This window comes from Hypanus sabinus, chromosome 5, assembly GCF_030144855.1.
Source record: "Hypanus sabinus isolate sHypSab1 chromosome 5, sHypSab1.hap1, whole genome shotgun sequence".
In the NCBI taxonomy this organism is placed as follows: Eukaryota; Metazoa; Chordata; class Chondrichthyes; order Myliobatiformes; family Dasyatidae; genus Hypanus; species Hypanus sabinus.
In genome coordinates, this window is record NC_082710.1 from 77,203,284 (window position 1) to 77,275,372 (window position 72,089).

The following is a 72,089-nucleotide window of genomic DNA, read 5'->3' on the forward strand; positions in this document are numbered from 1 at the left end:
ATTCTTGCACTTAAATATTTCTAAGGTTAACGCCATATGTGACTATACGGAACTAACGAAAGGCAGACGTGTTCTTAACAAGTTAGCAAACACAACATAACGTACACACAGCGATGATAACGAGAAAGAGTGCAATAGACCAATGGTTGACAGTTGCCCATCAACCCTCCCCCGGGACCCAAACGGCCACCAGTTTCCCCATGAGGTGTTGTGCTGGAAGAGCTGATCCCTTTATTTTTTAATTATAGTCACCGAGTCCCGAATGTGAGCAGTCAAGTCGGTGATGTTACTCGACTTGTCAGGGGTAAAGTTGCAGCACTACTTACCAATAACTGCACAGGTACAACCATCAGCCCTCAGTAGGTAATCCAGGGCCAGTCGATTCCGCAGGGCGACCATCCTGACGGCCGCCAGCTCTGCCGCCGTTCGGGTGAGGGCATCCTCAGTGTGTTACAGTGCCACTGCCGTGTCGTTGGCCAGCGTCTGGAGCACACTGGTCATCTGGATCACGTCACGGGACAATCGGGCCATACCATAACTGGGAAAGGCTATTATCCAGAACCTCTCCGCTTCCGTAATGGCCCTCTTGTCCCGATGACCGCTAGATGCGGGTGCTCCCGTAAACCGTCCGGGGTGCATGAAGGACACCAAATATGCTGGAAAGCAACAACCATACCAGCTCGTGGGGAGCCACGGGTAGGCGCGGTTGCCGCAATTCCAGTGAGTCCCATTCAAAGTCCAGGGAGCCCCAGGGAGCCCCCAGCTTAGCGGCACCATCGGCAGTGGATACTGTACCTCCCGGATACCAATCTCGCTCAGAGTCGTTGTGGCCAACTGAAAGGTTGGAACTGTCCTCATTTCGGAGCCTGCACCAGCATTCCATGGGTCTGCTCACTGGCTGAGGGATAACACTGAGGGTCGGGGCTCGGGTGGAGGTCAAATTGTAGGGAGGAAAATACCAGTTTCTGAAGCACCCACCCTATCGGGGGTCGCTGGAAGAGATATGATGTAGTAGTGAGGGGAGTGGTGCGGTCTGCCATTAGGGACCCCCCAAACAGATATACCAAAACCCACAAGAGCAAGCAGTCTGTGTAAGCAGTTCATTTCAGAATCATCCAGCGGGATCGGCGTGAGTGGCAGGGCGTCATCAGCGTGTGCAAGGGTTCGCATGCAGATCCAACAGTCCAATCTGTTGGTGGTGTTGGCTAACTCGTAAGCGACTCTGAGGAAGGTGTTGGCAGCTGCTCCGAAGCCGATCATCGCGGTGACCAGGAGGGATGACTGGAGAAGCGCCGTTGTCCTGTAGGGGGTGGGGGGAGGTGAGGAACAGACTCATTCTGTTAAACGTCGACAGTGCTTCTCCTATAGATGCTGTCTGGCCTGCTGTGTTCCACCAGCATTTTGTGTGTGTTGCTTGAATTTCCAGCATCTGCACATTTCCTCGTGTTTGCTCGTTCTCGTCGGGTTATGTGTCGGGTATGTAGACAGGACAAGTCAGTTTTACCCGGAATCACGACCCAACGTGTGTCACCTGAGTCACGCGCGACATCTTCTCCCTTCTGTGGCGGGGACCTTGTGGCTGTCATATCCATACTCTCCTCGAGTCCTCGGTCTCGGGGGCTTCGGTGCTTTCTATGTCGGGGGATGGGGAGTGTGTCAGATGGCGGGCCTGTGAGGACCTACCCTGGCCGGTAGACCGTGTATTTACCTGGTCAATGTCCTGCTGCAGCACGCTCAACTAACCTTGCAGTGTGCGAGAGGGCGCTGCGTGCGTATTTTTTTTCTTTTAGCAAGCTGTTCATCCTCTCAATTAATCCCGATGACCGTGCGTGATGGGGTATATAGAACAGCCCGAGATCCCCGCCTCAGCAGACCAGCTCTGAACTTGGGCCCCAGCAAAGTGTGAACCCTGATTAGATTGTACCTCCCACGGGACTCCATAGATGGAGGAGAGTAACTATAATCCTTTTATGGTGTTGTTCTGGTCGTACACGACCCCAATGGGTAGACGGAGTGTGACCTCCTTCGGGGGTAAAATGGAACCCCCTAAGCCCTCTATCTACATCTCAGTGCCCTTCCATCTGGCGGGATTTCCCGGGATGATGGTGTGTTGGGCACCCGTGTCGCCGAGTGCCAACCACCTCTGTGTGTTTACCTTTCCCCAACATACAGCAACGGGTATATGTGGGCTCAGGTCCCCCGGGCAGCAGCGGGCGTTGGAGTAAATGCGCCGGGTCCCTGGCCTTCATCCTATGGGGGGGGGGAGGTCTGCTACGCCGTGGGTGAATTACCCTGCTGGTGAAGATGGTGCATTTCCTGTCTCAACAACTCTCTGAGCTCTGCCTTGAGGGCGGGAGAGACAGTTTTTGGTGCGGATGGGAAAGAGGGCGAGTTAGTGCCAGTGTGGCCAAGCCACGTGGTCCGGAGGTTGGAGGGCGCTCCCTGCGTCGGGCTTGATCCCAGGGCAGGCGTTGCTTTTTCCCTGGCCTGTTCCCACACCCCCACCCCACCCAACAAAGTTTTCACATTGCGTAGAGTTAAGGGTTGGGAATCCCATCTATGCTGTTGCAGTCCACCCTTGCGTGCACCAGGTCCATGTACAGCTGCCTGCACGTAAAGCGGAGAGGGATTGCCTCTGCCCTACAGTTGTGGGTGGGTGCCCTCCGCTGCATATACTCCAGGAGGGTGATGGCATCCCGCACAATCCTCCCGTTAGCTGGTGCCAATTGGGGGCAGGATCACTGACTTTAAATTGGGGCGTGCATTGGTGACCTGCTAGGGCACCGGTCACCTGGGCATTTTCTATAACATTACGGTCGCAGGCTCCCTGGTAGATGCTGTTGACCAGCACCCACTCTGCTGGAATGCTGAATGCCCTCACTGACTGACTCCATTGCATGCGCCTGTGTAGATCCCACTCCAGGAGGGTTGGGTATCCGACTCTCACAGCGGTCACTACCTGATCCCACAGGGTAGTTCCTTCCCGGATTTCTGGCTGTGGCGCCCATAGGGCATTGTTGATGTTTTGCTGGTCAGAGGCCCGATTGAATATTTTGAGGATGTGACTAAACACACTGATGAAGTAACAGCAGTAGATGTAGTGTAAATGAATTTCAGCAAGGAATTTGATAAGGTACCACATGCAAGGCTTATTGAGAAATTAAGGAGGAATGGGATCGAAGGTGACATTGCTTTGTGGATCCAGACCTGGCTTGCCCACAAAAGGCAAAGAGTGGCTGCAGACAGTTCATATTCTGCATGGAGGTCGGTGAACAGCGCTGTGCCTCAGGGATCTGTCCTGGGACCTTTAGTCTTCGTGATTTTTATAAATGCCCTGGATGAAGTGGAGGGATCGGTTAATAAGTTTGCTGATGACACAAAGGTTGGGCGTGTTGTGGATCGTCTGGAGGGCTGTCAGAAGTTACAGCAGGACATTGATAGGATGCAAAACTGGGCTGAGAAGTGGCCGATGGAGTTCAACCCAGATGTGTGAAGTGGTTCATTTTGTTAGGTAAAATATGATGGCAGAATATATTATTAATGGTAATACGCTTGGTAGTGTGGAGGATCCCAGGGATCTTGGGGTTCGAGTCCATAGGACACTCAAAGCAGCTGCACAGGTTGACTCTGTGGTTATGGAGCATACGGTGTATTGGCCTTCATCAATCTTGGAATTAAATTTAGTAGCCAAGAGGTAATGTTGCAGATATATAGGACCCTGGTCAGACCCCACTTGCAGTACTGTGCTCAGTACTGGTCGCCGCACTACAGGAAGGATGTAGAAGCCAAAGAAAGTGTGCAGAGGAGACTTACATGGATGTTGCCTGGATTGAGGAGCATGCCTTCAGAAAACAGGTTGAGTGAACTCGGCGTTTTCTCCTTGGAGCGACCGAGGGTGAGAGATGATCTGATAGAGGTGTATAAGATGATGATAGGCATTTTAAAAAGAGGCTTTTTTCCCAGGGCTGAAATGGTTGCCACAAGAGGACACAGGTTTAAGGTGCTGGGGAGTAGGTTTAGAGGAGATGCCCGGGGTAAGTTTTTTTTAAATGCAGAGAGTGGTGAGTGCATGCAATGGGCTGCCAAAACTCTGGTGGATGCGGACACTATAGGGTCTTTTAAGTGATTCGTGGATATGTACATGAAGGTTAGAAAAATTGAGTGTTGATTGGGAGAGTGATTTACTGAATAATGGAGGAAGTGTATGATGTGACAGGTCTTTCCCAAATTTGCCTCTGGCCATTATAATATGGACTGCTACAATTTGAGGAGGTATTGGACGAGGAGAATAGGCCAGTGGTCAGGGCTGATGAGACACAGAATTAAGCTTTGCAACAGAGGGAAAGAGGAGCGGCTAACTCAATGACAGGGGTAAGTGGTGGGTCGGGAAGCAAAAGTTCCCATCGGAGAATATTCATCACCAGGATAGATGGTGGGAGGGAGGTCAAGTGGACAGGAAGGGGAGGGTGTCAGGATTGATAGGACGGCAAGAGTGACTCACTGAATGACAGGGGAGAGGGCAGTGGGAGGGAAGGCAGAAATTCCTAGTGCAATATGCCAGCCAATCAGCGCAAGATTTTTTTTTTAAATCGGGAGCAAGTTACAGCTTGTGATTCAGCTGGGAGCTCAGAGAATTCGACCGTGTATGTAGGATTTAAGCCCACCTGACCAATAACTGTGGAGGAGGGAGAACTGCGCAGGCGCGAGTGACGGCAGCGTCGAGCGCGCACTTTAAAAGGCAGGACTTCTTTTCAGAGCGGGCAGCGGAGTCCGTGGAAGCAGAGTCCTGGGCTTTGGCCAAGTGGGCTTCGGCGTAAGGGGACTTCGGTAAGCCTGTGTGATGGCTCGCTGAGGGGAAGAAGGTAAGGTCGCAAGGTGCTGTTTAGACTTATTCTATTAATTCAGTTCAGGTATGGCGGAGACAGTCAGAGCAGTGGTGTGCTCCGTATGCAGTATGTGGGAAGTCAGGGTCAACACAGTTGTCCCTGATGACCACACCTGCAAGAGGTGCGTCCAGCTGCAGCTCCTATCAGCCCGAGTTAGGGAGTTGGAGCTGGAGCTGGATGAACTACGGATCATTCAGGAGGCAGAGGCAGAGATAGATAGGAGTTATCAGGAGGTAGTCACACCAAAAAACCAAGAAGTAGGCAGATGGGTGACGGTCCAGAGAGGCAGGGGGAGCAGGCAGTGAGAGCAGAGCACCCCTGCGGCCATTCCCATTAACAATAAGTATAACGTACTGGATACTGTTGATGGGAATGACCTACCAGGAATGAATTGTAGTGGTCCTGCCTCAGGCACAGAGGTTGAACCCTCAACTAGAAAGGGGAGGAGGGAAGAGAAGAGAGCGATAGTTTTAGGCGATTCTATAGTCAGGGGGGGAAGATAGATTTTGTAGGGCAGATCGGGAGTCTCGGATGGTATGTTGCCTCCCTGGTGCCAGGGTCCGGGACATCTCAGATCGGGTGTAGGCTATTCTTGAGAACGAGGGCATGAACCCAGATGTAGTGGTCCATGTAGGGACCAACGATGTAGGTAAGGTGAGTGAGGGGGTCCTGCTTAGAGAGTTCAGGGAGTTAGGAGTGAAGCTGAAAGGCAGGACCTCCAGGGTGACAATCTCGGGATTGCTACCTGTGCCACGTGCGAGTGAGGCGAAGAATAGATTGATTATGCACATCAATACGAGGCTGAGAGCATGGTGCAGGAAGGAAGGTTTCAGGTTTTTGGATAATTCGTCTTTGTTCCAGGGACATGGGGATCTGTTTCGAAGGGACGGTCTACATCTGAACCGGAGGGGTACTAACATTCTTGCAGGAGTGTTTGCCAATGCTGCTCGGGGGGTTTAAACTAGATGTGCAGGGGGCATGGATCCAGATCCAGAGGGTTGGTCAGAAGGAGCTTGGGGTTAAATGTGTAGAAGGTTTGGGTGATCTTGAGAAGGTCATCAAAATTCAGGGTGCAATTAGCCCGATGGAAGTTCAAGGAGCTGGGTTAGGTACAGTAGACAGTGTTCTAAGCAAAGAGAGGAGGAATGGTCTCAGAATTCTATACTTGCATAGTGTCAGAAATAAGACAGACGAACTTGATCTCAGATGAAAATAGGGAACTACGATATTGTTGGGATAACGGAGACATGGCTGCAAGGGGATCAGGCCTGGGAATTGAGTGTACCAGGGTATACGTGCTATCGTACAGACAGAAATATGGGAAGAGGGGGTGGGGTGGCCCTGTTGGTGAGGAATGAGTTTCAGTCCTTAGCAAGAGGTGACTTGGGAACAGGGGAAGTAGAGTCTGTGTGGATTGAGCTGAGGAACAGTAAGGGTAAAAAGACCCTAATGGGTGTTGTGTACAGGCCCCCAAACAGTAGTGTGGATATTGGGTACAAGTTGATTAGGGAGTTAACATTGGCATGTGCTAAAGGTAATGCAGTCGTTATGGGAGATTTCAACATGCAGGTGAACTGGGAGAATCAGGTAGGTGCTGGACCCCAGGATAGGGAGTTTGTGGACTGTCTAAGAGATGTATTTTTGGAACAGCTTGTGCTTGAGCCAACCAGGAATGAGGCTATTTTGGACTTGGTGATGTGTAATGAACAGGAATTGATAAGTGATCTTGAAGTAAAGGAGCCATTAGGAAGTAGTGATCATAACATGATAAGTTTTTACCTACAATTTGAGAGGGATAAGGGCAGATCAGAGGTGTCAGTGTTGCAATTAAATAAAGGAGACTACGGAGCCATGAGGGAAGAGCTGGCCAAAGTTAAATGGGCGGATGCCCTGGAAGGAAAGACAGTGGATCAGCAGTGGCAGATATTCTTCGGGATAATACAAAAGATGCAAAAGCAGTTCATTCCAATGAGAAGGAAGGATTCAAAGAGGGGGAAGGGGACACAGTGGTTGACAAAGGAAGTCAGAGATTGTATAGCATTAAAGAAAAAGAAGTATGACAGGGCTAAGATGAGTGGGAGTACAGATGATTGGGAAAGTTTTAAGGAACAGCAGATCTTAACTAAAAAAGCAATACGGAGAGAAAAAATCAGGTATGAGCTCAGTCTAGCCAGGAATATAAAAAGGGATAGCAAAAGCTTTTTTAGCTATCTGAAGAGAAAGAAGATAGTTAAGAACAATGTTGGCCCCTTGAAGAATGAATTGGGAGAAATTGTTATGGGAAACAGGGAAATGGCAACAGAATTTAATGCGTACTTTAGATCTGTCTTCACCAGGGAGGACACAAGCAATCTCCCAGATGTATGGATGGGCCAGGATCATAAGATATCAGAGGAATTGAAACAGATTGACATTAGGAAAGAAACGGTGATGAGTAGACTGATAGGACTGAAGGCTAATAAATCCCTGGGTGCAGACGGTCTGCATCCGAGGGTTCTAAAAGAGGTGGCTCAGGAAATTGCGGATGCATTGGTAATCATTTTCCAATGTTCCTTAGATTCAGGATCAGTTCCTGAAGAATGGAGAGTGGCTAATGTTATCCCTCTTTTCAAGAAGGGAGGGAAGGAGAAAACGGAGAACTATCGCCCTGTTAGCCTAACGTCAGTTGTGGGGAAGATGCTTGAGTCCATTATTAAGGACGAAATAGTGGCACATCTTGATGGCAGAAATAGGATTAGGCCGAGCCAGCATGGATTTACCAAGGACAAATCATGCTTGACTAATCTGTTGGAGTTTTTTGAGGGTGTAACAAGGATGTTAGACGAGGGTAAGCCAGTGGATGTTGTCTACCTAGAATTTCAGAAGGCATTCGATAAGTTGCCACATAGGAAATTGGTGAGTAAAATCAGAGCTCATGGCATTGGGGGCAGGGTTTCAACATGGATAGAAAACTGGTTGGCAGATAGAAAGCAAAGGGTAGCAGTGTTTGGGTGTTTCTCGGACTGGATGGAGGTGACTAGTGGGGTACCACAGGGCTCTGTATTGGGACCACAGCTCTTTACGATTTATGTCAACGATTTAGATGAGGGCAGTGATAACTATATCAGCAAGTTTGCTGACGATACTAAACTGGGTGGCAGTGTGACATGCGAAGAGGACGTTAGGAGAATACAGGGAGACTTGGATAGGCTGGGTGAGTGGGCAGATACTTGGCAGATGTCATTCAATGTGAATAAATGTTAAGTTATCCACTTTGGAAGCAGGAACAAGAGGGCAGAGTATTGTCTGAACGGTGTAGAGTTAGGTAAGGGAGAAATGCAAAGAGACCTAGGAGTTCTAGTTCACCAGTCAATGAAGGTGAATGAGCATGTGCAACAGGCAGTGAAGAGGGCAAATGGAATGTTGGCCTTTGTTACAAGGGGAATTGAGTACAAGAGCAAGGATGTCCTTTTGCATTTGTACAGGGCCCTGGTGAGACCACACCTGGAATAGTGTGTACAGTTTTGGTCTCCAGGTTTAAGGAAGGACATTCTGGCAATTGAGGAAGTGCCGCGTAGATTCACTAGGTTGATTCCTGGGATGGCAGGGCTGTCTTACGCAGAGAGATTGGAGAGATTGGGCTTGTACACGCTGGAATTGAGGAGATTGAGAGGGGATCTGATTGAAACGTTTAAGATAATTAAACGATTTGATAGGATTGAGGCAGGAAATATGTTCCAGATGTTGGGAGAGTCCAGTACCAGAGGGCATGGATTGAGAATAAGAGGTCAGTTATTTAAAACAGAGTTGAGGAAGAGCTTCTTCTCCCAGAGAGTTGTGGAGGTGTGGAATGCACTGCCTCGGAAGACGGTGGAGGCCAATTCTCTGGATGCTTTCAAGAAGGAGCTAGATAGATATCTGATGGGTAGGGGAATCAAGGGATATGGGGACAAGGCAGGGACTGGGTATTGATAGTGAATTATCAGCCATGATATCAGAATGGCGGTGCAGACTCGAGGGGCCGAATGGTCTACTTCTGCACCTATTGTCTATTGTCTAAGATGCACAATATCGAGGTCTTGTAGGAGCGAATGGGGGAGGGGGAGTGATTTACGGGTGATATGACCAAGGGCATGGTGTATCAGAGTGGCTGACGGATGGTTAGAAAATGCAGTGTTGGAGATTTTTTTGTGGGAGGTGGATTCAGGGGTGTTTAGATTCCCATTGCGCTGAATATTGGAGGGAATATTGATGATTGGAGGACAGTACTCTGAATAGTAAAGGGTTTCCAATGGGCTGTGCAGGTGGATGTGTCAGTCCCCTCCCTCCCCATTTCCGTGTATACTCCTACCCCTGCGTTCCTCCCCATCTATGTACCACACATTCTCCTATGCATAACACTGTTGTCTCTATCCTCCCACTCCTCTACAACCCTCATCTGCTCAACAACTTAAATCCTCTCCTGCTCTCCCCATCTTGGTGACCTCCACTACAAAGATTCATTTCGTGGGGGGGTGTGTTGCGGAGTGAGGGAGTGTTTTCTTCGACTCCAGTTCCAAGCTGACTGCATCGAGAGTCTCTTCTGCAAACCTTTACAACTCAAGTACTTAGCTGATATATTTCTCTCCAAGACCATGTCTCCGTGTCTGGGACCAGGCGGCTGATATTGAATGATGTGGAGAGGCTGTCAATCTGTGTCTCCAGACGTATGTGATGTATTGGTGCAGATGGAACTTCACCCCTTGTTTAACACCCGGGTCCCATTCCCCATTCCTTTTCTACTCGGGGCCTTAGTTGACACACATCACTTGTTATATCTGAACTTTTAATCTCTTTTGTCGCATTTAATTCTGTCTGGGGAGGCAAGGAGAGTGCACGAGGTTGCGAAGGCAAGGACAAGGAGAGCGCGAGAGGCTGCGAGGGCAAGGAGAGCGTGAGAGGATGCAAGGGGATGTGAGGAGCGAGAAGTGTGCTAGGCTGGCATAGATGTGGGGTATGAGATGCATGCAACCAGACCCTGTGAGACTCACCTCCCCCAGCCTGGAGGTGTGATGCTGTTATGCTCATGTGAGGTGATCTGGGTTAATGTTACAGTGCACCGGGTGCTGGGGATAGCAGTAACCTCAGGTCACTATTTCTCCTCAAAGAGTCATGCCTGATACCAAGATCAAGTTACAGAGTTTTATTTATTCCACCTTGACAACTGTAAACAACAGTAACTGTTAGCTCCTGATTCATTCACAATCACACACAATTAACTGACCGTCGACAACAAGAGACAGTTTGAACAATCAGTCCCGTTTCTCTCCATTACTCTGCATCGGGGAGATCACACTTCAGGTCCGTGTCTGATATTGCTGCAGATCCATGGTCACTACCAAGGAATTTGGCAATTTTACACCATTATATCGATCAGACTGCAGAACGCACCATCCTCAGCAAAGTGAGCCAAAAGATTCTTTCTAGGAATAGTCTTGCCTCAGGACACTAGTGTCCCAGACTGAGCTGGCCCACGGACTCTTCCTGTCTGTGTAATTCACATACCTCACTTTGAAGGGTGGGGGCATTTGAACCCGGACATCACGCAGAAGCAGCTGTATTGGCCCGAGGTGGAATTACGTATCTGCCGAACTATGACTGGCATCAGAGGGTGCTCGGCTGCAGCCGGCATCCCGTGAAAACCGTTCGGAATTAAACCTGGAGTGCAGCCATTGAATGGAAGGTTGGAAAATCGTTAAAACGATCCATTCCGTAAGCGGGGATATTCACCACAGGAACACTGTCAGTCTGGGTCTGGGTTCCTACAGAGACCCAAGTTCCTTCTCACCGGTCCAACTGAGATCATTGTCCCTCAGCCTGAAACACATGCAAGAATAAAGAGGAAAGAAACAGATTACACAACAGTGCCAGCAACACGGGACTGGGGTTAACATTTCGACACTCACAGACAAATATCACCAGAAAACCCGTCGATCCACTGATATTTTATCACAATGAACATCAACACAAACCCTTAACGGATCCGCTGCAGACCTGGGAGGGACAGAATGAGGTGCCGGAGAGCGGGGACAGATCTGTCTGTGAGCGAGTTTAATGTCACGTCTAGTTCAGTCAGTGATGGGATTGTACTGAGAGTGGGGACGAAATCCTCAACACTAGAATCTGTGAGACTGAGATGAGAGAGTGAGGGTGAAGGAGACAGTGCAAATCCCCAGTGTTTATCAGTAACACAATTACTGATCACATTAATGTTCGGTGTCAGACACCCAGTGACTCTAAGCATAATACTTACCAGGGAGTTTGTATTTTATACTCCGGGTTCCTCAGAGCCACAGACACCAGTTCCACACTGGAATCTCCCAGGTTATTCGCCCCGAGTCTAAGTACAACCAGACAAATTGATGAACAAGGTGATTCAAACAGTGGGTCTGACCAAGTTTCTCTCACTCGGATATTTCTGGAAACATTAAACCCTTCAGTAAATAAATAATTGGATTTCCATCACTGTCAAAGTCCCTCTCTTCCCATCTTCAGGGTATTCAGGGAATGTCAGTAATTTAGTTTCTCAGTGTGACCCTGTAAACATCAATGGGATGATCGATCCGACAGGAGGAAGGGGACGGGGAAGAGAGAACCTACAGCAGGAAGGGTGATGAACAATAAAGATCCGACAGGCAGAAGTGTTGGGGAAGAGAGGTCCTGACAGGAGGAAAAGGGTAATGGCAAGAGAGATCCTGATAGGGGAAAGGGGGGAATGGGGAAGAGCGGTCGTGACACGAGGTAGGGGGATGTAATAAGAGATCCCACAGAGGAAATGGGGATGGGAAGGGAGATCCAAAAGGATGAAAGAGGGTGTGAATGAGATCCCACAGGAGGAGAGGGGATGTGAAGAAGACATCCCACAGGAGGATAACAATGAGACCGTAGATCCCAAAGGAGGAGGAAATACTGAAGTAGATCTCGCGGGACAGCTGGCCTGAACTGAGGCCTACAATGGGAGAAGGTTATGCCCACATGGGGGCTGGGTAAGCAACCTCACTTTGGCGGAGTGCTGGCAATAGTGACACCCGGGAAAGGCAGGGGGAGGACAATCTCACTGAAGTATTTCTCTCCCTCTCACTGAGTTAGGCTACTGTCCCTCTCCTGTCCCTCGTCGGGAATTGGCTGTGATGCTCCGACACGTCTGCTGCACTCAGTGTCCTTCTGGGTGTCAGTAACATTGAGAAGCCTGTTGTGAAAATTCTTGTCACAGGCAGTAAGAAAAGTCCGTTCCTCTGATTTACACCATTAAACCAATGGTTGCTGTTCACTGATTTGATGAAGAGTCCAAAATCCCTTCACAGAGAATAGAGAACACTTCCGTCCTTGGGAAATTACTGACCGAACCCCTGGTTATTTGTCACAATTCTTCACTATCTGATTTACTACAGTTTTACCCAAATCTCTTCACATTGACACAACACAATGAAACAGCTTCACTGTTGAGACTGAGAGATAAATCAAGTTACCCTAACTCCTGGCACTTGTGCAGCCCAGGTCCCAGCCACTGGATTCCTTCATACTGAGTGTGGCAGTTCCACAGGTCAAGGTGTTTTATTGTATCACAGAGTCCGATGACATGAGACAGGACCGCAGTCACCGGGGTCAGTGTCAATCCACGGAATGAAAGTGTTTCCACAGATCCCAGTGTGGCCTTGGCCAGTCCACTATTCTGAGGCTCAAACAGGTAGTGCAATGCATTCAGATGGGTCCTTGTATCACCTCCATTCCCATTGTTTCCAATCTGGCATTTAACCTCCTCCTTCACCCAGTCAATCACCCAGCAGGCTACTTGATGAGGAAGTGGCCCCAGAAACTTCTCCAGGCCCTGAGCTGTCACTGGGGAGGAGAGACCAGCAACTAAATGGAGAAATACCTCAAATCACCTGTCGCGTTCCGGGCTTTTCAGTATATCACTGGTATCTGATATCAGGAATCCTGCAAGTGCCGCTATAAATTCTTGGATGGTGAGGTGTGGGAATGTGTACACCACACACCGGGCAGAATCCTCTCTCTCCAAAAGCTCCATCAGGAATCCAGACAGGAACTGGAAAGGCTGCAGATTGTACCTGATCAAATCTCTGTCTGTAAACACAATCTTCTTTTCAGACACTTCTGCGAAGTCCATCTGCACGACCATGTGTAACACATCACGGAAGCTCTCAATGTCACTGCCATGGTTTTTTCAGGATGTTGTAAATATAGTAGGAACGTAGCTGGGTGATGGTCTTCAGAACTCACTGTGGATCCTTGACTCTTTGTTTGAAGAAGGGGCCCAGTGCCAGAGAGAGGATCCAACAGTAGGAGGGATATTAGCTCATAGTGTACACCACCACTCAGGATCTCGGCACTGGTGCTTGGGTTCTGTATCTCTCCGTCAGCAAAATCAATTTTGTGCTTGAATTCATCCAAATCATCGAATATGAACAGCACTCCCTCTGGGTTCTTCCAGATCTTTCTCAGTAAATTCCCAAAGGAAGGATACTGATCCACAATCAGTTCCCTCAGGTTTATTCTGCAGTTAATGGAGTTTAAATCCCAGAATTTGAAACTGAAGGCAAACTGGAATTGTTGGTATATATTCCCCGTGGCCCAGTTATAAACAATCTTTTGTACCATTGTGATTTTCCCAACCCCCGGGACTCTGGCCACTATCGCTGAACATTCAGAACTTGATCATAAACATTCAGAACTTATAGTAAATATGTCATTTACAAGAAAGAGTGAGAGAGAACAGAAAGGTTTAGCAAAATGTCAGGAATCAAGGGTCTGACCAACGAGGAGAGATTGCATTGTATATTATTCTATGTGACGTAGGAGATTGTGGGGTGATGGGATAGAGGCAAAATGTCAAGATGGACACAGGCAGGGTGCTCATCATCTTTCCTCAGAGAAGTGGTGCTAAAAAAAAAATAAGGGCGTAGGGCTAATGCCAGAGATGAAAGAGTTGAAAGACATATCAGGAACAGCTTTTTCACACGTATTTAGAATAGACAATAGACAATGGGTGCAGAAGTAGACCATTCGGCCCTTCGAGCCTGCACGGCCATTTTAAGATCATGGCTGATCACCTACTATCAATACCCGGTTCCTGCCTTGTCCCCATATCCCTTGATTCCCCTATCCATAAGATACCTATCTAGCTCCTTCTTGAAAGCATCCAGGGAATTGGCCTCTACTGCTTTGTGATGCAGTGCATTCCAGACCCCCACAACCCTCTGGGAGAAGAAGTTTTTCCTTAACTCTGTCCTAAATGACCTACCCCTTATTCTCAAACCATGCCCTCTGGTACTGGACTCTCCAAGCATCTGGAACATATTTCCTGCCTCAGCTGGGGGCTCAGGTGGGCACATTACCCACAATAAATGGCCACCTACATAACACATGGAAAAGAGAGGTTTAGAGGGTTATGGGCTAAAAGGGGTTCAATTTGGAACATCTCACTGGGTAGCACTACTCGTGCGGATTTGGTCAGCCAAAGGGCCTGTTTCCTTGCGATAAGAGTCTATGACTCTGTGTATCCATCACATCATCAGGGGAAATGGTAATTAGAACCATAGAACATTACAGCACAGAAACAGGTCATTCGGCCCTTCCTGTCTGTGCTAAACCATTTTTCTGCCAAGTCCCACTGACCTGCACCTGTACCATATCCCTCTATACACCTCTCATCCATGTACCTGTCCAAGTTTTTCTTAAATGTTAAAAGTGAGCCGGCATTTACCACTTCATCTGGCACCACATTCCACACTCCCACCACACTCTGTGTAAAGAAGCCCCCCTACTATTCCCTTTAAACTTATCCCACTTTACCCTTAACCCATGTCCTCTGTTTTCTTTTCTCTCCTAGCCTCAGTGGAAAAAGCCTGCTTGCATTCACTCTATCTATACCCATCATAATTTTATATACCACTACCAAATCTCCCCTCATTCTTCTACGGTCCAGGGAATAAAGTCCTAACTAAATCAACCTTTCTCTGTAATTCAGTTTCTCAAGTCCCGGAAACATCCTTGCAAACCTTCTCTGCACTCTTTCAACCTTATTAAATTCCTTCCTGTAATTAGGTGACCAAATCTGCACACAATACTCCAAATTTGGCCCCACCAATGTCTTATTCAACCTCACCATAACACTCCGACTCTTATACTCAATACTTTGAGTTATAATGGCCAATGTACCAAAAGCTCTCTTTACTACCCTATCTGGCTGTGATGCAACTTTTAGGGAATTTTGTACTTGTACTCTCAGATCCCTCTGTTCTACTGCACTCCTCAGTGCCCTACAATTTACCTTGTATGTTCTACTTTGGTTTGTTCTTCCAAAGTGCAATACCTCACACTTGTTTGTATTAAGCTCCATCTGCCATTTTTCAGACCATTTTGAAAACCTTCCTCACTGTCCAGTACACTTCGAATCTTTGTCACATCAGCGAATTTGCTCATCCAATTTACCACGTTATCATCCAGATCATTGATATAGATAAAAACAATGTACCCAGCACTGATCCCTGTAGCACACCACTAGTCAGAGGCCTCCATTCTGAGAAGCAATCCTCCACAACCACTCTCTGACTTCTCCCATTGAGCCAATGTCTAATCCAATTTACTTCCTCTCCATGTATACCTAGTGAATGAATAATCCTAACTAACCTCCCATACGGGACCTTGTCAAAGGCCTTACTGAAGTCCATGTAGACCATATCCACTGTCTTTCCTTCATCCACTTTCCTGGAAACCTCCTCGAAAAAGTCTAATAGATTGGTTAAACATGACCTACCATGCATAAAGCCATGTTGACTCTCCCTAATAAGTCCCCGTCTATCCAAATACTTATAGATTCTATCTCTTAGTACTCCTTCCAATAATTTACCTACTACCTATCAAACATACTGGCCTATAATTTCCCAGATTACAATGGAACAACATGAGCTATCCTCCAGTCCTGCGGCACCTCACCCATAGATATCGACATTTTAAATATATCTGCCAGGGCCCCTGCAATTTCAACATTAGTCTCCTTCAAGGTCCGAGGGAATACCCTGTCAGGTCCTGGGGATTTATCTACTCTGATTTGCCTCAAGACAGCAAGCACCTTCTCCTCTTCAATCTGTATAGGTTCCATGACCTCACTACTTGTCTGCCTTATTTCCATAGACCCCATGCCAGTTTCCTTAGAAAATACAGATGCAAAAACCCCATTTAAGAGCTCTCCCATTTTGTTTGGTTCCATACATAGCTGACCACTCTGATCTTCAAAAGGACTAACTTTACCCCTTACTATCTTTGTGCTCTTAATATACCATATAACAATCACAGCACGGAAACAGGCCATCTCGGCCCTTCTAGTCCGTGCCGAACTCTTAATCTCACCTAGTCCCACCTACCCACACTCAGCCCATAACACTCCACTCCTTTCCTGTCCATATACCTATCCAATTTTACCTTAAATGACACAACTGAACTGGCCTCTACTACTTCTACAGGAAGCTCATTCCACACAGCTATCACTCTCTGAGTAAAGAAATACCCCCTCGTGTTTCCCTTAAACTTCTGCCCCCTAACTCTCAAATCATGTCCTCTCGTTTGAATCTCCCCTACTCTCAATGGAAACAGCCTATTCACGTCAACTCTATCTATCCCTCTCAAAATTTTAAATACCTCGATCAAATCCCCCCTCAACCTTCTACGCTCCAATGAATAGAGAACTAACTTGCTCAACCTTTCTCTGTAACTTAAGTGCTGAAACCCAGGTAACATCCTAGTAAATTGTCTCTGCACTCTCTCTAATTTATTGATATCTTTCCTATAATTCGGTGACCAGAACTGCACACAATATTCTAAATTTGGCCTTACCAATGCCTTGTACAATTTTAACATTACATTCCAACTTCTGTACTCAATGCTTTGATTTATAAAGGCCAGCGTTCCAAAAGCCTTCTTCACCACCCTTTCTACATGAGACTCCACCTTCAGGGAACTATGCACTGTTATTCTGAGATCTCTCTGTTCCTCTGCATTTCTCAATGCCCTACCATTTACCCTGTATGTTCTATTTGGATTATTCCTGCCAAAATGTAGAACCTCACACTTCTCAGCATTAAACTCCATCTGCCAACGTTCAGCCCATTCTTCTAACCGGCATAAATCTCCCTGCAAGCTTTGAAAACCCACCTCATTATCCACAACACCTCCTACCTTAGTATCATCGGCATACTTACTAATCCAATTTACCACCCCATCATCCAGATCATTTATGTATATTACAAACAACATTGGGCCCAAAACAGATCCCTGAGGCACCCCGCTAGTCACCGGCCTCCATCCCGATAAACAATTATCCACCACTACTCTCTGGCATCTCCCATCTAGCCACTGTTGAATCCATTTTATTACTCCAGCATTAATACCTAACGACTGAACCTTCTTAACTAACCTTCCATGTGGAACTTTGTCAAAGGCTTTGCTGAAGTCCATATCGACTACATCCACTGCCTTACCCTCGTCAACATTCCTCGTAACGTCTTTAAAAAATTCAATAAGTTTTGTCAAACATGAACTTCCACGCACAAATCCATGCTGGCTACTCCTAATCAGATCCTGTCTATCCAGATAATTATTAATACTATCTCTAAGAATACTTTCCATTAATTTACCCACCACTGATGTCAAACTGACAGGTCTATAATTGCTAGGCTTACTTCTAGAACCCTTTTTAAACAATGGAACCACACGAGCAATACACCAATCCTCCGGCACAATCCCCGTTCCTAATGACATCTTAAAGATCTCCGTCAGAGCTCCTGCTATTTCTACACAAACTTCCCTTAAGGTCCTGGGGAATATCCTGTCAGGAACCGGAGATTTATCCCCTTTTAACTTTCTTAAAAGTGCCAGTACTTCCACCTCTTTAATTGTCATAGGTTCCATAACTTCCTTACTTGTTTCCCACACCTTACACAATTCAATATCCTTCTCCTTAGTGAATACCGAAGAGAAGAAATCGTTCAAAATCTCTTCCATCTCCCTCGGCTCCACACACAGCTGACCACTCTGATTCTCTAAGGGGCCAATTTTATCCCTCACTATCCTCTTGCTTTTAATATAACTGTAGAAACCTTTCGGATTTACTTTCACCTTATTTGCTAAACCAACCTCGTATCTCCTTTTAGCTTTTCTAATCTCTTTAAGATTCCTTTTACATTATTTATACTCCTCGAGCAATTCCTTTACTCCAGGCTGCCTATATCTATTGTAGACATCCCTCTATTTCCGAACCAAATTTCTAATATCCCTTGAAAACCATGGTGCATTCAAACCTTTAACCTTTCCTTTCAACCTAACAGGAACAGAAAGATTCTGTACCCTCATAATTTCACCCTTAAATGACCTCCATTTCTCTATTACATCCTTCCCATAAAACAACTTGACCCAATCCACTCTCTCTAAATCCCTTTGCATCTCCTCTAAGTTAGCCTTTCTCCAATCAAAAATCTCAACTCTAGGTCCTGTCATGTCCTTCTCCATAATTATATCGAAACTAATGCTATTGTGATCACTGGACCCGAAGTGCTCCCCAACACATACATCTGTCAGCTGACCTATCGCATTCCCTAACAGGAGATCCAACACTGCCCCATCTCTAGTCGGTACTTCTAGGTATTGTTGCAAAAAACTATCCTGCACACATTTCACAAACTCTAAACCATCCAGCCCTTTTACAGAATGAGCTTCCCAGTCTACGTGTGGAAAATTAAAATCTCCCACAATCACCACCTTGTGTTTACTACAAATATCTGCTATCTCCTTACCCATTTGCTCTTCCAACACTCTCCCCATTAGCTGGCCTATAATACACTCCTATCAGTGTTACAGCACCTTTCCAATTCCTCAATTCCACCCAAATAGTCTCCCTAGAGGAGCTCTCTAATCTATCCTTCCAAAGCACCACCATAAGATCTTCTCGGACAAGCAATGCAACACCTCCTCCTCTGGCCCCTCCTACTCTATCACACCTGAAGCAACTAAATCCAGGAATATTTAGTTGCCAATCACACCCTTCCTGCAACCATGTTTCACTAATAGACAATAGACAATAGGTGCAGAAGTAGACCATTCGGCCCCTCGAGTCTGCACCGCCATTCTGAGCTCATGGCTGATCATTCGCTATCAATACCCAGTCCCTGCCTTGTCCCCATATCCCTTGATTCCCCTATCCATCAGATATCTATCTAGCCCCTTCTTGAAAGCTACAACATAGCTACAACATCATAATTCCAGGTATCAATCCACACTTTAAGCTCATCCACCTTTCTTACAATGCTCCTAGCATTAAAATAGATACATTTAAGATACTCTCCACCCCCTCCTCTCTTTTCATCCCCAACAATGCATTCAAATTTATTATCCTTTTCTTTCTTCTCCCCTACATCTTCGGGCTGAGTGCATCCCTTCTCCATTACCAGCCTTTCCTCCCTCACACACTGTCTATTTACTTGCTCTATTGGTGAACTAACCTTCTCTCCCATGGTTTCCTCAAATTGATTCCCGCCCCCCCACCCATCTTACTAGTTTAAAGTCTGCCCTGTAGCCCTAGCAAACCTCCCCGCTAGGATATTGGTCCCCCCAGGATTCAAGTGTAACCTGTTCTTCTTGAACAGGTCACACCTGCCCCAGAAGAGGTCCCAATGAACCAGAAACTTGAATCCCTGCCCCCTGCTCCAATACCACAGCCACGCATTCATCCTCCACCTAATTCTATTCCTACTCTCACTGTCGCGTGGCACAGGCAGTAATCCCGAGATTACTACCTTTGCGGTCCTTCTTCTTAACTGCCTTCCTAACTCCCAATACTCTCGTTTCAGGACCTCTTCCCCTTTCCCACCTATGTCACTGGTACCTACATGTACCACGACCTCTGGCTCCTCACCCTCCCACTTCAGGGTATCTTGGACGCGATCAGAAATGTCCCGAACCCTGGCACCAGGGAGGCAAATTACCATCCGGGACTCCCGATCAACTCCACAGAACCGCCTGTCTGAACCCCTGACTATCGAGTCCCCTATTACTATGGTCCTCTTTCTTCTTTCCCTACCCTTCTGAGCTACAGGGCCGTCCTCTGTGCCTGAGGCCCGGCCACTGTCATTTCCACCAGGAAGGCTGTCCCCCCCCCCCAACAGTAAAACATGAGTACTTACTGTCAAGGGGTACAGCCACCGGGTTACTCTCTAGTACCTGCCTCTTCCCCTTCCTGACCGTGACCCACCTATCTGCCTCCCGTGGCCCCGGAGTGACTACCTGCCTATAACTCCTCTCTATCACCTCCTCACTCTCCCTGACCAGGTGAAGGTCATCGAGCTGCAGCTCCAGTTCCCTAACTTGGTCCCTCAAGAGCTGCAGTTCGGTGCACCTGGTGCAGATGTGGACGTCCGGGAGGCTCGGAGACTCCAGGACCTCCCACATCCGACACTGAGAACAACAAACTGCCCTCACACTCATACTTCCCGAAAAACTGAAAAATAACAAGAACTAAAAGATAAGCCTACTGTGCCCTCTTCCGCCTAAGCACCCTGAGCCCTAGCCCTACACTCTGCTCCCGGCTCACTCCACTGCCCGCAAACAAAGCTGCCCGCTTCTTAAGGCTGCGTTCTTTTTATATCTTCCCTCCTTCCCAGGCCTCCTCATGTGCCTGCGCAGTCCCGCCTCTCAGAACTCCAATCTGAGACGCAATTGGACAATTTGAAAATGGCCGCTGCCGCACTTGCTCTCAAAGCCTCGCTGTCCTCTTCCAAAAGAGGACCTGTAGAAGCTCTTTGTATTATCCTTCACATTGATGCCAAAGAAACCTCATGTCTTCTTTTAGCCCTCCTGATTTCTTTCTTAAGTTTTTTTAAATACTTTTTACACTCTTCAAGCACCTTACTTGCTCCCTGTTTCCTATACATGTACATCTCTCTTTTCTTCTTTATCAGAATTCCAATATCCCTCGAGAATCAAGTTTCTTATTCACGTTGCCTTTAATCCTGACAGGAACATACAAACTCTGCACTCTCAAAATTTCTCCTCTGAAGGCCTCCCACTTACCAATCACATCCTTTGCCAGAGAACAACCTGACCCAATCCATGATTTTTAGATCCTTTCTCATTTCTTCAAATTTGGCCTTTTTCCAGTTTAGAAACTCAACCCGAGGACAAGATCTAGCTTTATCCATGATCAAGTTGAAACTTATGGTGTTATGATCACTGGAACCAAAGTGTTCCCCTACACACATTTCTGTCACCTGTCTTAACTTGTTTCCTAATAGGAGATCTCTAGTTGGTACCTCTATATATTGATTCATAAAACTTTCCTGGACACATTTTACAAACTCTACCCCATCCAGACCTTCAACAGTATGGAAGTCCCAATCAATATGTGGAAAATTAAAATCCCCTACAATCACAAATTTATGTTTTCTGCAGTTGTCTGCTATCTCTCTGCAGATTTGCTCCTCCAAATCTCGCTGACTGTTAGCTGGTCTATAATACAACCCCATTAATGTGGTCATAACTTTCCTGTTTCTCAGCTCCACCCATATAGCCTCGGTAGATAAGCCGTCTAATCTGTCCTGCCTGAGCACTGCTGTAACATTTTCCGTAACTAGCAATGCTACCTCCCCACCCTTCATCCCTCTGCCTCTATCATGTCTGAAACATCAGAACCCTGGAACATTAAGCTGCCAGTCCTGCTCCTCCTGTAGCCAAGTTTCACTAATGGCTATGATGTCATAATTCCACGTGTCAATCCACGGCCTCAGATTGTCAACCTTCCCCACAATACTCCTCACATTGAAATAGACACAGCTCAGATTATTACCACCACATACAACCCTTCTATTTGTGACTTTGCATGAACTTTTAACATCACTTATTTTCACCCCCGCTCCACTATCTGCTTTGGCACTCTGTTTCCCATCTCCCTGCAAATCTATTTTAACCCCCCCCCCCCAATAGCACTAACAAACCTCCCTGCAAGGATATTGGTCCCCTTTTCAGTTCAGGTGTAACCCGTCTCTCTTGTACCGGTCAAACCTGCCCCAGAAGAGGTCCCAATGATCCTGAAATCTGAAACCCTGCCCCCTACACCAGTTCCTCAGCCAGGTGTTCATCCTCTAGAGCATCCTATTCGTACCCTCACTGGCATGTGGCACAGGCAGCAATTCTGAGGTTACCACCCTCGAGGACCTGCTTTTGAAGTTCCTACCAAGCTCTCCATGTTCACTCTTCAGGACCTCCTGACTCTTTCTTTCTACATCATTGGTATCGATGAGTCCCACAACATCTGGCTGATCGCCCTCCCACTTCAGAACGCTGTGCACACGATCAGAGACATCCCTGACCCTGGCACCCGGGAAGCAACAAACCATCTGGGAGTCTCTGTCACAACCACAGAACCTCCTGTCTGTACCTCTAACTATCGAGTCCCCTATCACTACCTCTCCTTCCCCCCTCCCTTCTGCACTGCAGAACCAGACTCAGTGCCAGAGATCCGGGTGCTGCAGCTTGTCCCAGGTAAGTCATTTCCCCCCCCCCCCGACAACAGTATCTAGATCGGTATACTTAACGTTGAGAGGAATGGCCACAGGGGAACCCTGCTCTGCCTGCCCTTTCCCTTTCCTTCACCTGACGGTAACCCAATTACCTGTGTGCTGCTCCTTTGGCGTAACCACCTCCCTGAAACTACTATCTATAAAGTCCTCATTCACCTGAATGATCCGGAGGTCATCCAGCTCCTGCTCCAGTTCCCTAACACGGTTTGTTAGGAGCTACAGTTGGATGCACTTCTTGCAGGTGTCATTGTCACCTCCGGTCTCCCTGACATCCCAAATCCTGCAAGAGGAGCATTCCAACATCCTGCCTGGCAATCTCTCTATTCTAAACGAAACAAAACTTTCCAGAACCTATCCTCACCTCTGCCCGTTGATGTCAAAGCCTGTTGAGCCAAAGCCGTCCCAATCTGCTCCCTCTCACTCTGCTGCCCGCTGTATATGGTGGACACCTTTTTTAAACCTTTGGCGCTCTACTGGCTGATGTCACGTGCCTGTGTAGTCCAGCCTCTTTTCCCCGAGCAGTGTAAAAAAAATGGCTTCTTTCCCGAGATTCCTTACTCCTTCACTCTCAGCCTTTAGCTCTGATTCTAAGTCATTTGATTATTTTTATTTTCCTCATACTGTTCCAGCTCCACTGTCATTTTCTTTAGATTGAGTCGCTCAATTTCAAGCCAGAGCCATACAGAATAATTGTACTTTCCTTAGCCAGTCTGAGCCAGTATTGCCCTTAAAGCCTCCATAACATCTCTACAGCCTTCTGTACTCTCTGAGGGCCTGACACATGATAGTTGTAATGGGTCACTGCATTGCTGAGGAATCCCTGGATATCAGCCTCCTGCTCTTGGACAACATAATGTGAAACTTCCTGAGTTGTGATTTGTAGATCCAAATAGATCCCTTTGCCTTCATGTTTTGCAAGATTGGACAAGTCTTGGGACTCCTTGTTGGTGCTGCCAAACGTGGAATTCCGAAACTTGCTAACTGCATTTTTCTCTGTGGAAAGTGACTGAACGTGTCTTGGAGGAGTCTGCTTGATAGCTCGCAACCTTCCGGATGGCAAATGATTGTGGAAAGTCCAAATCGCTACCAGTCAATCAAACACAACACGGAAGCCGATGACTAGATTCTGAGAGAAACATCTGTACACATTCTCAGAGTGAAATTAACATTTTGTGTTTTCCATTCCATCGCTTACCTTTCAGGTGAGTGGGCACTTCAGATAAACCCCATTCAGTGTCCATGTAGGCGAACTGGCCATCACTTGTTCATAACAGATTAACTTGTGTGAAGTCTGTTCTGTCTAATATTGTAAATCAAGCAGCATTTACACCTTAACACACAGTGTATTTTTCAACATACCACATTCCTGTATTTCCTTCAATATTCTGCTCAGCTTCAGTAAATGGTGATGTAGCTTCACAAAGGATTCCCACATCACCTTCCGAGCCCTGGTGCCCTTCTCCATCACCAGGTCCAGGAGGAGTTTGGAAGCACCCGCTCGGTTTCCCTTCTCTGCGAGCTCAGTCACGCTCTGTAATGAGCAATGGGAAATATACGGAGGAGCGGAGGGAGGCGACTGCAGGCAGGAGGAAAGGGTCAGCTCCAGGAGAAAATCCCCAGGGGCAATGAGTACAGAGCACATGGACTGTGACAACTCCAGATCAAACTACAACAAGATCACTGTCGGGTTTGAATGGGGTAACTGCTGAAGAGCTGCAGCAGGCTCACACTTCACTGCTGGGCTCCATGAGTGATCCAGTCTCAGCCTACAACTGGGAAATGGCAACAAGGAGAAGCCAACAGTTTCAGGACTTCTGTGCATGTGAGGGAGACCAAAGGCGTTCGGACCGGCTCTGTCAGCTGCCTCATGGGGGACGCGCTGGTTATGTACAATGCCAATTTGCTGCCATTCAGTCCGGGTGGAAAGAGGTGAGTGTTGGAAAGGGTTCTGTAGGGAATTATTTAGACCATTGCATCTTCAATTGTACTAAATCTGCAACCCCCACGTTAACATTCCTCTGTCCACAAGGGTGATGTCTGTGATCTGCTGTGGAGCTGACTCATCAGGTATATTTAAAGGGGTCGATAGGTTCTTGATCACTATGGGATCAAAGGTTATGGGGAGAGGCTGGAGTGTGGGGTTGAGAGGGATCATCAATCAGACATGATGGCATGGTAATGCAGGCACCATGGGCCCAACGGCAGAATTCTGATTATATGTCTTACGATTTTTTACATTAAGAGTGGCAGGAATTACAAACTAAATCTAACAGTCACAAAAAACAGAAAGTTACCAAACTATGAGGAAAGATGGGATACTTGATCAAATACAAGAAGGTTAGCGGTTCAAAGGAGAGGCAATAGTCAGAAGTGCCTGGTCAATTTGTGATTATGGTGAAGGTAGGCAACAGATGCGCTGAGAAACAAGTCACTGTAAATAAGGTACGTGGGAACTTCAGGGTCATCAAGAGAACAGAGTCTGTAGCAGGGCCATTAGTGACCAGCATTGGGAATATTATGCAATATCAGACAGAGCAGTGTAAAGTGGCTCTCTGTCCACTTGTAATATCTGTAAATTGTCCCTTCACTTACAGTTAACTGACAGTCATTGCCTGTATCCTCACCTGTCTAAGAATGAAGGTGTTCAGAGAATTGCACAGAGGCTTGTTTTGGTTGAATAAAGGCTGAGTGTACCTGCACATAGAGACTCCTTTGTTACGATTGATTTCAAGCATCTCGGCCTTTCATTATACCCGTTCTGTCAATCCGTGATAGCTGTAGAAGAATCTACGTTCAGTCCGTGTCTCTTCAACTTACGTTATACTCCTTCCTCTTGAAGTGATCCTTATCTGTTAACATTAGACCGAGTCTCTCCACACCCTCCTCAATCGCCTGCTCAGTCGGACCTGATAGAATCTCATCAATTGGAACAGTTGGTGATCGACACAATTTGACAGGAAGGCGGAGATTGCAGAATTTCGACCTGTGAACAGCCGTAGAAGATCACACCATGATTGGACCGACCACAATGTGAATTTAAAATGATCCGATCTACAGGCGCAAGGTCAATATCCACCATTCCTGGCCTACTCATGGGCTCAAACACTTTTCCGATGCTGCTAAGTATCTGTTTCTGGCTCCTCCCTTGGCAGCACATTACAGACCCTGATCTCTCAGAAATTTGAACGGAGATGTAAAGATTTTTACTCCTCATGTATATGAAGGATGTAGGTAATAAAGTTGATTCAATTCAATTTACTCTCTTTGGAAAACATGCATCCTAAATTCCCTTTAAAATTTCCCCTTGAACCTGTAGTATGTGCCACTTGCACATGAGTCACAGACTACTTATTCAATGAAATCCAGCATGGATCAGGTCCTTCCAACCCTGCGTGCTGTGCTGACCAGTTTGATCCAAGCCTAATCACGGAACAATTGACAATGGTCAATTAACCTACCAAACGGTACGTCTTTGTACTGTGGGAGGAAACCGGAGCACCTGCTGGAAACCCATGCAATCATATACCCATGCGAGAACATACAAACGCTTAACAGGCAATGGTGGGTATCGAACCATGTTTCTGGTACTATAAAGCATTTGGCTAACCACCACCTTATCATGCCTCTCATCACTCTATAAATTTGACGAGAAGATCTCAGATTCCAACGCTCTAAAGATAAGCAATTGCAGGTTGCCCATCCTCTCCTGTTGTCCAATATTCTGTAACAAGTAGCATCATGTTGGACATCTTCTGCACCATCTCCAAAGCCTCCACGTCATTTCCGTGCTGTGAGTACCAGAACTGCACACAATACAGCAATTGAGTCTTAACCAAAGTCTCACACAACTTCCTGATGTATAAGCTCACCTGATGCTGCTACACTTCACCAGCACCACATCCACTTGTGCTGCCAATTTCAGGGAACTGCATGCTGACACTCCAAGATCCGTCCATATATCAATCATCCACAGGGTCCTGACATTTACTATACATTTCCCTGTAGCATTTACCTCCCAGAATGCAACACTCCACACTTGCCAAGATTAAACTCCCTCTGCCATCTCACTGCCCATGTTTCCAACTAGCTAATATTTTGCTGACCCTGTTGACAAGGTCCCAGTTTACACAATTCCCCCAATTTCTGTATCATCTGTAAATTGGTGATCGGTAAAAGTATCTTTGCTTAAAGGGGGCCAGTGATCTTTGTGAAACAATACTGGTCACACACCTGCATGACGTTGGTCAAACCAAGGCTGAAGCCTCAAGCCCAGTATGTGCTCGGCAGAAGATGAGATGCATTGTGGTCGACTGCAGATTGCTGCAGCATTCATGGATCAGCTCTGGACTTTCTTTTTGCGTGGCTGTATCATCTTTCTGTGCTTGTGTTTGTGTATTCTGTGGTTGAATGACTGTTAAACAAACTGTGTTCAGTCAGAACAAACACCTCCCCAGCCTTGCCTCTGTTTTGTATGGCTAAGCCGATGTGCAATTAGGCTACTAAGGCTCTGATGGAGACATGGCCTGAACCTTTGATTATTCCTCACCCACCGTCTGACTTGCTGATTTCCTACAGCACTTGGTATGTTATTACCCTCATTTTAATAAATAACATGCCTTGGGGTTCCATTAAATCCTACTTGGACATGCCATTGTGCTAATATCCCTCTGATTCCCTGTGCAAGCCATCCTTGTTTTGTATCCTTCAGCTCTGTTCCAATTCACTGAGGATATGAACTATGTTAAGAAATCCACATTCACCATCAGTCCTCAGGCAAGCCATTCATTCGTGCAGTATCACATAACGCACCTACAATGAACCATCTCCTGTTCCTGGAACACCTCTCACCACGCCATTCACAGAAAAGTGCTCAACTTGACACTAAAATCACGCTCTAGCAAAGTCCCATCATCCGATGAACACCAATCGGGAAAGCAGATGGGAAATTGACTGTTGCCCTTCCAAAACATGAACAATACTCTCACATTTGTAAATTCCTGGAAATGCTCCAATCATCAGTTGCTATTTTTTTTATAACTGCAGCTTGGAGGCATCTTCCATGTGAAACAGACCTGACTATTCCCTGGACTGTTATGTACATTGTCCACAAGAACCACTGTCATATTCCTGTCTGTGTTTCACCCACATCCACCTGATTCAGGAGCTCCTGCTCCTTTCACTCAGAGGAGGCTTTACATGGCAAGCAGAGTGACTCAACCATTGCCGGTACCATGTCCCTGTGCTGTAACTGTTTGATTGTTCAGGACTCAAGGCCACTTCACAGGATTCACAGGATTGATCATCTCATTTTTCTGTGCTCCCATTAGCACTTGTGTATGTGTCTTTCTCTAATATTTTGGCTACATGTGCACAACAGGACATAAGTTTAATTATAAAGATCCCAGTGATGGGGGACTTCACGTGATGACGTAGGATCGAGATGCTGGAACCCAGCTCTCCCATAAAAAATCTATAAATTAATGTCTAAATGAAGAAAAGTTAGTCAATACTTTCTAAAAGTTACTTATAAACTACTCCAGATTGCTTCAAGTTATGCCTCACAAACAGAAGACGAAGAAAACTACTACCTTGAAAGCAACGCAAGTTGGAACAGAATCAAGGCCCACTTCTGTCAAAGAACAGTGGGCTCAGGTACATGATACCGCCAGCGATACAGAACAGGAAACTGCAGCAACATCGCTCATTTCTAAAGAAAAAGATCAACGAGTACTGCGCAAGCGTGAAGGAAAGAGCATGCGCAAATGGGAGCAACCAGAACTACAAATCCCAATTACGACTGAAACTGAAAGTGAAAGTGAATCTGAGAGAGAGTCAGATTCTCTGGAAAAATCAGACAAAGATAGAGGCAAAAGTCTTTCTGGAAATATGGAAAAGACGTTGAGGCAAATAATGCATTAATTACAAAAATTAAACGCATTAAAATTAATCAAAAGATAAATGACAAATATGGAGATGATGTTTGATAAAATGACAAAAAGACAGGATAAAATAGAAAAGAGAATTACAGATTTGGAAACTACAACGGAAGACATAGTTAAAAGAATGAATAAAATGGAAGATGATACTACTCCCTGGACTTTAGAAAGAAAACAATTTATGGAAAAAATTGATAAGCTTGAAAATGTTAGTAGACAAAACAATATTAAAATTCTTGGACTTAAAGAAGACGTAGAAGGAGAAGATCCAATATTTTTTTTTGCAAAAATGGATCCCTGAAAAATTGGAAATGGAAGAAGATACTCTAATTGAGATCGAAAGGGCTCATAGAGCCTTAAGGCCAAGATCTCAAGCTGATCAAAATCCACGATCAATTTTGATAAGATACTTAAGATACCAAGATAAAGAAAAGATCCTGAAGGCAGCTGCCCAACGTGCCAAAAAGAGAAATGGGCCATTGATGATAGCAGGGAAAGCAGTTCTTTTTTATCCTGATATAAGTTATAATCTTTTGAAGAGAAAGAAGGGATTTAACCCAATGAAAAATGTCTTACGGGAAAAGGGTTATAAATTCATAATACATCACCCAGCAACGCTGATAGTTTTTTTGGAGGAGGGAAAAAGAAGATTTTTTAACGATTATCGAGAAGTGGAGGAGTTCGCACAAAAACTTCCACCCATTCGCTAATTATACATAGAGACTTCCAAGCATGATGGATTAAGGATGAAGAGAGACAGTGAATGGAAGTGATGGACATTTAAGGATGATACAGGGGAGAAAAGCAAAATTTCAGAAATAATAATTGAGAATAGTATTTTTTTTTCTTCTTATATATATACTTTTCTATTTTGCGGGGGGGGGGGGTGCTGGGGAGCTTTGGATCGGTTACTGCAGGATACACACGTGTAACCATGGTGATTGCCATGACCTGTACAACAGAGGGGGGTAATGTTGTGGTCCTTTTTTTTCACAGCATTAGTAGGAGGGTATTTTGTTTTTTTCTTTATACTCTACTTTTCTTCTATCTTTCTGCCTGGATGATTGCAGCATGGCACATAGCAGCATGGAGAATTTTAAAAAGATTTCCCAAGATACCACGAAAGTTGAAAGATTAGGTATTTTTATAGATTGGAGTAATATAATTCAAAATAATGACTAATTTACTGATTTTTTTAAGTTTCAATGTTAATGGGCATAATGGACCGGTAAAAAGAAAAAGAATTCTATCATACATTAAAAAAATAAAAATAGATATAGCTTTTTTACAAGAAACACATTTAACAGACAAAGAACATCAGAAATTAAAAAGAGACTGGGTTGGAAATGTTATTGCAGCTTCATTTAATTCAAAGGCGAAAGGAGTTGCAATTTTGGTTAATAAAAATTTACCAATGAAAATACAAAACGTATTAATTGATTCAGTGGGGAGATATGTAATTATACATTGTCAAATTTTTTCAGAACTATGGACTCTTATGAATATTTATGCACCAAATGAAAATGATTTAAAATTTATACAAGAGGTCTTTTTGAATTTGGCTAACGCACATGACAAACTATTAATAGGTGGAGATTTTAACTTTTATCTAGATCCAGTTTTAGATAGATCAACAAAGGTGGTCACAAAATCAAAAGTAGTAAAATTAACTCTACCATTGATGAAAGATTTAAACCTGATTGATATATGGAGAAGAATTAATCCAAAAGAAAGAGATTACTCATTTCATTCAAATAGACATAAAACATATTCAAGGATAGATTTTTTCCTATTATCAACAAATATTCAAGATAGAGTGAAAAATGTGGAATATAAAGCGAGAATATTGTCAGATCATTCTCCTTTGATAATGACAATGATGATGACAGATAAAGAGGAATCAATTTATAGATGGAGATTTAATTCAATGTTACTAAAACATCAAGACTTTTGTGATTTTATGAAAAAGCAGATTCAGTACTTTTTAGATACAAATTCACATTCAGTTGATGATAAATTCATATTGTGGGAAGCAATGAAGGCGTACTTGAGAGGTCAGATAATAAGTTATACTTCTAAAATTAACAAGGAATATATGATAGAAATAGAACAATTGGAAAAAGAGATTACAAAATTAGAAAAAGAATCTCAAAGAAATATGACAGAAGAAAAACGAAGACAACTTATCAATAAGAAGTTACAATATAATACACTCCAGACATATCGAACAGAAAAAGCAATTATGAGAACTAAACAGAGATATTATGAACTAGGTGAAAGATCACATAAGGTCCTTGCAAGGCAGTTAAAAACAGAGCGGACTTCTAAAACAATAAATGCAATTCGAACAAGAGTAAATAAAATTACTTATAAACCTTTAGAAATTAATGAAACTTTTAAGAATTTTTATTCTGAGTTGTATAAATCAGAATCACAAAATGATAATGTCAAGATAGAAAGATTTCTAATGCAAATAACTCTTCCAAAATCAAATATGGAAGATCAGAAGGGATTAGATATGCCTTTTACATTGAAAGAGGTCGAAGAAGCTCTAGGATCACTTCAAAGTAATAAATCCCCAGGAGAATATGGTTTTCCGCCTGAATTTTATAAAAAGCTTAAAGACTTATTAATTCCTCCTTTTATGGAGTTAATACATCAAGCGGAAAGAACACATAAACTTCCAGAATCTTTTTCGACAGCTATTTTAATAGTATTGCCAAAAAAAGATAGATCTTTACAAACCAGCATCATATAGACCTATTTCTCTATTAAATACTGATTATAAAATAATAGCAAAAATCTTATCTAACAGAGTATCTAAATACTTACCAAAATTAGTACATATGGATCAAACAGGATTTATTAAAAACAGACAATCCTCAGATAATGTAACTCGGTTATTTAGTATAATTCATTTGGCACAAAAGAGGGAGGAAATGAGTGTGGCAGTTGCTTTGGATGCAGAAAAAGTATTTGATAGATTGGAATGGGATTTTTTATTTAAAGTATTGGAAAAATATGGATTAGGAGTATATTTTATAAAATGGATTAAAACCTTAAATATTAATCCCAAAGCTAAAGTAGTGACAAATGGTCAAATTTCAACACCATTTCAGCTAACAAGGTCAAGTAGGCAAGGTTGTCCATTATCACCTGCTTTATTCGTGTTGGCGACAGAACCATTAGCTGAATTAATTAGAATGGACCCAGATATTAAGGAGTTTAGAGTTAATCAGGAAGAATATAAGATTAACTTATTTGCTGATGATGTTCTGCTTTATTTAACAAACCCATGGCACTTGTGTAAATTATCCTATAGATTAGAAGAATATGGGAAAATATCAGGTTATAAAATAAATTGGGATAAAAGTCAAATTTTACCTCTTACTAAAGGAGATTACAGTCAATGTCGATTAATAACTCAATTTAGATGGCCAACAAATGGTATAAAATATTTAGGTATAAGAATTGATAATGATATAAAGAACTTGTATAAATTAAATTACTTACCATTACTGAAAAAAAATCAAGAAGATCTTGATAAATGGATGGTATTACCAATAACATTAGTAGGTAGAGTAAATACCATAAAAATGAATATATTCCCTAGACTACAAAACTTATTTCAATCATTACCAATACAACTACCTCAGAAGTTTTTTCAAGAGTTAAACAAATATGTGAGGAAGTTACTTTGGAAAGGTAAGAAGTCAAGAATATCGTTGGAAAAATTGACATGGAAATTTGATCTAGGAGGGTTACAATTTCCAAATTTTAAGAATTATTATAAAGCAAACCAACTTAGATTTATTGCATCTTTTTTTGAGAAAGATAAATCAGCATAGATTAGAATAGAACTAGATAAAATAGGAGAAAATACACCAGAAGATTTTATATATAAATGGGAATCTAAATGGATATGGGAAAAGAAAGAATCTCCTATATTAAAACATTTGATTGACTTATGGAATAAGATAAATGTTGATGATGAGACAAAGAAATCTTTATTAGCAAAGAAATCTTTAATTCAAAATAGACTTATTACTTTTACAATGAATAATCAACTTTTATATAATTGATTTCAAAAAGGGATTAGATATATAGGAGATTGTTTTGAAGGAGGTATATTAATGTCATTTGATCAATTAAAGAATAAATATAAAGTATCAAACAATACTGTTTTGAAGGAGGTATATTAATGTCATTTGATCAATTAAAGAATAAATATAAAGTATCAAACAATACTCTTTTTTGTTACTTTCAACTAAGAGCTTATTTAAGAGAAAAATTAGGTCAAACAATGTTATTGCCGAAATCTAATGAAATAGAAACCTTAATTCAAAAAGGAAAGATTAAAAAATGTATTTCTTGTATGTATAACTTGAGTCAAAAACAGGCAATTAAACAAGAAGTCCATAAGTCAAGACAAAAATGGGAAAGTGACCTGAATATTAAAATTGAAGAAACAAATTGGTCAAGACTATGTCTTGATAGTATGACAAATACAATAAATGTCCAGTTAAGATTAGTGCAATATAATTTTTACATCAATTATATATTACACCACAAAAAATAAATAAATTAAACCCAAATTAATCCGATCAGTGTTTCCGATGTAAACAAGACATCGGTACTTTTTCACATTCTACTTGGTCATGTTCTAAAATTCAATCTTTTTGGACAAATTTAAGAGTTTTATTGGAACAAATTATTGGAACACAACTTCCACATAGTCCAATATTATTTTTACTAGGCAATATTGAAGGGAGAAAACCAGAACCCAAATTGAATAAATATCCGAAAGAACTTATAAAACTTGCATTGGCAGTAGCCAAAAAGGCTATTGCAGTTACTTGGAAATCGGATACATACTTAAGTATAGATCGTTGGAAGAAGGAAATTTTTGGCTGTATTCCACTTGAAAAAATTACTTACAATTTAAGAGATAAATATGAAACATTTTTGAAAATTTGGTGCCCTTATTTACAAAAGACAGGATTAAATATATAGTTGCTCGGAAGATAAAATAATTGGTTATTTGGGGAAATAAATAAATAAATAAATATACTAAAGTTATTACGAACTCCATGGAGCATGTGGGGATCTTCCGATATCCAGGCACTCTTTCTTTCTTTCTTTTTTATATTGGGATGTTAGGGGGGAGGGGTTAAGGGGAGGGGGGTAGGGTATATATTTTTTTTTCTCTCTCATATATTTTCTTTTATTTCTGTAATTATTTGAAAACTCAATAAAAAATGTTTTTAAAAAAAAGATCCCAGTGATCATACCTGTGTCCACTCTGCTTCTGATTGATGATGGTTGGTGTCGTCTTCTTGTTTGAAAGAGGAGGCTGGTGATGAAACTCATCAGCTCCTGCCTTACAGATGACCAGGATCTGCTCCAGTTTGCCCACCAGAACAACAGGTCTACAGTAGATTCCATCTCCTGGTTCTTCACACAACCCTGGAACATCTGAACAGCAAAGACACATACAGAGTGTTCTTCATTGATTTTAGCTCAGCAGTTAATAACATCATCCTTCAAAACTAATCAGCAGCCTCCAAGATCTTCACAAACAAGAGAAAATCTGCAGTTACTGGAAATCCAAGCAACACACACAAAATGCTGGGGTAACTCAGCAGGCCAGGCAGTGTCTATGGAGAACAGTACAGTTGACCCCACAAACCCTCCAGCCTCATGTCAAGCACTTATTTCTCAGAACCCCCCGTTACCTCCAATTGGATCCCACCACCAAACAGATTGTTCCCTCAGCCCCACTTTCTGCAGGATCACTCCCTACATGACTCCCATGTCTATTCGTCCCTCCCCACTGATCTCTGTCCTAGCTCTTATCCTTGCTAGTGGAATAAGTTCTACACCTGCCCCTACACCTCCTCCCTCACTAATATTCAGGGCTCTAAGCAGTTCTTCCATGTGAGGCTGTTGGGGCCAATACTCTGTTCAGTGCTCCCAGTGTGGCCTCTTCTATATTGATCAAACCCAACGTAGACTGGGATACCGCTTCACCAAGTAGCTATGCTCCATCCACCAGAACAAGCAGGATCTCCCAGTGGCCACCCAGTTTAATTCCATTTCCCATTCCCATTCTGAGCTGTCCACCCACGGCCTCTTCCACTGTCGTCATAAGGCCATACTTAGGTTTGAGGAACTACACTTTATATACCGTTTGGGTAACTCCAATGTTCATTTCTCAAACTTCCAGTAATGCCTCACCCGCTTCATCATATCCCATCACCCCGTCCCTGTCTCATGTTATCTCATTGTCCACCATTCACCACCTTTCAAATCTACTCAGTTTTTTTGTCCAGTCCTGAAGAAGGGTTTCACCCTGAAACATTGAGTGTACTTTTTCCCTATAGATATTGCCTGTTCTGCTGAGTTCCTCCAAAACCTTTTTCATGTACCTCCTAGAACTTGGCCTCACACAACCTGTCCTGATCTCAGCGTGTGGATGTAATTGAAAAGAACGTACAACAGTGCCACTACCTCCTTAAGATTCAGCTCCGTGATATTAAGGCAGAGCTCGCCAGTGTTAATCAAAAAATAGCGGTGGCAGAGACTCGAATTGAGAAGGTGGAAGATCGCGTTCAAAACGTGGAACGGATACTGAGCAAGACAATAAAAATAATACATCACCAAAAAGGTAAACTGCTTGGCCTGGAGGGAAGATCACAGCGGAAAAAATTAGAATCTACAATGTTCCCGAAGGAGCGGAGGGCTCGTCTATGACGGAGTTTGTCGAAAAGTTACCACAGGACACTCTGGATCTTCCCTCGGTTATGGAGCTGTAAGTCGAGAGAGCCTACCACGCGTTCGTTCCGAAACCTACCTAGGATAGAAAGCCACGCTCAATAATAGTTAAATTCCTGCAGTACAGCACCAAGGCACAGATTCTACAAAGGGCCTGGGGTAAGAAGAGAGTGTTTTACGACAATAAATTAATATATTTCGACCAAGATTACTCCCCCCCCCCCCCCGTGGTCCTGCAGAAACGTAAAGAATACTCTGAAGTAAAGCGAGTACTAAAGCAAAACAAGATTAGATTTCAAACTCCATACCCTGCTAAACTTTGAGTGTTTTATGACGCAGTTGTACCAGACGGTGGAAGAGGCGACTACAGACATGAAGGCCAGAGGGATGCCCGTTAGCGTCACCAAAACGAGGGAAAGCCTGACTGAGGAATTATCCAGCTCTGCTTGGGAAATAGTGCGAGAATCGAGAAGGCAGGAGACAGGAGGAGGCTGAGAGAAGTATATCAGGAAGAGACAGGAAGTTTCCCAAAGACATTCCTCACCCCCTTCAGAACAGCTATAAGGTTTGGCTAACTTTAAAACTGTTGAGAAGCTAAATGGTAGCAAAAGTACACAGTGATATACCTATCTCTAGAAATACTTATAATAATGTGGATTTTATATTACTTGTTATTCTTTATTCTCTCACTTACTCCTTTTTCCCCCACCAAAATGAGAATATATATATATACGAGTATGTAATGTGTGTGTGTGTATGTATGTATGTGTATATGTGTATATGTATGTGTATGTGTGTATATATATGAGGAGTACACGGAAATCTCTTCTGTGTAATGGATCTGTTCACTGACTTTTATGAATACTGCATTGGGGGCCCTCAACTCACAAGTAGGAGGGGTTATCCCCCACAGCTAGACATTTCCTCTAACTCAACGCAGGGTCATCTACTAGAGACCTCAGCCTTGGAATCACACATTTGTTGCCATTTTTTGTTGTTATTTGTGTTTCTTGGTTCTTATTTGTTCAGGGAATTGATTGATTAAGTTTTATTCTAATTTCAATGGTACATAGACAGATAAATACAGATGGCTAAGGACAAGGTAAAATTTGTTTCTTTTAATGTCAATGGGCAATTAAATCCAATCAAATATAAGAGAATTTTATCCAATTTGGAACAATTTGATTCATACTGGGAAAAATGGTTTAACTACATAATGCCTCATAGGCCTGATTTTATTCTCACAAATCAATGAATCTGTTGTAAAAAAAAGATCATCCCTACTTGTACATAGTTATTTCCTTTCGCTTGCTTTTTCTTTCCACTCTTTTCTATGAGTGTATACCTCAGATAAATACTTTGTGGAGATTTGTGATATATATAACTATATGATATATATGTACAATGTCTGAAATACATCTTATGGAAATGTTTGTTTGATGATGAACTTCAATAAAAAATAAATTACAAAAAAGAAAGATTCTGCATTGAGTCAGCATGGTATCAAAAACTTCAATCGATGTGTTGTCGAGAGGGTATTGACTGGCTGCATCACAGCCTGGTATGGAAACAGCAATGCTTTTGAACAGAAAATCATGCAAAAGTTAGTGGTTTCGACCCAGTACATCACGGGGAAACCTTCTCAACCACTGAGCACATCCACATGAAATGCTGTTGCAGGAAAGCAGCATCCATCATCACAGATCCTCACCACCCAGGCCAAGCTCTTTTCACAATGCTGTCATCAGGTAGAAGGTACAGGAACCTCAGGACTCAAACCACCAGGTTCAAGAAGTTACTACCTCTGAATCGTCAGGCTCTTTAACGAAGGGGGTTAACTACACACATTTGCCCATCTACTGAGATGTTCCCACAAACAATGATCTCATTTTAAGGTCTCTTTATCCTGTTATTCAATGTTCTTAGTATTTAATGTTATTTGTATTTGCATTTGCACAGTTTGTTGTCAACTGCATTTTTTCATTGACTTTCATTGTTATCTATAAATTTGCTGTGTGTCTACAGGAAAATTAACCTCAGAGTTGTGTGTGGTGACATACAAACATAGAGGCAGAATTAGGCCATCTCATCTAGCCCACCGAGTCTGCTCAGCCATTCAATCATGGCTGGTCCCTTTTATCTATCTCCTTATCAACCACAGTTTCCGGCCTTCTCCCCATAACCTCAGATGCTCTCTCCAGTTAAGAATCTATCAATCTCTGTAACAAATATTTATTCTGATATTAAGATGTACTTTGAAATTTGTGCACTTTTACTCCTGGAGCAGGAAAAGCTCCACCTGCTGGTAATGCTCTGAATGACACACAAGAAGCAGATAGTGAGTCACAGAGTGCATTTTTCTTTGCAAAATTTGACAGTATCTCCATCCCCTGTATCAGAGCAGCAGTTGGCTTAGGAACCAAACCATTCCTGTTAACATCAACATCGACACCATGTCTGTATGTCTGTCCAGCTATATCTGGTGCATCTGAATAACAGAGCCAGAGACCACCGAGATGCTTTCAATTTCCACTAATGGGCCCCAATCCATCCAGGCTCCACCATTCCATATACTCATCCACATATGATATCCAGAATCTTTCCTGGACACAAAACACATTTTGCCTCATTTAAACACTTTGTAAAGATGGAGATGGGAAACAATATTAGGTTAGTTAAAGTCACCAATGACAATGGTTCTGTTATATTTGCATCTTTACAAAACTTGTCAAATTATCCAAACTCATTGTCCTGGTGGCCATTGCAGCAGCGGTAGGGGCAGGGGGCTGGAGAGTGATTACTCCCTTCCTCATTCTGAGTTTGACCTAAACTAGACAGTTCCACCAATACCCTCCATTTTATGTGTGATACTATCCCTGATTAGCAAAAACAATTGTTCCCCTTTCACCTCCCTCCATGTGCCTTTTGAAACAACTAAACCCTGGAACATCAAACAGCCAGTCCTGTCCTTGTAACGTTAACTATGTAGTGGTGATAAAATGTACCATCCATGTACTGAACCATGTTCTAAGTTACTCTTACTGTATTGAAGTAAACACATTTCAAGCCATCTAACTGATGACATGATGCCCTGTCCACAGCCCACCCTTCCACAGGCTCTCTGAACATTGCATCTGCCTTGATATCAACTGCTCCATCATTTATCCCAAGACAATAGTTCGTGTCATTAAACAGCTGATTTTAACTCCCCATCTCTCCCCTCCCCCAATAGCACTGGCATACATACCTACAAGGATATCAGTACATCTCCAGTTCAGGTATAACCCATCCCTTTGGTCCAAATCCCACCTCTAAATAGGTTCCCACTTCATAGGTTCTCAATTTCATGCATAGAAAAGTACTTGGTGATGTCTGGTGGAAATAAATTTAAATTATTGGTTAACATTTGCTTGTTGAAGGAAATATGCAGTTGGGACATTTTGTGTCAAATAGGTTTGCTCCCAGCAGAGTCTTGAATGGCGATATACTCCAGGATAAGTATATCACTGCAGCCTGCAATAGCCAGAGGAAGCATTGACATGTTACTGTAGTTCATGGTAATTCCACATTTCTGCATTCACTACACTAAAAAGCACTTGGGTCATCTTATAAAGGGAGGAAATTGTCAACAAATTTTGTGGTAACACTGACGTAACACAGCCAAGTAAAGAAACATCAGAACTGACCGAAAGTTACTTCAGAATGAACAAGACCCTGAAATTTGCAAACCCTGCGATGGAATAGGAATGCTTATAATTTATAGAGTTGGACTACTGAAAACACATTACCAGACCTGGAGTGATTGCAACTCAGTCTGACAGAGGCATAACTGGTACTTCTGGGCACAGTCCACCTCACTCCAACTATTTCATACCCTCCTTTGTACAGATATGGAATGTGTAAAGGACCAGTGTTTGAGTAAATGAGACTCACCAAACTTTCTCTTGAAACAATCAATGGAAACTCTGAGTCAGAAGGGTTCTCTCCAGTTGGTGCCCCCAGTGACTGGGCTGGTTCACTTGTTGCTGTTCCCTCATCTTCATTCATGATTTGCTTCCAGTAGTTGGTTTTTCTTCCAATTAATCTCTCAGCACAGTTCAAACTTTAACCAGACATATAATGAAGCACGTTAACAATACAAAGGAGAACAAAATATTTCTGCTCAATGTTCCTAAAATTAAAATTCATTGGAATTTAAACATTGAAGACAAATTTAATTATTTTGGTGAACAAATCTGTAATTGTCCTTCACAAAACCTGACAGGGGATACTAAGTAGTCATCACTCCATGATGGTGAGACATGAGATATATGAACAGAATTAGGTGATTCAGTCCATTGAGTCTCCTCCACCATTCAACCATGACTGATATCACCACCCCCAATGTCATATTCCTGCCTTCCTCCTGTAACCCTGATGCTACTTAGCAATCAGAAATTAACCTCTGCATAAATACACTCAACAACAGCCTCCACCACCCTCTATGGCAAAAATCCCAGATTCCACAGCTTAACCACCCATCAGCTAGAAAGGGAAGCTCTTTTACTCTGAGGCTGTTCTCTGAGATCGCAGACACTCTGACGAATAGAAACATCCTCTCCATATCCACGGTATCCAAAGTTTTCAGCATTCAATAGGCTTAAGTAATTACACCCACCAGTATCCCTCTGATCTCCATTAAGCACAAGCCCTGGTCCATCAAATCCTCCTAATCATTCCTGTGTATTGCCCTGGTTAAGATTTCTACTGCTAATGCTGTGGATATGTCATTTTGCAGCTTTCTGTGTTTTACTGGTGGAATGTTTTGGCTTTGCCCAAAGATAAGGGGCTATGTTCACCTTAGGCATCGTGTGTCAGCCAATCAGGATGGTGGAATTGGGAGAAAGTTCTCGAGACCTCTGAGACAGTAATTTGTGAAGGACAATGTGAGCTCATGGTCTTTTTGGTCATATACAGAGAGGAGAAGATCAGGAAAGACAGCTGCATGATTCGATAAGACAGGAAGATGCGATTGCAAGGGGTGCTCACAAGATGAGGCGGTCCAAGAGGTGAAGTTCTATGAGTGACTGGAGATGAGAATTCAGCACCATGAGTAAGGGTCATACGCAGCTTTTGGAAGATATGATCTCTAACACCATGTGCACATTTAGTGGTGTAACTGTAATGGGCATTACTGTTTTATTTTCTTTCTCTTAATAACTGTTTGTAAAGCTGAAATTAGTAAATATACTTTCTTTATAATTTTATATAGTATACGATCTGTTATTTCATGCTGAGTGACAATTGTGTATGAGCAGTACTTAGATAGCATTCGCTCAAATCAAAGTTTCTTTAATCAGATCATGATGTTCCTACTTGAACATAGAACATAGAAATTTACAGCCCTTTAGTCCGCAATGTTGTGCCAGCCATGTTAACTACTCGAGAGACTGCCTAGAAGTTCCCTGCCTTATAGTCCTTATTTTTCAAAACTCCATGTACCTATCTAAGAGGCTTTTAAAAGACCGAATTTTATCTGTTCCCATCACTGCTGCCGGCAGTGCATTCCACGCACCCATCCATCTCTGTGTGAGAAACCTACCTCAGCATCCCCTTGGTACCTATTTCCAAGCACCTTAAAACTATACCCCTTTGTGTTAGTCATTTCAGCTCTGGGAAAAAGCCTCTGTCTATTCACATGATCAATGCCCCTCACCATCTTACACAACTCACTCAGGTCACCTCTCAGCCTCCATCACTCCAAAGAGAAAAGTCCAAGTACACTCAAACTATTCTCATAAGGCAACATTGTTGTAAATCTCCTCCCTACAGTCTCCACATCCTTCCTGTATTGAGGTGACCAGAACTAAACATAGCACACCTTCTTAAAAACACGGTTAACCTGCGCAGCAGCTTCAAGTGTCCTAACAACATGGACCCTAAGCTCTCTCCAATCCGCCATACTGCCAAGTGTCTTACCTTTCATATTATATTCTATTTTCAAATTTGACCAACCAAAATGAACCACTTCACACATCTGAGTTGAACTCCATCTGCCACTTCTCAGCCCAGTTTTGCATCCTATCAATGTCCCTCTGTAACATTTGACAACCCCCCAGACTATCCGCAGCACCCTCAACATTTGTATCATAAGCATACTCACTAACCCTTCCTTCTGCTTCTTTGTTTAGGGCATTTATAAAAATCACAAAGAGGAGGGGTCCCAAAACAGATCCCTACAGATCAACAACCACTCTTTGCCTTCCATGGTTGTTAGCAGAGCTGGTTAACAAGACAGGTTTGCATACAACCCCAGTAAAGGACTGCTTCTGAAATTATCCTTGTGAACCTTGTTATCAACACTACACTGTACACTGATAACAGTGTATGGGCATATGATCAACTGGGGAAATCAGAGTGTTGTGTCTATCCTCAGTGAGCTACGTTACTGCCATTTACAAATGGGTTGGGAGCCAGAAATCACAAAATCCATTTGAGTACTGTGTTATTCATAATGTTTGGTAAGTTTCAAAGTCATGAAGAAATAATAACAGGCAAATTGGTACCAGGATAATTTACTGGGGAAAGCTGCAATTTCTTTACTGTTCTACCAACTATTACAAACTGAGAGACTGTGCACAGGTCCATTTCATGGAGACTTAAACCACTCCAGGTTGAGTGTAATAAAAATAAACTGGAATTACTAGAAATGCTCAGCAGGTAAGGAACAACAGTGGAGACAGGAATAAAGTTATCGATTTAGATTCATGACCTTCTGTCAAAATGACTTCAAACTTTTTCTGTTTTTGCTGCAGATCTCCAGCATCTTGAGTTTCTGTTTGATTTCCACTGCCTGACAGACGGGTGACAGTGAGGGAGAATTTCCAAACACAGAACACCCGGGTCCATTTCTGCTGTTGTAAATATGGAACAGCCCACTTAATCACCTTCCTTCCCTGTGAGGGAACTTGTTTTCTCCTCAGATTAGGAATTCCAGAAACAAACATCTTAATTCAGACCAGAAATACTCACTCAACACCTTATAAACCTGGGCAGCTTGATCCCCGGGTCTATTTTACCATGGCCAAAAACTGAGATATCCCAGAACCCAGCCTCACAGGGTCACATAGTTGAACTTGCCACTTACCCACCGTGAATTCCTCTCACATTGTCCCTGCGTCTCACTCTGGATGGTGTAGTTAGTGAGTTGCCACTGCCAGTGTCTGGTCACCAAAAATTTGTGCTTCATTGACGAAGGAGGAAGTGAGGTGGATAGTGAGATCCAGGAGACAAAGCTGGAGAAGCCTCAGTCCTTGAGCTTGTCCATCAGGTCTGAGATTCTTGTTCCCTGTGTGGATGAGAGTGGGGGTTGTAGGAAAGATGGCACTGTAGTTAAGGGAGCCATTCAAGTCAAGTTTATTGTCATTTTGACTATAAACTGATGATACAGTGCACAGTAAAAATGAAACAACACTCCTTCAGGATCCTGATGTTACATGAAGCACAAAACTACATTAAACTACATAAAACAACATAAGAAACTGCACTAGATGACAGACCTGCACAGGACTACATAAAGTGCAAAAAACAGTGCAGGGCAGTACAATAATTATATAAACAATAGGCACAGTAGAGGACAAATTACAATATGATCATAAATGATGTAGATGTCAGTCTGGACTCTGAGCATTGAAGTGTCTGACGGCTTGGGGGAAGAAACTGTTGCACAGTCTGGTCCTGAGAGCCTGAATGCTTCGGTACCTTTTGCCAGATGGCAGGAGGGAGAAGAGTTTGTGTGAGGGGTGTGTGGGGTCCTTCACAATTCTATTAGCATTGCGGGTGCAGCATGGGGTGTAAATGTCTGTAGTAGCGGGAAGAGAGACCCCAATGATCTTCTCAGCTGACCTCACTATCCGAGGTAGTATAGTTTGGGGAATAGGGAATAGATAGAGTTCTCCGGCACGAGGATAGACCTGTGTTGCCTGCCTGGTGCCCAGATTATGGACATCTTAACTGACCTGCAGAAAAATTTGCAGTGGGAGGGGAAAATCCAGTTGTTGTGGTCTACGTGGGTACTGACGAAATAGGTAGAAAAAGAAAAGCTGTTGGAATTTCAGCAGCCTGGGACTAAATTAAGAAAGCAGATCCAAAAAAGTGGTAATCTCTGGATTACTACCTGAGCCATGTGCAAAATGACAAGGTCAAGATTAGAGAGTTAAATGCATGGATCAAGGATTGGCATGAGAGAAGTGGATTTAAATTCATGGGAAATTCTCTACAAATGGGACCTGCATCCCAGTGAAACGCATAACTAGGGCTGCAGATAAGGCTTTAGACTAAATAGGGAGTTGGTTCAACTCATTGGAAAAGTATGGATAAAGTAAAAGAAAAATGTGTGAATAAAGATAAAGAAAAAATATAAGATAGAAGAGAAAATAAGAGTGGGGTAAAAAAAAAAGTAAAGTGCAAAAGAGAAAAAGATTACGAGATTTTATAAGCACAATGAATGTCAGGGCAATTTATCTAAATGTCCACAGTATTCTGAATAGTCTGAACTTGTGGCACAAATCGGTACAAAGGGGTATGATTCATTGGCCATTATAGAGATGTGGTTGCAGTGTGGAGAGGTTTGGGAATGAAATATTGAAGGATATCAGATAATACAGAAGGATAGGCAAGACGGTCAGGAAGGTGGAGTAGCACTCTTAACTAAGGATGAGATCAGGGTTATAGTGTGAGATGATATAATATATAAGAAGCAGAATGTTGAATCCATCTGGATAGAGATTAGGAATAGTAAAGGGAAAAAAAAACTGGTGGGAGTTGTCTATTGGCCACCAAATAATAACATTACAGTGGCATAGATTATATACAGAGAAATATCTGATGCAGATAAGAATGGAATAGCAGTTTTCATGGAGAACTTTAACTTGCACATAGATTGGGTGAATCAAGTTACTTAGATTGGCAGTTTTAAGGAGGAATTCATAGAATGCATCCATGATAGCCTTCCTGAACAGCCTGTTACTGAACATACAATGGGATGTGCTATCTTAGATCTGGTTCTTTGCAATAAGACAGGTAAAATTAGTGATCTTGTAGTTTGAGATTCTGTTAAAAAATGTGAGCACAGTATAATTTAGATTCTCATAAAATGGAAGGTGTAATAGTTTGATCAAAAATCACTGTATTATGCCTAAATAATGGATACCACAATGGGATGAGTGAGGATTTGGTTAATGTAGACTGGGAACACAGGTTATATGGTGGGGCGATTGTGGAACAGTGGAAGACTTTCAGAGATTTTTCAGTGTTCAACAAAAGTATATTCCAGTTAAAAGCAAGAACAGTAAGAGAGGGGAGAGCCAGGCTTGGATAACTAAGGAATTAAAAAAAGGCATCAAACTAAAAGCTTATGCATACAAAGTAGTAGGAAACTGGAAGATTGGAAAGATTTTAAAAAGGAACAAAGAACCAAAAAATGAGCAATAAAGAAAGGGAAGCTAAGTTATGAAAATAAACAGCACAAAATCTGAAAATGGATAGTAAAATTTTTATAATTATATGAAGTGGAAAAGGGCAGCTAAAGTTCCCTTGGAGAACAAGAAGGGAAAATTGAAATTGCGCAATGAGAAATTGCCCGAGGCTTTGAATGACTATATTGTGTTGGTTTTCACAGTGCAGGACACGTCTAACATGCCAAAGAGAGGTGTAATGGAGGCGATGGAAGCTGAGGATCTTGATACAATAGCTATAACTAAAGACGTAGTACTGAGCAAACTTGAGGGGCTAAAGAAAGATAAGTCCATGGTCCAGATAGAATGCATCCCAGGGTACTGAAAGAAATGGCAGTTCCAGAGATAAGGGGGTGAGAGTATGAGGAGAGACTGAGTCACCTGGGACTGCACTCGCTGGAATTCAGTAGAATGAGATGAGATCTCACAGAAACATAAAATTATGCAGGGGATAGATAAGATAGAGATAAGAAAGTTGTTTCCCCCAATAGGTGAGACTAGAATGAGATGACGCAGCCTCAATATTCGGGGGAGTAGATTTAGGATGGATATGAGGAGGAGCTACTTTTCCAGAGAGTAATGAATCTGTGGAATTCTGTGCCCAATGAAACAGTGGGGGCTACCTCAATAGATAATTTAAAACAAGTGTTACGAAATTCCTGTAACTGGATCACTTACCAGCAAAGATAGAGAGGTCCGTTGAAGTCTGATGGTACTATTTTTAAAAGTATTTATTGATAAAGGGCACAAAAAGAAGATTAATGCAAACATACTGATAATATATGTCATCAATACAAAATCTAAGCGCGGGTATAATAATAACAGATAAGAAATAACTCTCGCTGTCTAGGGGTTATTGTATTGTCCGATGGAAAGATAAGTCACTATCAGTTTGTTCAAGCTGCAGCGTTGTTGGGTTTAAAAGTGATGCAGTTTAAACTTGCCCAAGTCTTTTATGATGTCAATCCGTTGAGCCAGGGGAGCAGGTTTCCCCGTTGTTAGCTAAAAAGTCGTTTTCCATGGTTTCAGCCATTAATTCCAGCCATGGAATTGAACGCACGTGGCTTGGTTTCCGATGACCGTCTGCTGCTACGTGGTCGCTTAACGTTTCTTCTGGTGCGTCTGAGGGGTTGTTCCTACAGCCCCTCTTTTATTCTGACTCGCAGGGTCATAGATGTCAATCAGGTTGGGGGTGATGCAATCTCTCCCTCAACCAGCCCACTTTGCCCGAGGGCATTCACGTAGCAGAGCATCTCAATCCACAAATCTGTCTCCAAGAGACAATGGCCTGTCCCATAGCTTTACATGACATCCTACACGTCTCCCCCTCATGTCTTGGGCCCCCCTTTTGACTCAACCCAACAGTGATCTGGCGATTCTCACAAAGGAGGGGGCTACGGATGTAACACAAAGTTGAATAGATTTTTGCTTAGTGGTTGAAATAAAGAGTTATGGGGAACAGGTAGGTAGGTGGTGATGAGTCCGTGGCCAGATCAGTCATGATCTTATTAAATGGTGGACCAGGCTTGGCGGACCAGATGGCCAACTCCTGCTCCTATTTCTTACGTTCTTATGAGGAACAGTCAGTCTCTTCTGGAGAAGCACCAACATGGCCGAATCCCAAACACTGCCATTTCCATAATCCCAGAGTCCCAATCGCAGCATTTTAGCCCAAGTACAAATATATTTTACCTTATACCACCTGAATGTACTGTACTGATCTGTATGGATGGTACATCACACAAGACTTTCACTGATGCTACATGAAAAATAATAAACCGATTGACCATTTTTAATTGAATTAACATTACTGCTTACATCCTTTATGTACATGAGTAAAAATCTTTGTTATATCTCCATCTAAATGTACAATGTGCAATTTATAGTAATTTATAATAAATATTATGTACAACAGCATAGTCAATATAACATAGAAATACAATTGTGTCAGTATGATGGCCTGATGGAAGAAAGTGTCCTGGAAACTGTTGGTCCTGGCTTTTTTGCTGCAGTACAGTTTCTCGGATGGTAGCAGCCGAAAGAGTTTGTGGTTGGGGTGACTCGGGTTCCCGATAATCCTTTGGGCCCTTTTTACACACGCGTCTTTGTATACGTCCTGAATAGTGGTAAGTTCACATCCACAGATGCGCTGGGCTGTCCGCACCACACTGCAGAGTCCTGCGATTGAGGGAGTTAGAGTTCCAATACCAGGCAGTGATGCAGCCAGTCAAGATGCTCTCAATTGTGCCCCTATAGAAAGTTCTTAGGATATGGGGACCCATCCCAAACCTCTTCAACTGTCTGAGATGAAAGAGGTGCTGTTGTGACTTTTTCACCACACAGCCACTATGTCCAGACCACATAAGATCCTCGGTGATGTTTATGCCGAGGAACTCAAAGCTGTTCATCCTCTCAACCCCAGATTCATTGATTTTGTGGAAATGTTACACACTCTGGTTGCTGCTTTGGAACGTCTGGAGGGAGACTGAACTGAGATGCCCAGGTAAATGGTAAGCTCCCTGCAATCACAATCTCACAGGTGATCTGCTGCCGCTGACACATTTCAAAACAGAACGGAGAAGAAACACTGCCCTTAATTGTTCTGACATCAGAGTGAGGGGTGGGGCCTCAGAAACAAACCTGCAGATGCTGCAGTTCTGTGGTAAACTGGATCAAATGACCAGTGGGTGGTTCTCCCTGAACAACCTCAGAATCAGGTCTAATATCACTGGCAAATGTCATGAAACTTGTTGTCTTTGCAACAGCAGTACATTCTAATGCATAACACATAATACATAAAACAGGTGTTCCCCGTCTTTCGAACGTTCGCTTTACGACAGCTCACTGTTACGAAAGACCTACATTAGTACCTGTTTTCGCGAATCAAAGAGGATTTTCACTTTGACAAAAAAAAAGACCCCAGCTTTATACGTGTGCTGACCCTGAAAAGACTACCATGACCATGAATCTTTGTGCGGGCAATTGTTTGCGCATGTGTACGTGCGTATGCGTGTACGTGGGTACACATGTGTGTACGTATGCATGTAGCCGCGTAGGCGTTTATGTGCACGTGTGTATGTGCCGATTTTTTTTTTCTCCAAATCGATTTTGGCTTGCTGTCTTCCCGATTTTGATAAGTGAAACTACACTGTACATACAATATTTCTACTTTATATAGGCTGTATATTTATCATATCATTCCTGTGTTTACTGTATGTTAGTGTTATTTTAGATTTTTATTTGTTATTTGGTATGATTTGGTAGGTTATTTTTTTGGGTCTGGGAACGCTCAAAAACTTTTCCAATATAAATTAATGGCAATTGCTTCTTCGCTTTACGACATTTTGGCTTACGAGTGGTTTAATAAGAATGCTCTACCTTCGGATTGCGAGGGGAACCTGTAATAGTTTAAAATTCTGAAAGGATGTGACAGGATTCTGAAAGGATGTGATCTGGATCTCACTGCCTTGTCTGACAGGGTGAAAAGGGAACTACACATAGACATGTGGCGGTGTCCCAAAGGTACAATTACTCCCCATCACAAAGAACACAACAGGCTGAATGGCCACTTCCCGTGTCCTGGAATTATGTAAAACAATTATCGTTCCAGGTGAAGTTTGGATCTGCCTCCAGAAAGGTGTAGACCAACATCACCATCTCATCCTGCTCTGAGGACCAGAGCAACAGGGGCTGAGTGGCGCCTCACCTCAAGCAGTTCAGTGTGAATCCCACAACCCAGACTGACCCCGCCAACTTCTGTCCAGAAAGAAGGGCAAAGCCACCAGATTGGGGAAGTTAATGGGACTTACTGCCCAACATCAGACCACCCCGTTCGGAAACTGCCTCAAGATAGATAGGTGGATATGTTATTAATCCCAAAGAAAACTGTAGTGTCACATTTGTATTACCAGTGCACAGATATAGAAGTATTAGAAGAGAAGTAAGAAATAATTAAAGATACCTCAAACAGTCTAACAAGAGCAGGGAAGCATTTTCATGGCTATAGAATCATATAAATCTACAGCACATTACAGGCCGACCATGTAACCTAGAGACTGCCTGGAATTAACCTACTATTTGTCTAAGCTCCATGTAGAAACATAGAAGCACAGAAATCCTACAGAACTATGGAGGCACTTCAGCCCACAATGCTGTGTGGAACATGTACTTATTTCAGAAATTACCCATAGGCGTCTGATTTTCCAAGCTTCATGTACCTATCCAGAACTCTCTTAAAAGACCCTATTGTATTTGTCTCCACCACCGTTGCAAGCAGCTCATTCTATGCACTCACCATTCTGTGCATTAAAAAAACTTACCCCTGACATCTCCTTTGTACCTACCTATGTACTAACATCTTAAAACTGTGCTAAAACACAAGCTAGCCGTTTCAGCCCTGGGAAAAAGCCTCTGACTATCCACACAATCAATGACCCTTATCATCTTATACACCTCTATCAGGTCACCTCTCATCCTCCTTCGCTCCAAGGAGTAAAGGCCGAGTTCATTCAACCTGTTCTCATCCTTCCTGCAGTGAGGTGACCAGAACTCAGCACAGTACCCCAAATGGGGTTTGACCAGGGTCCTATATAACTGTATCCATATAACAATTACAGCATGGAAACAGGCCATCTTGGCTCTTCTAGTCCATGCTGACACTTACTCTCACAAACAGGTAACATTACCTCTCAGCTCCTAAACTCAATCCCACAGTTGATGAAAGCCAATGAACTGTATGCTTTCTTAACCAGAGTCAACCTGCGCAGCAGCTTCAACTGTCCTATGGACATGGACTCCAAGATCGCTCTGATCCACCACACTACCAAAAGTTGAACCATTAATAATATATTCTGCCATCATACTTGACCTACCAAAATGAACCACTTCACACTTATCTGGGTTGAACTCCCATCAGCCCAGTATTGTGTCCTATCAATGTCCCACTGTAACCTCTAACAGCCCTCCACACTATCCACAGCACCCCCAACCTTTGTGTCATCAGCAAATTTTCTAACCCATCCCTCCACTTACTCATTCAGGTGATTTATAGAAATCAGAAAAGGAAGGGGCCCCAGAACAGATCCAGAAGCACGAACTACTGGTCACCAACATCCATGCAGAATATGACCTGTCTATAACCACTCTTTGCCCTCTGTGGGCAAGCCAATTCTCTTGGATCCCATGCCTCCTTACTTTCCCAATAAGCTTTGCATGGGCTAACTAATCAAATGCCTTGCTAAAATCCAGAGACATTACAGCTCTACCTTCATCAATGTGTTTAGTCACATCCTCAAAAAATTCAACCAGGTTCATAAGGCACGACCTGTCTTTGACTAAGCCATGCTGACTATTCCTAATCATATTATCTCTCACCAAATGTTCATAAATCCTGCCTCTCAGGACCTTCTCCATCAACTGACCAACCACGGAAGTAAGACTCACTGGTCTATCATTTCCTGGGCTATCTCTACTCCCATTCTTGAATAAGGGAAAAACATCTGCAACCCACCAATCCTCCGGAACCTCCTCTGTCCCCATTAACGATGCAAAGATCATTGCCAGAGGCTCAGCAATCTCCTCCCTCACCTCTCACAGCAGGCTGGTGTATATTTCATCCAGCCCTAGTGACTTATCCAACTTGATGCCTTCCGAAAGCTCCAGCCCATCCTCTTTCTTAATGTCTATATGCTCAAGCTTTTCAGTCCATTCTAATTCATCCATACAATCACCAAGGTCCTTTTCCGTTGTGAATATTGATACAAAGTATTCATTAAGTACCTCTGCTATCTCCTCCATTTCTATATATACTTTTCCACTGTCACACTTGATTGGTTCTATTTTCTCATGTCTTATCCTCTTGCTTTTCACATACTTGTCGAATGCTTTGGAGTTTTCCTTAATCCTGCTCCCCAAGGACCTCTCATAGCCCCGTCTGGCTCTCCAAATTTCATTCTTAAGCTCCCTCCTGCTTGTGTTATAAGTTTCTAAATCTCAGTCATAACCTAGTTTTTTGACTGGATTTTCAACAGCTTTTATACACCACAGTTCCTGTACCCTACAACCTTTCCCGGTCTCATTGGAACTTAACTATGCAGAGCACCACACAAATATCCCCTGAACATTTTGCAACATTTCTGTCGTACATGTTCTTGAGAAAACCTGTTCCCAATTTATGCTTCCAAGTTCCTGCCTGATAGTTTCATATTTCCACTTACTCCAATTAAACGTTTTCCTAACTTGTCTGTTCCTAATCCTCTCCAATGCTATGGTAAAGGAGACAGAATTCTGATCACTATCTCCAAAATGCTCTCCCACTGAGAAACCTGACCCCTCACCACGTTCATTTCTCAGCACCAGATCAAGTACAGCCTCCCCTCTTGTAGGCTTTCTACATATTGTGTCAGGAAACATTCCTGAACACACCTAACAAACTCCACCCCATCTAAACTCTTTGCTCTGGGGAGATGCCAGTCAATATTGGGGAAATTAAAATCTTCCACCACAGCAACCTGTTATTATTACACTTTCCAGGATCTGTCTCCCTATCTGCTGCTCAATGTCCCTGTTACTAACTTAAACCCACAGAGACTCAGTAGACAATTCCTCCCTGACGTCCACTTTTTCTACAGCCGTGACACTATCTCTGATCAACAGTGCCATGCCCCCACCTCTTTTGCCTTTCTCCCTGTCCTTTCTCAAACATCTAAAGCCTGGCACTCTAAGTAGCCATTCCTGCCCCTGCACCATCCAAGTCTCTGTAATAGCCACATCATAACTCCAAGTACTGATCTACACTCTAAGATCATCTGCTTTGTTCACAACACCCCTTGCATTAAAATAGACACATCACAAACCATCAGTCTGAGCGTATCCCTTCTCTATCACCTGCCTATCCTCCGTCTCACACTGTAAACAAGCTTTCTCTATTTGTGAGCCAAATGCCCCTTCCTCCATCTCTTCAGTTCGGTTCCCACCACCCCCCAGTGATTCTAGTTTAAATTCTCCCCAATGGCATCTGCAAACCTCCCTGCCAGGATATTGGTCCCCCTCGGGTTCAAGTTCAACCCGTGTTTTTGTACAGGTCACTCTTGCCTCAAAACAGGTCTCAATGATCCAGAAATCTAAATCCCTACCCCTTGCTCCAATCCCTCAGTCACGCATTTATTCTCCACCTCACTATATTCCTACACTCACTGTCACGTGGCACAGGTAATAATCCCGAGATTATGGCCTTTAAGGTCCTGCTTCTCAACTTCCTTCCTAACTCCTTATATGTATCTATCTAACAGTCTCTTAAAAGACCCTCTTGTATCCCCCGCTACCACCATCACTAGCAATGCATTCCACACACCCACCACTCTCTGTGTACCTACTTCCAAGCACCGTAAAACTATACCCCTTGTGTTAGCCATTTCAGTCCTGGGGAAAAGTGTTTGACTGTCCCCATCATCAATGCCTCTCATCATCTTATACACGTCTATCAGGTCACCTTTCATTCTCTGTTGCTTCAAGGAGAAAAGGCCAAGTTCACGCAACCTGTTCCTATAAGGAACACCCTTCAATTCAGACAACATCATTGTAAATCTCTTCTGCACTGTTACGTATTCAGGCAACAATAACTATGAGTTCGGCAAAGGTTTCATATAACAAACAACACGTTTATTAAACACAGAAAACAAACCCCCCAAAAGTAAACAAACACTACCGTAACCGGAAACAGCTGCTGAGCAGCAGCCCAAACAGTTCTTAAAGTGATATTGCAAAAACAATTCTTAAAAGTGGCATTGCCAAAAACAGTTCTTTAAAGTGGTATTGCCAAAAGTTCGATATGCTCACAGTTCATTTAAAAGGAGAGACTTTATAGGACGATTTAGGTTCTCTTTCACGTCGCTTGCTTCGATCCCCGACGTCGAACTTCCCACGAAGAATTTACGAAACAGAACGGCTTAAAGGCACTGACCTTTCCTTCCACACTATCCTCAATCCTTTCTAGTTAAACCTAGGGATTAACACGAAGAGAGTCAACGAAATTCTTCCAAGTAAGGATCAAACAAAGGTCAGCCCCGTTTCACCGTAGAAAGCGATTCTCCTCAATCTTTAACTTCCGAACTTCCAATCTTCACTCTCCACTAATTTCTCGAACTAGCAGAATCATAAAGAACCTGCTGGCAATAACCTCTTAAACTTTAGGCATTAAATAAAAACTTCATCCTTCAACTAAACTGCGTCATCATTTAAAACACGCAGTGGCATGAAGTCAACCTGGCAAATCCAGCCAGGAACTGCCCCTCCTCACAGGGTGGGGTCTACCTTTTATAACCTGTAAAAAAAAACCATCACCTTATCTCTACTGGCGGGAAAATGACGTCATTCCACCATTACAAGACCATCACCTCAAGTCCAGTACAGCTTCAACCCCAGTCACATGACAAGGGCACCACTGTCATGTGTCACGAGTACGTAACAGGCACACTCTCTATAGTATTCACAAACTTCCTGTAGTGAGGTGACCAGAACTGAAAAAAATGCTCCAAGTGGGGTCTGACCAAGGTCTTCTATCGCTTCAACATTACCTCACAACTCTTGAAGTCAATCCTACAGTTGTTGAAGGCCATCATATCACACCTTACGCCTTCATAACAACACTGTCAACATGGCAGCAGCTTTGAGTGTCCTATGGACATGGACTGCAAGATCTCACTGATTCTCCACACTGCCAAGAATCCTACCATTGATACTATATTCTGTCTTCAAATGTGACCTACCGAAATTAACTACTTCACACTTGTGTGGTTTGATGTCCATCTGACATCTTCAAAGCAAGGTTCTGCATCCTATCGAAGTCCCGCTGTAACCTCTGCCATCCGTCCACACTATCCAACTCCTAAATTTGTATCAACATTTTGTAGGTTGTTTCATTATAGAGCCGAAGGTAGTTATGACCTCATATATCGTTCTTTGGAGCAGCGCAGTTGTCTTAGTCTATTACTAAAAGCATTCCTCTATTCAGCCAAGGTGGCATGCGGAGGGTAAGAAACATGGTCCAGAATTGCCAGTATTTTCCAGACCCTCCAATTGCAGAGCCAGTTTATTAAGCCTGCTGGGATCACGCGTGCTGATGTTAATACTCACCGATTGAAAGTTAATGTCCAGTCCTGCAGAGTCATGCGTCCCCCGGCTCCCTGACCCAGGCGAGGGCCATCTCGCAATCTGTGACGCCGCCGTCATGGTACAGCATAGAAAGAGAAAAGGAACACCACTTGTCTGGGACTGAGCATGTGCAGTGGTTCATGCGTCACAGAGGGGGCGGAGCGTCGGAAAACGCACCTGCTGATGCAGAACCGCGGTAAACGCGATCACGTGACCAGTGGGTGTGTTCCCCATGACATCATCAGAAATAAGGTTTAATATCATCGGAAAATTTATGAAATTTGTTTTCCTTGCAGCAGCAGTACAATGATATGTATAATAATAGCTGAAACACTGAATTTGGATAATGTAAATTGTTTAAATTAAATAAACAGTGCAAAATTAAAACAAAAGAGTAATAAACCGATTCCCTTTGTGAATTGTTCAGATATTGGACAGCCTGGGTTACTGCTTTGAAACTTCTGGAGGGAGGCTATACTGAAGTGTACAATTGTTATAGAAGCCCGAATAAATGGAAAAGGCTAAATTCTCGCAATAGTAGGGTTACACTCCCGGAAACATTGGCTCCAGCTAACCTGCTGCTCCCACACTCCTTTGCCTCTATTACCCCAAAGCTACTTGACAAAGGACACGGGAGAGGAAAGCACAGGAACAGGCCCTTCGGCCCAAAATTTGGTGCAGAACCAATTAAATTGGTGAACAAATGACCAACTAAACTAATCCCTTCTGCCTACACAATATCCATCTTTTTTCCATTTTCATCACATTCATGTCGCTACCTAAACATTTCTTAAAAGTCCCCAAAAGGATTTCCCTCTGCCACCACCCCATGCAGCACATTCCAGCGACCCACCACTCTCTGTGTAAAAGAACTTGCCCCTCACATATCTTTTGATATTGCCCACCTTAAATCATAGCCTTTTGTATTAAATATTTCAATCCGTGGAAAAATATACCAGCTGTCTACTCTACCTCTACCTCTCATAATCTTATCTCACCCCAGCCTGCACCACTCCAAAGAAACCCAAATTTTTCCTGCCTCTCATTATAGCTCATGCCCTCTAATCCAGGCAATATCCTACTAAACCTCTTCTGCACCCTCTGCAAAGCCTCTAAACCGGGGTCGGCAATCTTTTTGCCTCTGTGGGCTGGATCGCGTATTAATGAGCGGACGGTGGGTCAGAAAAATGGCACAAAAAACTTGAAATAATGGAATTATCCATTTAAATACATCTAGTTATGTTTTGCCTCAAATTAATGAATAATACATGCTAGAAAATCATTTGTGCACATTAGTTTTCAAAGAACTCAGTTTAGTTCCAATTTATTTCAATCAAGGCATCTTTTCAATCTTTTAAAAGGGCATAAAGAATATTTAAACATTATACATATGAACATGATCCATTGAATGGTGATAAATTAAGTATAATAAAAAAGAAAATTTTAATGTAAACAGTCAATAAACCAATGTGAAGCATGTGAAGCATGTGAAGCAATCCCATCTGAAAACCTGTGCGTGCACGAAGAGTATCTAATACATACTAAAAAGGTAGTCTGCCTTCCCGTCATTCGTATATACCTGTGTTTTGTTTGGAACAAAATGGAACCTGTGGTCAGTGTAACAGGACGCCATGCATGACCATCAGTGTGGTCGTGTGAAACACTCAGAATAAGGAAAAATCATTCGTGGACTGGATACTCATACTATCCCAATATCTGTTCACAGGCCAGTCAAAATGCCTTTGCGGGCCAGATCTAGCCTAGTACCCGAATGGGGCGACCAGAACTGTATGAAATACTTCAGAAATGGCCCAACTCAAGTTTTATAAAGTTGCAACATAACTTCCTGACATTTCAACTCAATGCCTTTTCTAATAAAGCACAAGCATGGCATTTCCTTTCTTATCCACCCTGTCAATCAGTGTATCCACTTTCAGGAAGTGTAACTTGGACTCCAAAATCCCTCTGAAAATCAACACTGTTCAGCGTTTTGCATTTAACAGTCTCTTTACATGTGACCTATCGAGGTGTCAAGATGATAATCAGGACTCAGATCTCACTGAGTTTTCTCAGGTCCTGTTGAATTTATTGCCAAGTGCAGAAGTATGGGATGATACAGGTACAGAGAAACACTGGCCTGCAGCAACATCACAGGGAAATACATTCAGATAACACACAGAGCATAAATTATACAATTCTGTGTCATTAACATCATAGACATATATTATGTGAGATTATCAACATATAAATATAGGTTTTATGTCATTTCAATATTTCAGTTTGCGTGAATAACAGACTTGGAAATGTTGAATTTGGTCCCTTAGCCAAATATTTGTCCCAGTTTTGTGAAAAACTGGGCTCCAAGCACCAGTCCCTACAACACCCACTGGGACATCCTGCAGGCTCGGGAAGGGTCCGGCTATTGTTTCTCTTTAAACAGACAGACACCAGGAACAAGAACAGGCCCCTCAAGACCGTCCTGTCATTCAATAATACCCCAGTCCGATCCATTCTTCCCCAACCCAACACCAACCACATTTTCCCAGACCACTGGTCCCACTTGCAGGTCAGCAGTCTGCCGGTGTTTGCTCCCCCCCCCCCCATGTGGTGAATCCGTCTGCCACTACCGTGGGCTCAGAGATTGTCACAGATAAGCCCCTCCTGACCCACCGGGACCAACATCCGATCTGATTTACAAATCCCCCAAAATCCTTCGGAGAGAAATGGAAGTATATCAAAAAGTGGGGTGCTTACTTTGAGGTTTGCTCCGCTTTGATGGAGAAATCAGGGCGGAAGCTGTAGGTGAACTAGTGATGTAACGCTTTGTCAGCTGGTCCACCTCTGCTATTGGGTGCAGCCAGTGATTGATATCGTTGTGCTCCAATGTGCGTAGCGTGGATCAGCTATCCTTTGTTGACTGCAGGTGAGGGTATGAGAGGTCAGGTGATCGTTCCTCAGCCGTTGAACCATCTCTGCGCGTGTGTGCCATCAGCACTATTAATTAAAACCAGTTTAATAGATGTTTCTTATAATTTCAATTGTAAAACAAATTTAATCTCGGGTTTCAGCCTGAATTCAAATGTAAGTGGGCTGAGAAGTGGCAGATGGAGTTCAACCCAGAGAAGTGTGAGGTGGTACACTTTGGAAGGACAAACTTCAAGGCAGAGTACAAAGTAAATGGCAGGATATCTGGTAGTGTGGAGGAGCAAAGGGATCTGGGGTTACATGTCCACAGATCCCTGAAACTTGCCTCACAGATAGATAGAGTAGTTAAGAAAGCTTATGGGGTGTTAGCTTTCATAAGTCGATGGATAGAGTTTAAGAGATGCAATGTAATGATGCAGTTCTATAAAACTCTAGTTAGGCCACACTTGGAGTACTGTGTCCAGTTCTGGTCACCTCAGTACGGGAAGGATGTGGAAGCATTGGAAAGGGTACAGAGGAGATTTAAGAGGATGCTGCCTGGTTTATAGAGTATGGATTATGATCAGAGATTAAGGGAGCTAGGGCTTTACTCTTTGGAGAGAAGGAGGATGAGAGAAGACATGATAGAGGTGTACAAGATATTAAAAGGAATAGACAGAGTGGACAGCCAGTGCCTCTTCCCCAGGGCACCACTGCTCAGTACAAGAGGACATGGCTTTAAGGTAAGGGGAGGAAAGTTCAAGGGGGATATTAGAGGAAGGTTTTTCTCTCAGAGAGTGGTTGGTGCATGAATGCACTGCTTGAGTCAGTGCTGGAAGCAGATACACTAGTGAAGTTTAAGAGAGTTCTGGACAGGTATATGGAGGATTTTAAGTACGGGGGTTATATGGGAGGCACAGTTTGAGGATCGGCACAACATTGTGGGCCGAAGGGCCTGTAATGTGCTGTACTATGGTATGTTCTATGTTCTATGTAAAGCAGACTTGCCAGCGGTGTCTACACACAATAATTCGTTAACACAAGACCGCTCGGCCCAGCGGTCCCTGACTCCTGGTAAACTAAACACTCTGACAATGTGGAGGTAAACCTTGCTATAAAGGGCAGGGACTCCTTCAGACAGCTGAACGCTAAGAGGAATTAAGTTTTTGGTCATTCAAGTTCTCCCAGAGGCGGGTGGACGAGGTGGATCTAGAGATCGGATGTATCAGTGAAACGGCCTGACAGCTGAAACTTTTGACCTCCATCTACCGATAGCGCTGTGGGGGCCTCCTGCTACCGTTGGCGATATGGCGACCTCCGACCACTGGTAGCGCTGCGGCACACTGCTGCTGAGCTCTGGCGCCGTGCCAGTCTCAGGTGCAACCGATGATTCTCATGTTCGGGCGGCGGGGCAGAGACTAAAGTCGGGTTTGTGTAAATCGCAAACTTGCAGTGGGAAAGGGCCGGACTAAGCTCAAACGGATGGCTGGAGTTTCCAGGCTTTCCGCTCCCGCAGACCCTGTGTTAGTTTTGCGCCCGAGACGAATCTATGGGTTCAGTTACTTGTGATGCTGTGATTCTCTAAACTGGGAGCGGGTTTGAGGTGAAGGTGATCTGTCTCTGTTTGGGGGAGATTATGGGTGGACGTGTGGGTCTGAAGTGTGTGGTGGGAAGGGTGCGGGGGCGTGGCAGAGTTGGGGTGGTGTCTTTTCAGAGAAAGGGGGATGATTGATTGGACGCTGCATGACCCGTGGAGAATGGGTCCCGGGGCAAATTAAGTTGTAACAAGAGAGAATCTGGTGCATTGGATCAGACAGCACGCATGTCCTTTCAGGAAGCAACAACTCTATCTTCTTATTAGCACGTACAAACAAGCTGGAGGAACTCAGCAGGTCGGGCAGCATCCGTGGAAATGAGTAGTCAACGTTTCGGGCCAAGACACTTCGTCAGGACTGAAGAAGGAGGGGGCAAGGACCATATAAAGAAGGTGAGGGGGAGGGTGGAAGGTGCCAGGTGAAAAACCAATCACAAGAAAGATTAAGGGGTGGGGGAGGGGATAGGCAGGAGAGGTGAAGAAGGAATGAAAGGGGAAAGCACTGTGGATAGTAGAGGAAAGTAGAATCATGAGAGAGGTGATAGGCAGCTGGAAGAGGAAGCAGAGTGAAAGTGGGATGGTGGAAGGGAGAGAGAAGGAATTACCGGAAGTTGGAGAATTCGATGTTCATACCAAGGGGCTGGAGACGACTCAAACAGTTTATGAGGTGTTGCTCCTCCAACCTGAGTTTGGCCTCATCATGGCAGTGGGGGAGGCCATGTATGGACATATCCGAATGGGAATGTGAAGCAGAGTTGAAGTGGGTGGCGACCGGGAGATCCTGTCTGTTGTGGCGGACGGAGCGGAGGTGCTCAATGAAGCAGTCTCCCAATCTGTGTCAGGTCTTGAGGAGACCACAGCGGGAGCACCGGATGCAATAGATGACCCCAAAAGACTCGCAAGTGAAGTGTAACCTCACCTGGAAGGACTGTTTGGGGCCCTGAATAGTGGTAAGAGAGGAGGTGTAGGGACAGGTGTAGCACTTAAGCTTGTAGGGATAAGGACCAGGTGGGAGATCTATGGGGAGGGACATGTGGACCAGGCACTCATGGAGGGAACGACCCCTGCGAAAAATGGAGAGGGGTAGAGAGGGAAAGATCTGCTTAGTGGTGGGGTCCTGTTGAAGGTGACGGAAGTTGCGGAGGATAATATGCTGGATCCGGAGGCTGGTGGGGTGGTAGGACAAGGGGAACACGGTCCCTGTTGTGGTGACGGGAGGATGGGGTGAGGGCAGAAGTGCGGGAAATGGAGGAGATGCGGGTGAGAACATCATTGATGATGGCAGAAAGGAAGCCACATTTCTTAAAGAAAGAGGAGATTTAAGATGTACTGGAACAGAAAGCCTCATCCTGGGAGCAGATGTGGCGGAGACAGAGGAACTGGGAATAGAGCAGCGTACTCTGTCTCTCCCTTCATATTAATTACTGTCTAATCTTGCTGTAAATATTGTTTTTCTTACAGAACCCAGAGTCTGGGAACAGCTGCCACCATCATGGGCTGCGAGTGTAGATTGGGAAGATGGCTGGATTCTGCATCAGAGAAGGACATGGGTTTGAACAGCCCTTTGTGAGATATAAATGTCCTGACAGTGGGTTCAGATCTGGTGGCATTTTTGGAGTCAACAATGGGAATAGGGAGGGTGCGGAGACGAGAGAGTTTCAACTGTGGAAGCATGGTCAGGAATGAAGGAATACAGGAGCTGTCTAATACAGTTGGCTCTCCTTATCCGCGGATTCAACCAACCGCTGATCGAGAAAACCCGGATGTTCTCTCTCCAGCACTCGTTGCTTGTGCATGTACAGAATATTTTTTTCTTGTCATTATTCCCTAAACAATACAGCATAACAACTATTTACATAGCATTTACATTGTATTAGGTATTATAAGTAATTTAGAAATGACTTAAAAGTACAGGCAGTCCCTGGGTTATGAATGAATTCCATTCCTGAGTCCGTCCTTAAGTCGGAGTTGAAGTCGGAACAGGTACATCTGGTATTATTTAGCGTCAGTTAGTCAAACGTCTTTCTTAGTATATAGTACATATTTTACTTTTCTATGCATATAAAACACAAGAAACATACATATTTCAATAATTAAACCACTGCGTTGCTTAGTAATAATTGTAGCTTTCATCGGGGAAGTGCCTTTCACATTCTCCATTAAAATTGTTCCGATCGTTGACCGACTATAGCCTAACACTTTTCCAATGACTGATGGTGTTTCACCTCTTTCCAATTGAATTATTGCTTCCACCTTATTTTCAATCGCGATCATGATTATTTTCGTGAACAGAAACACTGCGGATTCAGAGCGGCACCACCAGGTCCTAATGTCCACCGCACGAAGACATGTTAAATCAAATCCGGGGTTCCACTGGGTCCTAAAGACCACCTCACTGATGCATATTAAATAAGGGACTTGAGCATCCGTGAAACTTGGTATCTGTGGGGGGGGGGGGGGAGGTCCTAGAACCAATCCCCCGCGGATAAGGAGGGCCAACTGTAGATCATTTTAGTTGTTTTTTTGTGATCTCACAGATGGTGACTGAGGAAAGAAGCTTGTTGAGGAGAAGAGTGAGCCAGGAGGATACCCAGAGGTGAGCAGGTCAGACACGGTAACAGGAGAACATTAGTGATGTGGCTCCCTGTGTCAGAGTGATGAGAAATCCTCTCAAGTGAGGAGTTTGTGTGGAGATGCAGCTTCCCTGGAGGTGGAGAAAGAGGACACACCAACAGGTGGAACCAGCAGTGGGAATGCATGGTTTGTCAGGTCTGACGATGAACTGAATGTACCATAACCTTCAGGTTCAATCAGAAAACCATTCTGACAGTGTCTGAAATGTTCAGATTCAGTGGAGATGTGATCGCATGTGCAGAGGGCAGGGGTTGTGTCTCAGTGAGATGGTTTAAGTTACAATGCACAGGGATGAAAGCACAGAGCTTGGGGCTGGATTTAATCACTGATTCTGACGTAGTGTTTCCTTTGCTGTAAGGAAAGAAACATTAATGGAAGAAGACACAGGAACTTCATCAATTGCCAGTTGTTTGTCAGAGGTGACCAATTTGTATATTACCTGGACAGAAATGGATATTCACAGTGGTGACAAAGGGGTGCCGTCTGGTTTATTTCAGTTTGGAGAAGGTTGTGGAGTTTTGAAATCAATGCCTTGTGGTGCCACCATTGTTAATTTATCATGTCCAGAGTGGTGGACCATACAGCACGGAAACAGGCCTTTCGCCAGCCATACTTGTTCTGACCATCTACACTGTCTACACTGGTCCCATTTGTCAGCACTTGGTTCATAGCTGACTGTACCTCGGCAGTTTCAATGCTCATCAACTTCGTAGATCTTGTGAAGGGACCTGCCTCCACCATCACCTGAGGCTGTGTATTCCAGATTTCAACTATGAGTAAAAAATCTCTTGCTCAGATCCCTCTAAACCACTTTGTCCTCTGCTTAAATATATGCCCTCCGATCTTTGACACCTCTGTCCCAGAATCGTTGTGATATGGACTACAGTGAGGCCTTTGATAACGTCCAAGTTGCTGTGGAAAGTTAGATCACTCGGGATCCAGGGAGAGCCGGCTCACCAGGCTCACTGGGTGCTGAGGTGACTTGATGATAGGAAGCAAAGGGTGATTGTAGGAGCCTGTTTTGTGGACTCACGGCCCATACATTCTGATGTTCCCAAGGGTTATGCCCATTGCGACTTGTCATCTGTATCAATAATATGATTAATATCAATAATATTATTAATTTGAGAGTGTACAGGTAAGTTACTTGTTTGCAGCAAGTAAGTTCAAACAATTACATTTGTTGAAAGATAATAAGTATAAACACTCTTCTCTGTTTCCCTCTCCCCCTACCACCGTCTCCATGCTCCCGCACCTTCCTCCCCCACCCACCTTTACTCTCCATACCATCTCCTTCCTTATGTGCCAGAAGTCATAGGTTAATGGTGAGAGGTGAATTATTTTATGGGAATTTGAAAGGGAAGCTTCTTCATTCAGAGTTTGTGAGAATGTGGAACTAGCTGCCTGCGGAGCTGATGGATGGGAGTTCAATTTCAACATTGAACAGAATTTCAAATCGTCCATGTGGGGAGGTGTATGTGGACTATGGTGCAGGTAGATGGGCCTATGCAGGAAAAGCAGGTCAGCATTGTCTAGATGGCTGAAGTGCCTTGTGCTCCATGACTCTAATAATAGCCTGATTTTTAATTTCCACAGTCAGTGCTTTGCTGCTAATGACTGAACCCAGAAATTTACAGAATGGGTGAAGAGGCTGCCTAGTGACTATTCCTGTACTCAAAGTCACTGGGACGTCCCATCACGAAGCAGATATTGTCTTCTCCAGGTTAAGATGGCATTACCAAACATGCAATAGCTGGTTGATAGTTCAAAAGGCAATAAATTCAACCAAAAACATTACTAATAACACCTTTTCTGAAGTAAATTGTGTTAAATTTTCACCGCAAGCATGAAGAGGTGAGCAAAGGAAGCGCGAATTAGGGGATGAACCGTGCTGGTACTGTTACGTACCCCGTAACTGGGTCACTTACCAGCAAAGATAAAGAGGTCCGTTGATGTCTGATGGTACTATTTTAACAGTATTTATTGAAAAAAATACACAAAAATAATATAAATGCAAACATACAGATAATATACGTCATCAATACTAAATCTAAAAGTGCGGGTATAATAATAATCAATGAGAAATAGCTCTATCGTTGTCTAGGGGTTAATGTATTGTCTGATGGAAATATAAAAGTCACTTTAGTTCATTCAGGCTGCAGCTTTTGGTTGGACAGAGAGACGGATTTTTAGAACTTGCCCGTTTTTCCTTTTTATGATGTCAATCCTTCGAAATGTCATCGGTGGTGATCTCTTCTTTAGCTAAGCTGTCTTCCGTGGTAAGGCCTAAATCCCGGGCAACGGGAAAGGACACACATGGGCCCTCCACCGGCTGTCGCTATTAAACGCTGTCACGGGATTCCTGGTGCGTCTAAAGGGTTTGTTCCCCAGACCTTCTTTTATCCTTACTCACGGTGTCTCAGATGTCAATCAGGTTGGAATGATGCCATCCCTCAACCAGCCCACTTTGTTCATTCCCTGAGGGCTTCAAATAAATAGTACAGTATTCAATACACAATTCCGTCTCCAAGAGACAATGGCCGTTTTCCGTGGCTTTGTATCGCTGACGGGCCAGGACATTCCAAACCCCTTGTGGATTTTGTGTGTCTCTCTCTCATTTCCTGGGTCCCAGACCCGCATTAATAGCGATCTTGCGATTCTCAAAAAGGAGGGGGCTACTTTGTACCCTTTGGCCCCTCAGAGTTGGGGCACAGTCGTAACAGTACATTGCTGATTAGATGCTGCCATTTGGAGAGGAAAAGCTGAGCTAGAGGACTGGGTTGGCCAAGTTGGACAGAATGCTGGAAAAAGCGTTGCAACACAGTATGGTAAAACAACGCACTGAACTGACAATCACAGTGAAAAATTAACAATGTTATATAGCGTAGACATAGAACAGTCCACTATGGGATCTGGCTCTTTAGCCAACAATATTGCGCTGAATCAAATAAATTACTCACCAGATGGCTAACTGGACTCTCCCCCCTCTCTCTCTCTCTCTCGCTCTCCCTCTCCCCTCTCTCTCTCTCTCTCTCTCTCTCTCTCTCTCTCTCTAATTCTCCCTCCCCCTCCCCCTCCTCCTCGCTCTCCCTCTCTCTCGCTCTCTCTCTCGCTCTCTCGCTCTCCCTCTCCCACTCCCACTCCCTCTCTCTCTCTCCATCTCTCTCCCTCCCCCCCCCCCTCGCTCTGTGCCCCAGACACTTTCTTTCTTTCTGCACGGGTGTCTCAACCAGCCACATCCCCCATATCTTCCTCTTCCACTATTTCACAGTCTCATTCCTCCCTGTCTCTCTCTCCTCTCTGACCATCTCTACCCCCAACTTTCTCGACTGCCTCTCCATCCTCAGTTTCTCTCAGTGTGTCCTCCCAGTCATTCTCTCGCCTTCGACACCCCCTCCCATTTTCTCCCCAACCTGTCTTTCTCTCCCTCTCTCTTCCCAGTCTCTATCCCCTTCTTCTCCTGCCTTCCCCTAGTGTCTTTCTCCCACCCTACAGTCTGGTCTGTTTCTGCAGTTTCTCTCTTTAGATCCCTCAGTCCCTCTCTCCCCAATGCTCTTTTCTCTCTCTATCTTTCGTCCATTCTTTCTACCTCAGTAATTCCACAGGTAGCACTCTCTCTCATCGTTCCTAACCACGTCCTCCTTCCCCACTCATTCATCCAGTTTCTCTCTTCCACCAACCTCTCTCCCCCACAATCTCACTCTCCTTCCACAGTCCCGCTCTCATTCTTCAATCTCATTGTTCCCTGTCCCACCCACATTTCCCAATCTCTCGTTGCTCCCAGTTGCTTCTTCCAATGTATCTTGCCCCCCATTCTCCCTATCTCATACTCTCTCTTACCACATTTCCCTCTCCCCACTCTCTCTCTCCATGCCCTGTCTCTGTCCTCTCAAACTCTCAGCCCGTCTCTCTCTCACACCTCTCTCTCCACCGTGTCTTTCTTTCCCCGTCTTTCTCCCCGTGTCTCTCTCCTTTCATATCGCCCAGTCTCTCACCCTCAGGATCAATCATTCTTTCCCCCAGGTTCTCTGTCCCTTCCGATTTCTCCGCCCTATTCCCTTTCTCACGGAGCTCACCAAGTCTGACTGTCTCTCGTTTTAAGTCTGTTATCTCTCTCTCTCTCTCTCCCCCCCCCCCCCCCGCTGTCTCGCTCTCTACGGCCCCCCTCTCTTGATCCCGCTATGTCCCTCTCCCTCTCTACAGTCCAGTCTCTCTCTTTTTCTCCATCTGCTTCAACCAGCTCTAAATGCCTGTAAGTTCCACTCTCCGGACCGAACACTAAGTCTATTTTTCTGGCAGACAATACTGTGTCTGTAACCATCACTCATTGAAATAGCGGGGGTAGTATCTTGGCATGAACACGGAAAGAGATTCAGTGCCGGAAAGTGGTCAGGAAGGGAGATGGGGGGGGGGGCGGGGTGGGACGAGACCGAATCACGTAAATGAAGGTGAGAGGAAGTGAGGGGGGAGGTGATGGAGAGAGGGTCGTCAGAAGCGGATGAGAGAGTATGGAGGAGCGAGGCTGGAGAGTAGAGGGTGCGCTGAGATGTGAGAAGGAAAGGAGACACAGAGTCGGTGACCGGACTGTGGAGCGAGGAGAGAAGCCGAGGGTGAAGGAGCTGAAACACAATCAGAGGGAGAGTGTAGTGGGGAGTTTCATTCTCTCTGTCTCACTCACAGCAACCGAGGAAGCAGAAGGCGAGGGGTCTGAGGTTCCTCATTCTCGCTTAATCCGTCAATTCCTCTTGTTCACGGGCTTCGGAACAAATGCCTGTTTTTCTGAAAAGATCTGTTCACTGGTCGCTTCTCCGTCTGTCAGTTCCTTTGGTTTCTGAGCCTCGGAGCGAGAGTTTCGGCTGCTCTGAAAAGATCGCTTCCCTAGTCGGTGCTTCTTCCGCCTACCGTCTCCGACTCCGACTGACGCCAACTCGGAGATACTGATCTCATCTCATCTCTTCTCTTCTCTCTCTCTCTCTCTCTCTCTCTCTCTCTCTCTCTCTCTCTCTCTCTCTCTCTCTCTCTCTCTCTCTCTCTCTCTCTCTCTCTCCGTCCCTCCCTCCCTCCTTCCCTCCCTCTCCCTCTCCCTCTCTCCCTCTCTCCCTCCCACTTTCCCACTCTCCCTCTCTACACACCATCCCTGTATATTGTATGAACTTTCAGGTTTATTCACTGCTTTAGCCATGTTTCTTCACGCACACAATTGTGAACAATCAGCAGGTCTGAGACCATCTGTAGAAGTCGAACCCAACAAATTGTCTGAGCCAACAAGTTCACTATTTCGTCTTGCTTTACATGCTCCCAGACGTATCGAACTTTTGCTACAATTTCTGCCGGTGTTTCACATATCCAGTGTCAGTAGATAAGAACATAAGTAACAACATAATAAATAGGAGCAGGAGTAGGCCATCTGGCCCGTCGAGCCTGCTCTGTCATTCAATAAGATCAGAGCTGATCTGACCATGGACTCATCTCCAGGTACCTGCCTTTTCCACAAAACCCTTAATTCCCCTACAATGCAAAAACCTATCATAGTGGTGGCTTCTGTCAGTCTCGAGAAACCATGGATCTGAGCCTGGAGTTGTATGGGAGACCGGCAGTTGCCCAAGCTGCGGGCCTTCCGCTCTCCATGCCACTGATGTTGTCCAAGGGAAGGGCACTCGGGCCCAAGTAGCTTGGCACTGGTGTCGTTGCAGAGCAATGTGTTGTTAAGTGCCTTGCTCAAGGACACAAACACGCTGCCTCAGCTGAGGCTCGAACCAGTGACCTTCAGGTCACTTCAGGCAAAAATCTATCCAACCTTGTCCTAAGTGCATTCATATGCCTATTCAAGTGTCCCTGAAAACTTCAAAATCTATCTGCCTCAGCCAGGACACAAGCGCACATACCAGGCTCCCAGCAATCTCTGTGTAAAGGAACCTGCCTCTCACATCTTCTGATAGGGCTGCGGAGAGAGAGTATGGGGAAGCATGGTCAGGGGTGAAGGGGTACAGGAGCTGTCCAGTAGACCAGTGACGGAGGAGGAGACAAAGCCTGGAAGTGAGCAAGTCAGACCCGGTATGAGGAGAACATCAGTGATGTGGCTCCCTGTCTCAGGGTGATAAGCAATCTTCTCCAGCGAAGGGTTTGTGTGGAGATGCAGCTTCCCTGAAGGTGGAGAAAGAGGACACACCAACAGGTGGAAGCAGCTGTGGGAAGACATGGTTTGTTAGGCCTGACGATGAGCTGACTGCACCATAACCTTCAGACTGAATCAGAAAACCATCCTGGGGGTAATTGAAACATCAGAATCTGGGGAGCTGTGATTACATGTGCAGAGGGAAGGTGTTGGGTCTCCATCAGACCCTCAGTGAGATGTTTCAAGTTACAAGGTGCAGGGTGTTTGGGGCCTAATTTAAGCACTGATTCTGACACAGTGAGAGGGTTAGTTTTGCTGTAAGGAAACAACATTAATGGAAGAAGATACAGGAAAGTCATCAATTGCCAGTTGCTTAGCAGAAGTGACCAATTTGTATGTTACCTTGACAGAAACAGATACTCACAGTGATGACAAAGGGGTGCAGTCTGGTTTATTTCAGTTTGGAGAGGGAGTTGGAGTTTTTGAAATCAATGCCTTGTGGTGCCACCATCGTTAATTTAACATGTCTGTAGTGGTGGATCACACAGCATGGAAACAGGCCTTTGGCCGGCCATACCTTTTCTGACCATCCACTCACTGTCTACACTGATCCTATTTATCAGCCCTTGGTTCACAGCTGACTGTATCTCGGCAGTTTCAATGCTCACCCACTTCGTATATGTGGTGAAGGGACTTGCCTCCATCACCACTTGGGCAGTGTGCTCCAGATTTCGACTGCCCTCGGAGTGAAAAAATCACTTCTTCAGATTCCTCTAAACCTCTGCTTAAATCTGTGCCCTCTGATCTTTGATAACTCTGTCCCAGCATTGTGGCTGATACAGACTTCAGTGAAGCCTTTGACAAGTTTCAGCATGGACAGTTGCTTGGAAAATTGGGAGCCAGTGAGAGCTGCTTAACCAGATGCACAGTTGGGTTTGATAGTAGGAAACAGGGAATGATAGTAGGAGGCTGTTCCTTGGACTCAAGGCCTGTCCCTAGTGGTGTTCCCCATGGTTATGCCCATTGCTACTTGTCCTCTATGTCAATAATTTGGATGAGCGTGTAGACAATATGGTTAGCAACTTTGCAGCAAATAAGTTCAAATTATTACTTTATTTGAAATACATACAGTAGGTATAATCACTCCCCTCTGTTTCCCTCTACCCACTCCCTTTGTCCCTTCCCCTACTATCGTCCTCCCTTATCCTCCTCCTCCCCACCCACCTTCGCTCTCCACCCCGTGTTCTTCCTCACACCACAGAGGTCATCGGTTAAGGGGAAATATTGGTGGCATCCCGCGGGGGAACTTATTCACTCAGATGTTGGTGAGGGTGTGGAAAGAACTGCCTACGGAAGAGGTGGATGCGAGTTTCAGTTCAATATTTAAGGGAAATGTAGATAAGTACAAGTATGGGAGGGATATTTCGGGTGATGTTGCGGTTAGATGGGACTAGACAGAAACAAAATATGTCAGCATGTTCTAGCCGGGACGAAGGGCCTGTTTCGGTGCTGCTGTGACTCTAATAATATTCTCATTTGTGATTTCCACAGTCAGTGTTTGCAGCAAATACCTGAACCCAGAAATTTGCAGAACGGATGAAGTTATCTGCTGACTGTTCCTGTGCTCAAGGTCACTGGGACGTCCCATCACTGAGCAGATATTGTCTTCTCCATTCTCCTTCACTCAGTCTGTCACTCAACACGTTCATTGTTTACAGGAAATCACAGAACTCACAGAGAAGCGAACCCTGACAGAGGATTCGCCGCTCTTCCTCAGCCTGGTGATGGGGGAACTCTCCCAGTCCCAGGGAGCGAAGTGGGAATGCTTTGTGGAAATAAGGAATGGGTTGGTAGCATTGGAGAAAATACTGGAATAAGTTCAAGGGCTCGGTATGGTAAAACAACACACTGAACTGAAAAGCACTTTGAAACATTGTAGACTATCAATGTTTTGGAATGTAGACATAGAACATCAAACAGCCCAGCCCGGCGCAGGAACAGGCCACAGTATTGTGCCGAATCAATTAAACTAGTAATCAAATGGCCAACTAAACTAACCACTTCTGTCTACACAATGTTCATTTCGCTCAATTTTCCTTACGTTCATGAGCCCATCTAAGTGTCTCTTAAAAGACGGTAGTATATTAGCCTGTACCACCACGCCAGACACACACTCCAGCCACCCACCAGTCTGTGTAAAATCACTCGCCCCTCACACCTCCTTTCAATTTACCCTCTCAGAGTAAATATGGTATTCGATATTGTCTACTCCATGTTTCTCATAATGTTATAAACCTCTATCAGATCTACCCTAGAGGTCAGCGGGAGACGCTCATGGAGTGAGTACTGTTTTAGATTCGCTCCATAGCCTTTACTTTTTTTAGTCTTTGATCACCCTTATTCAACTTATTTTTACCTACACCAAAAGATTCTTGCTATTTTTTTGGACTTATCGTTAAGAGTTTATTGTGAATTTTTGAAGATATGCACTCAGAATGTCTCTTAGATCTGAAGGACGAGAAACTGGGCGCAACCCGAACGGTAATGGAAAGAAGCAAGCTCATCCGCAACACACTGAATTAACTTATGAACTGTTTATGGAGGTTTTGGATAAAAAATTTGATGAACTACAACAAATTTTTAAACAAGCTATAAAGGCATTTCAAGATTATGTGGATAAGACGGATTCACTATTTAACCAGGAGCAAGTTCTTATCGCATCTCTGCAAGAAGACGCTCGGAAACAAGATTTGATAATTGAAAAATTGCAACAGGATTTAATTTCGACCACTAAACTGGTGGAAACACTTAAAGCCAAGAGTGACGACTTTGAGAAGACAGAACCTACGTATACTTGGTCTCCTGGATGGCATAGAACAAGGCGACCCCTCGCAATACTTTGCTCAACTTTTAAAAGATGCGTTCCCGTCTGTATTTCCAGATAACCCCACGTAACTTGATCGCGCACATAGAATTATGCATCAATCATCGAGTGCTTCAGCTAAACCCTCGGTTGTAATTGTCCGGTTTCATTACGTACATGATAAAGAGCAACTTATTCCTGTGGCTCGGCGGGTAGGAATGGTTAAATTTCGGCATCACAATTTCCGCTTGGTAGAAGATTTTAGTCCTGAAGTAATGAAAGCAAGGCTTCTTTTTAAACCTCTGATGTCTGAATGTTATGAGAAAAATCTAAAACCTGTGCTCTTATACCCTGCGAAGCTTAGAATCTCGCCGCCGAATGCTCCACATCGGTTTTCCTTTCTACATCTGAAGCGAGAAGTTTTCTGATTGAGAACTTCCCTACTGCTACGATTTTTCATTCCTAATAAATGAGGGCTTTGATCATGTAAGATGGTTTTTGATTCCTCAAACCAGATTTTGTTTCTGGTTATTGGTGTAGGTTTATTCTATACTTTATATTCAAGTACATTCTTTCGTCATATTAAACGGTTTGTTTTATACACTTTAACCATTATACTATATTGCTGACTATTATTTTTGCTCCTTCGAAGGTGTATTTTTAACCCTTCGAAGGGGAATTCTTTTTTACTAAGATGGAGGTTTATTGGAAAAATATTTTTGGTGTTTTTTTTTTACATGGCGTTATTTTTTTCTCTCGTCTTCTTCCTGCAATGCATTGCTTATCACAGTTTAAATATTTTTTGATTTGTTTGGGTTATAACCCGATTTATAAGTTTTTAGTGATTATATTCTTTTTGTTTTTTTTTTACAACCAAGTATATTTAGAAGTTTGGTTTTAGTAAAGTGATCATAATTTTTAAAAATTGGGTAGATTTTTTTTATATATATCCTTTATATACGGAGTGGTCTTCCGCTGATATGGAGATAGAATTAGTCTCATTTTTTCCTTTTCCCAGCCTATTTTTGGCTGTTGTTTTTTTCTCTTTCTTGTGGAGGTGGGGGTGGTCTGTTTTCTAACTCTATATTTCCTTTACCAGTTTGTTTTAGTTTTTTTCATTTGGGCTGTTTTTGAACTACAAATATGTCTACGATGTCGTCACTTCCGGGTCCGCTCTCTATTTTTGTTCCTCTTCTGGGTGCATGAGTTTATAGTTTGGTTAACCCTTTTTATACCAAAGGGTGGCCTTTAGAAATATGGCTCAGACCATCAATTTTGTGTCTTGGAATACTAATGGTTTAAACCATCCGATTAAACGAAAGAAGATTTTCAAAGTTTTCCAAAGACTTAATGCTCATATCATTTTTGTACAACAAACTCAAGTGAGGAAGGAGAACAATTATCGCTTTTTTAGGTCTTGGCGGGTTAACAGTACCATTCGAATTCGAATGCCAAAGTAAAGGGAGTTTCAATTTTTATTGACTCCTCTATTGCATTTGTCCAACACGATATCTTTTCGGATCCGAATGGTAGATTTTTGTTAATTACCGGCTTACTTTGTAATATAAAGGTTGCTGTGGTTAATGTTTATGCTCCAAATGTGGATTGTCCTGTTTTTTTAAGTCCTTATTTACTTCTTTTCCTAATCTAAATGAATATATGTTGATAATGGGTGGTGATTTTAATTGTTGTTTAAATCCTTTGATGGACAAATCTATATCTGCTCAGAATTTACCCAATAAGTCGACCACTTGTATCAACTCTTTCATGACTGATAATAGAGTTTTTGATATTTGGAGATTTTGGCATCCTGAGGATAAGGAGTATTCTTTTTTCTCACATGTTTATAATTCTTATTCGAGAATTGATTATTTTTTATTGACTCTTGCTTGATTCCTTCGGTAAATGGTTGTGATTATGATGTTATAGCTATTTCTGACCATGCTCCATTAAAACTTTCTATTAAATTTATGGATACAGTTCCTAATGCTAGACAATGGCGATTTGACTCTACCTTATTGCAGGATTCGGACTTTATTAAAGTTATGAATGAACAGATCGACTTCTTCTTTTCAACCAACTCCACGGAAGATATTTCTTACGGAACACTTTGGGACACTTTTAAAGCATATATAC